Below are 72,089 nucleotides of genomic sequence, written 5' to 3' on the forward strand. Positions count from 1 at the left end.
GTGTAAGTGATATCTTACATAGTGATTTCACAACAAATTTACAATGAACTTGTTAATGAAAGTACAAACGCCTAGTACAATACGGTAAAAAAATACTGCAGGACTATTTCACACAGCACATTTTCACAGTTCGAAAAATAAAACACAATAAACACAAGTTGAAATTTATTATCATATGCACATAGAAAAAATGAAATTCTAAATTATGTAGTGCATAATTATCAAGACCTAAAGTATAAAATGAATGAATGATATATGGCATCACACAGAACAGTGAGCATAATATTCATGAGCTAAACACAATAACCACACAGGCAAACCTTTAACGACAAACCATTAGAATAAATGAAGTAAAGCACCTGGCATTCTGGGCATCATCACAAAAAGTGATACATCAGAAGTGACATTTTTAACACGTACACTTATTTCAAGAGAGCGTTTCCTTTATTAAAAAAAAAATCTAAGTTATCCTGAAGTGTAAAACATTTCTGTGCTGATCACAAATTGGAGGCGGCAAATATGAAAAAAACCCAGTAAATTAATCCATACCTTAAATGTGGCATTGAAATGATGAGCACTAGTACAAAACGAGTAATAAAGAGTGAAAATGACTGGTTGAATCTGACACAATGTATGTATGTGTTTCACAAGCGGTGGCACCTTCACTAACATCCATAAACACCCGCATCGCACCGTTAGATCTCTTTAATCCAACAGCAGGTGTTCCAACCGGAGCCTTTCCTGAGAGCAGCAAACACAAGGAATGAAATGACTCCGGCCAGGGGTGCCAATTCATTACGAACTATAAACAAAACGTTTTTTTTATTGATTTGATATTGCGTATGAAGCACAAGACAATATACCTGCACATACAGTAACAAATACAGAGACGAAAAGCTGTGGTGGGTGTTTTATCAGCTCACTTCCCCTGTGTCGTCCTTAATCATAGATTTTTTTAAGCCTTGTCGCTTCCAAAACCTGACACCGGAAGAGAAAATATCAGAACATGAAATATCAGAGTTCCATGTAACAACAACGCGTTTATTTCAGATATAGAGAAAATTTTATCAATCAAGACGTTCCAAAAGATTGCTAAAACGGTGCTTGTAACAGTGATAAAAAACATCATCCATCCATCCATTAGCTTTTATTATCTGTTTTATCCAAATTAGGATCGCCAGTTGCAAGAGCCTGAACAGACAGAATCACTAGGCAAGAACCACCATTAGAGGGCGCATGTCCATCGCTAGCCACTGTCATGCATACCCACACTCAATCACGTCGAAACCACGTATACATTTACATGTTTATTATTGTCAAAAGTACAAAGTACATCGAATTTCGTACTCGCTTGTGCTAATCAACATGCAAGGGTGTTACATGAGGCAGTTAAATCAGATATTCTGCATGTCTTAAAGAATTCTCAAGAGAAATAGACATGGATGTCACAGCTCTATCGGATAACAAAATGCGGTCATTTATAAAATGTAACCAGCAAAATGTCAAATGTCAGCATACATTGTAAAGTGTGCAAAAAAATAGGACGTTACCCATGGTGGTCGAACATGTATTTCACTGTACAGTACTCTGGGAATGTGAAGCGAACAACGAAAAACCCACTTGTAAATGTGCGGGTTTCACGGAGACCGTGTTTCGACAACAGGTATCATCTAGTCCAGCAAGAACTTAAAATCAAAAAATAAATAAATAAATAAAATATAGGAAGCACCATTAAATATATACACAGATCTCCGTTAAAAGAAAATTTTGCAAAATACTAAGTGAATGATTTAAAACATGTTGATTTACTGTGATCCAGACCAGTATCTATAAGCATATGAAACAGCAATTAGTTGGTGAATTTATATATATATATATATTATATATATATATATATATATATATATATATATATATATATCCATCCATCCATCCATTTTCCAACCCGCTGAATCCGAACACAGGGTCACGGGGGTCTGCCGGAGCCAATCCCAGCCAACACAGGGCACAAGGCAGGAACCAATCCTGGGCAGGGTGCCAACCCACCGCAGGACACACACAAACACACCCACACCACCAAGCACACACTAGGGCCAATTTAGAATCGCCAATCCACCTAACCAGCATGTCTTTGGACTGTGGGAGGAAACCGGAGCGCCCGAGGAAACCCACGCAGACACGGGGAGAACATGCAAACTCCACGCAGGGAGGACCCAGGAATCGAACCCAGGTCCCCAGGTGTCCCAACTGCGAGGCAGCAGCGCTACCCACTGCGCCACCGTGCCGCCCATATATATATATATATATATATATATATATATATATATATATATATATATATATATATTATATATATATATATATATATATATATATATATATATATATATATATATATATATATATATATATATATATATATATATATATATATATATATATTAATGAAGTCCATTCAACCATAGATGATCTGAAATCGTACTGTTTTGGTGTAATGGAGATCCAGAGTACACCTCAGTACCATCTGATTCAAGCCGGGAGCCGCCCGGTGTGGGTGTGTGCGCAGTACCGGTTTCTGCCGTGTGCCCGATGCTGTCGAGTTAGGCTCCGCCCTCAGCCCAGTTCTCCCATAGTTTTATTTGGTTAGAAAAATAGTGGATGAAAATGGTGTTTATCCTGACAGGTGACCATCCTTTTTCACGCATATATTATTTTTATTTTGTCTACTATTACTTAATTAGCGTTGCCAGTTTCCTAACAATTCCAACCATCGAGTGGAATAATCAGGCTTGGATAATGGATGGATGGACCGAAGGGGCTGCTCAATGTCAGTAATGCGAGATTTTCTAACAGTCATCCGGTGATAATATTCACAAACGTATACAGCTGATAGATAGGCAATATTATGTTGCCCAAACACAAGTTCGCTGTCTCTTGCGCAACCTGCAAGTAAAACCCTTTACCGTCAGTGTGCCGCGCCAGACGAGCAGGTGCCAAAAAAAAAATCCCACAGGGCTACCCGTAGTGCGAAGGCGTTGTGTGAGTGGCACCTGTAATCAAGACGTACATCACCCCAGTCTGTCAGACTGCAGAAGCGGGCAGAGGCATCAGCGCGCCTGGGTTTAAACACGTGAGGTGCACATCCTTCATGAGACGGAGAAGAGAAGGGAAAGACGGGAGAAAAGGAAGGAGCTCACATGCGATGGCTCAATTATCACAGGACGGGAAATAACAGGAAAACTGGGCAAGAGAACCTCGAGGGTTTGAAAGTTTTTCTTTATTGCCGTCAACCACTCGAAAAGAGCCACGGTATGTGGAGTGAACAATAGAGACTGAGGCTATTCGGTTTTAGCAACGCAGGGGACCGGGTGTCTGTGGAAAGAAAGAAAGAAAGAAAGAAAGAAAGAAAGAAAGAAAGAAAGAAAGAAAGAAAGAAAGAAAGAAAGAAAGAGAATTCTTCGAATGGATCCTTGACCCACAGAGGCGACCGTAAAACTGTTTCACGCAAGCTGCAGGACTCAGTTTTTACAATGCTCCTGTAGTTTGGAACCTTGGGACCTTGGTCGGAAAAACGAGAGAACTTCACGAATTTGTAATTAAAGCGAACGTCAGTACTGCATCGACGACTGTTGAACGGGAGTCTGCTCTCTCAGCAGGAAGGTCTGCTGCACGCTGGAACCCGGAGTTCGTCTGTCCGAGAGTGGATCACTCTTGAAAAAATTTTGTTGATTGACATCAACAAGATCAAGGATCAAGATCAAGGAAACAATATAGCGACCTGCCATATTCACAAACATGAACAGGGTAAGAAATTTTTCGAGTGAGCTCCAGTACATTGCGGTTATTTTTTGTGTCCGTCTGTTCCGTGTGTATGTTGCCGTTCTTTATTACTACTTTCAATTATATTATGTTCGTGGGCATGCTGAAGGAATCCACTACACTCCTCGGTTTTTTATTTATTTATTTACACTCCTCGGTTTTTTATTTATTTATTTTCAAATTCATCTTAAACTTACGGGTCTACGGCAGCAGGAAGACAGGAAACCAAAGCTAGATGGGACGTACAGTAAAGCGCCGCGCGCCGCGCACACACAAATCGCACCAGGGTAAATTAGACGTGCCAATCATCGTGTCAGAGGAAGTTTAGGATTTGAAATCTCCAGGACTAGACAACCCTTCGCTCCCGACAGCCTTCAGCCAATCTGTGGGTTTTTTTAATTGTTAATGTCTTCAACTATGTGTGTGATGCATTTTGGTACTCTCATAACTGTCACTAAATGCTTTTATGACACTAAACGAAAGAGTATAATTTTGATTTACCCTAACTCATGCGTAACCCTGACGTCATATGAATATTTAACCTAAATTATTTAACATAAATATACTAGTAGAAAACAAAGCTGCGAGCTTAGCTTGCTGAATTTCTAAAAGTAAAACCTTCATGCATGTCTTATTTTATTCATTAAGCGCTGACTTATTTTCTAGAGTGCCAGTCTGGGTTTATATTCTTCACTGCTATACCAACGCGAAGGCTGTTGCAGTAAACACGGAAGCGGGTGAAATCCACAAAATTGAGACTGGAACCGATGGGCAATGCAATTTAATGAATATTTCTGAAGGAGTGGGGTTTCGCTTTTGTGATATAGACAAAACTAACGAGAAAAAATCGTACCCACGTTACTCACATCTTTAAAATGTATCCAGGCGTTTCAGCGAGACACTGGGAGATTGTCAGTGCAGTATGGTGTAAATTACAATCTTCACATATTGCACTTAAATGTTCAAACGAAGCTTTACTGCATTTAAAGTTGGTCTAATATAACTTATAAATGACTATGCACCGCATTCTAAGGCTCGTAGAAGCGAATTCAGTATCTCCGTCTGAATTCCTGCAACACGTTAGTCTACCTCAGATTTCATTCACCCGCATCCCCTCACGGTACCTTTGGAATCACGCATGTCAACCTAATCACCACGTGTTCGGGTATGTAGGAGAAAAATCGTCAACGAACGGAGAACGTGCACCCTCCACCAAACAACGACCGGCGTGGGACTTACTAGGACACTGCACCCGCAAGACGGCAGCACCAGCCACTGCGTCGCCCTGCACAGATTTCCTCTCGTTACGCATAATGCCGATCTTGAATTAACATGGCAATTTCAAAGCCTCAATGAAAACCAACAGAGGTGTGTCAGTCACGAAACAGTAAACGTTGAAAAGTCAGAGGTGAACTTGAATGGGACGTAAAACACACGAGACAGATCCATCAAATTACATTTTTATTTCAGTGAAGAAACCATTGAAGTTCGGGAGTTAAAGTACACAGCATGCGGAATTTGGTTCACTGGTAAAGTTAAATAAAGCTGTCTGCAATAATTAGACAACTTTCAACGGCTATGGCTAAGAACCTGTTATTATTAAAATGTAAAAGCACAAACAGTTGCTTCTGCATCCGCACTGTACGCACGGTATCATTAAAGCCAATCGTAAGGAAACGGAATGAATATATTTAGGTAGATTGTTTGCTTTGCTTAATGTTGCGCTGCAGGATGCTTCAAAATGTTATGACACGTTGGAATATTGCGAGCAAAGTCTTTTTTCTATAAGAAATAAATGACAGAAAATTAAGTATTTAAAGAAATCTTGAAAGTACGAAGCAGTGATTTAGCAGCTCGTGTGTTTATTTCTTTGCAATGTCTTTGCCATATTATCACATACATTAAATTATGTTCTATCACCTTTCGTTGCCGGAACTCCAACCCATATTTTTCAAAAAATTTAGATCACTGATTCGCACTTTCCTTATTCTAATACTGAGTCGTGGGGAAACGGAGAACATTATTTGGAAGTCAGGAACCTACAAGATACGAACTGTAAGACTCCCTCCCAGCCACACTGGTCAAATTTTGAACGGTCACTTAATCTCCTCTTTACGTTTTATAAAGTAAGCAGAAATAACAATAGAGGAACACGGTGAGAAGATGAAAATAAAGCACTGGCATTTGTCTGCCCCCGATTTTGAACCCGTGTTCCTGAACTGAAGATCACATCGCTAAGCATTGTTTGAAGTTATGAGTTAAACTTTGCCAATTACGCTTTTGTTATTACTGATTTTTATCGATAGTTTAAGGGGGAGGGGTGCACTAAGTTACTAAAATAAATCTCCAATAAAGGAGTGTTTCTTCCTCAGAAAATAGTTATTTAAACGACCACAAAGCGGCGCGCGTGCTTGTGTCCTCGCCTTTTATGCCCGTGGGCAAACATCGGTGCGGCCGTTTTGAGCGAAACTCAGTCACACTAAGCACACACCTCGTGACAAAACACCTAATAAACTAAAACGTCTATTTGAAGAAGTAAACAACAAATTAAAGTGCTTAAACTTTCCCTCGAATCATCCATTTTCTAAAACCACTTATCCCAGATCAGTGACGCAGGGAAGCTCATAGGAGGCAAAGCAGGGATAATCACGGGGTAGAACGACCGCCCAAACAGGCCATAAATCATATATTTCTGTGTGTAATCTATTGGTTTACGTGTGAACACTATTGGTTTATGAATATTTACTATCGGTTTACGTGCATACTTAATTGGTTTGCGTGCGTACAATACTGGTTTCATTCATATGAACTATATTGGTTCGTGTCCGTATATTATCGGTTTGTGCGTGAACTATATCCGTTTGTACGTGCATACCACTGGTTTGCATATGAACTATATTGATTTGCGTGTGTATATCACTGGTTTCAGTACGATTTGTTATTCGTTTGTGAGTGAACTGCATTGGTTTACGCTTGTATGCTATCGGTTTGCGTATGAACTATATTGGCTTGCGTTCTGTGTCGGTCTAACAATGGATTTGCGTATGCACTATATTGGTTTCATGCACGTCTTATACTGGTTTCATGTGGGTAACCTGTCGATTTTGCGCTTGAACTCTATTGGTAGTATGTGTGCACTATGTCGGTTTCGCGTATGAAACACATTGGTTATGTGTGCGCACCCTATCGCAACTCTGTGTATGAACTATATTGGTTCTGAGTGTGAACTATATTGGTTGTTCACGTGATCTTCAGTGGAAATGGGCGGGGCAAGAAACAGGAACTCAAGGGCCAGTAGAGTCATGGCGTGTAAAGACAAGCGGCTAGGAGATGCATTTGCGTTTAAACGACACTATATATTTTTTTCCGCACAATACATTTGCGAAAGGACTTAGTGATAATTATTACTATTTAACAGAATCTACCCTTGAGTCTGTAATGAACACAAGGCTGAAGTTAGGTACGTATTCGGCCGTCTTCTCATTTGCTTCCAGGATCATGTTTGCTCGCACCCAGCCACAGTACTTTTTCACACAACTTTTGAAACCAATTATTCATTCTGAAGGCAAAATATGCAACATTTACTAACGTTTTTATCCAACATACAACATTTAGATACTACTGATTAGATTCGCCCAGTGCCCCCGCGCCGCACAGACTGGTGAAGTGACTTGTTTATGGTCACATAGCGTCATTATCAGGACTTGAATTTGAACTCTTAAACACTACGCCACAATGCTTGCACATCTACAACGGTTATATTAATTGGCATAATATAAACTTGTCCAGGACAGATTCCATTGTTAAAGTTGAGTTTAACATTTTCAACCCGTTCAAATTTTGGTTGAAAATGTGGAATATTTATTTTTTCAAATAATGGATCAGTTTGTGGATTAATGTACACACTGTAGAATATTTTGCCTTGCTGTTAATATACAGTAGAAGAAGAAGCTGGTTTGTGAATAAGTAGCTGAATGCAAGCTTATACAGGATGTAGCTAGAAGTGAATAAAAAGGCAGCTGAATATGCACCTAACTTAAAAATAATTACTACCAAACCCTTTCACAAACATACAGTGACGTGCAAAAGTATTCAATCCCCTTGAAAGTTGTCATAATTTTATGCAAGACAAAATATTTGTGCACATACTGTATTTATTCATTCAGTATTTTTTCTTATGCTGTAACAAAACATTTCCAAAGTCAAAATAAACTATTTTATGTAGACATTTAATTGAAGAAGAAAATCTCCAAAGTTAGTGTTTACATAAGTGTTTAAACCTCTGAGCTTTGGAAGCTCCAGGTTTACACCAATGACAAATTAATTACAAAGGTGGCAGACATTTGACAGTCATAATTAAACATAATGAGGTGCTACTTTCTCTCTGGATATAAAAAGCCCCCTTCGTAGGGGCCGTAGTCTTTGGTGGACAGTCACTGAAAAAATCAAGAGAGAGGAGCATTCTGCTGATGTGAGAAACAAAGTTATTGAAATGCACAAGGTTGTGGGAAATAACTATAAAAATATCAAAGAGTTTGAATGTCCCATTGCACACTGCTGGATCGATCATCAGAAAGTGGAAGGTTCATCACAGCACCCTGACTTTTACTAGAACAGGCCGTCCCTCAAAACTGAACATCAGAGTTAGACATCAACTGGAGAGAGAGGAAACTAGAAATCCAACAATCACTCTCAGATGTTTGCAATGCTTTTTGGCTGAAACTGGAGTGAAGGTGCAGGGGTCCATAATTTCAAGAGCTCTCCATTAAACAGGCCTCTACAGGAGGGTGGAAAGAAAAAAGCTATTCCTTAAGATGGTCCACATAAAAGCACATACAGTATGGTGTTTTTCCAGTTAAATATGGGGAGAAGGTTTTATGGTCAAATGAAACCAAAATAGAACTTTTTTCTCAGCTTTCAAAGAGGTACAGAATGTGTGGCATAAAACAAACACTGCCCATGCCACAAGAAACACCAGACCTACAGTGGAATATGGTGGTGGCAGCATCTTGCTATGGGGATGTTTTTCATGTGCTGGGACTGAGAATCTTGTCAGAGTTGAAGGGACAATGGATGGGCACAAATACCACACAATATTGCAGGAGAACTCGTTCCAGTCTGCTATGAATTTAAAGCTCGGGAGAAGATTCATCTTTCAAGATGACAATGACCCTAAGCATTAGACCAAAGTGACACTGGGATGGCTCAAAAACAGGTGAATGTTTCGGAATGGCCAAGTCAAAGCCCTGATCTTAATCCTGTTGAGAATCTGGGGCACTGTTTGAAAACTGCTGTTCAGAGATGCTATCCCACCAACATAGAGGATATCTAGAAATAATGCCAACAAGAATAGGGAAGAATCACGACTGAGCAATGTGCAGAACTGGGGCATATTTACATACCCCAAAAGAATGAAGGCTGTTACTACAGCAAAAAGTTTCTTGCCAAAGTATGAATGTGTTGGGCTTGAATGCTTAGGCAAACAATCACTTTGGAGTTTTCCTTTAGTTAAGTTATTTGGAGTATGATAACATTTTGTTACAACACAAGAGTTCACATTAAAAATACCAAATGGATAAATATGTGGACAAATCTTTTGTCATGCAGAAAATTAGGATGGCTTTTAAAGGGATTGAATACTTTTGCACGTTACTATATGTTTGTGAAAGGGCTCGGTGATAATTATTTTTACCAGTATTTTCACTTAATTCTGAAGGGCTCACAGGGCTGAAGTTACTGTAGGTACACATTCGGCTGGCATTTTATTCAGTCCTAGCTACTCCCAGTATAAGCTTGCAGTCAGCTACTTATTCACACAGCTTTTGCAAACCAGCTTCTTATTCTATTATAACAGCAAGGCAAAATGTTCTACAGCATGTACATTAATCGGCAGCATTACAGACTGATCCATCCATCCATCCATTTTCTAACCCGCTGAATCCGAACACAGGGTCACGGGGGTCTGCTGGAGCCAGTCCCAGCCAACACAGGGCACAAGGCAGGAAACAATCCTGGGCAGGGTGCCAACCCACCGCAGGACACACACAAACACACCCATACACCAAGCACACACTAGGGCCAATTTAGAATCGCCAATCCACCTAACCTGCATGTCTTTGGACTGTGGGAGGAAACCGGAGCGCCCGGAGGAAACCCACGCAGACACGGGGAGAACATGCAAACTCCACGCAGGGAGGACCCGGGAAGCGAACCCAGGTCTCCTAACTGCGAGGCAGCAGCGCTACCACTGCGCCACCGTGCCGCCCACAGACTGATCCATTATTTGAAAAAATAAATATTCCACATTTTGGTTTTGCACGGGTCAAAATTATTAAACTCTAATTTAACAAATGAATCTGGCCTGGACAAGATTATATGTCAATGTCACAAAACTATGAAAATTAAGGTGGTCCAACATCATTTAACACTTTACAGTGCCCATTAAATATCACAGTAAATCCCATTTATCTGATATTGCAGTGGGAATACTTTGTCAGTTTCACCCTGATACTCGCACTGGGCAGAGCAAAACTCCGCTGCATCTTAAAAAAAATGCATCTGCCTTTTCACAAAACTGTGAAAGGTAAGGTGGCCCAATATGATGTAATTGACCCATGCAGGTCCTAAATCTTAAATTTTTAGCTTTTCAAAGAATTGACACGTTTAGTCAATTAATATACACATTATAGATGTGCAAGCATTGCGGTTAGGGCTTTGCACTTTCAACTCTTTGTTCCTGGGTTCAGGTCCTGAGACTGACACTGTGTGACCCTGAGCAAGTCACTTCACCTGTCTGTGTGGCGCGGTGCGGGGTCGTCGGGCATAGTAAATCTAACTAGTAGTAACTAAATGTTATGTTGCATAAAGAAGTCAATCGTAAATGTTGAATATTTTGCCTTTAGAATAAGTAACAGTTTTGCAAATACTGTGTGAACAAGTACAGCTGCGGGTTGCAAGCAAGCATGTAGATGGGACCAAATAAGAAGTCAGCCAAAATACATACCTAACTTCAGCCTTGTGTTCATTACAGACTCAAGGGTAGATTCTGTTAAATAGTAATAATTACCACCAAGTCCTTTCGCAAACGTATGGTGTGCAAAAAATATATAGTGCCATTTTAAACGCAGATGCGTCTCCTAGACACATCTCTTTACACGCCATGACTCTACCGCCCTTGAGTTCCTGTTTCTTGTCCCGCCCATTTCCACTGAAGATCACGTGAACAACCAATATAGTTCACACGCAGAACCGATATAGTTCATATACAGAGTTGCGATAGGGTGCGCACGCATAACCAATATGTTTCATACGCGAAACCGACATAGTGCACACATAGAACCAATAGAGTTCAAGCGTAAAATCGACAGGTTACCCACATGAAACCAGTATAAGATGTGCATGAAACCAATATAGTGCATACGCAAATCCATTGTTAGACCGACACAGAACGCAAGCCAATATAGTTCATACGCAAACCGATAACATACAACCGAAAACCAATGCAGTTCACTCACAAACCAATAACAAACGTACTGGAACCAGTGATATACAAACGCAAATCAATATAGTTCATATGCAAACCAGTGGTACGCACGTACAAACGGATATAGTTCACGCACAAACCGATAATATACAGACACGAACCAATATAGTTCATATGAATGAAACAGTATTGTACGCACGCAAACCAATTATATATGCACGTAAACTGATAGTAAATATTCATAAACCAATAGTGTTCACACGTAAACCAATAGATTACATACAGAAATATAAGATTTATGGCCTGTTTGGCCCCTCATATTATGGACCACTTTAGCATCTCCATTCCGTCTGATCTGCGTGTCTTTCAAAACAGTTAGCCCAATCCCAGAACACCTCACGCCATGCATACATTTAACAATTTGTTTAAAAAATAATGTGTTTAATTTGCCATAAGTACAATAAGCAGACATAACAAGTGTTCTATCATCTCAGTATTGTTAATGAAACTTGTACGTTGTTCACATTTTTAAGGTTTTAAACGTTATATTGTGAGATTTAGGTTATACTGTAACTTTAAATTGCGAAGAATTTATGATATGTGACTTGGATATGACGTAGACATCCTGAAGCCTAAATGTCAAACCCCTCCCATGGATTTTACACATACAGAAAAAGGCAGCGTGGTGGTGCAGCAGGTGGCGTTTTCTCAGGGCATCCCTTTGGTGTAGTTTGCATTTCTTGCTCGGCCGCGTCTCTCATGTTTGCTTTTTAACGACACAGCGTTTTTAAATCTCACTTGTCCCTCATAAATTAGCTAATTATAAGGGATTCATTATTAGACGTTCCGTGTTTAATAACAATGTTCACATGCGGTTAAATGGTAGGATAAATTATAGCATACTTATTTTGAATATTGATTTCTGAGAGCAAGTAGACCATGAAATGTAACAGCTTTATGGATAAACGGTATCCCTGCTTCTATGTCAATTATGCTTCATGGCACTTCATTTTTAATAAAATAGCACTTTAAGGAATGCTGTTCACTTTTAAGTTTTGAAAACGATATTCATTTGCAACTGTATGTGTAGGACCGCCCAGTGGCATTTCAAGTTAGTTACTTATACATAACTACATTTTCTGTTGGTTCTTTATTCACAGCAATTCATTCACTTGCAAAACGCTACATACACGCACAGCTAAATGTTATTGTGAGGATATAATAAACTGCTCAAAAAAATGAAAGGAACAGTTGGAAAACACATCAGATCTCAATTGGAAAAAATCATGCTGGATATCTATACTGATATGGACTGGGTAATGTGATAGGAATGAAAGGATGCCACATTGTTTGATGGAAATGAAAATTATCAACCTACAGAGGGCTGAATTAAAAGACATCTTGAAAATCAAACTGAAAAAATGAGGCTAGTCCATTTTGTTGAAATTTCATTGCAGCAACTCAAAATTGTACTCAGTAGTTTGTATGACCCCCACGTGCTTGTATACATACCTGACAACGTCGGGTATTCTCCTAATCTGATGATAGATGGTGTCCTGGGGGATCTCCTTCCAGATCTGGACCAGGGCATCACTGAGCTCCTGGACAGTCTGAGGTGCAACCTGGCATCGTCGGATGGACTGAAACATAATGTCCCAGAGGTGTTTTATTGGATTTAGGTCAGGCAAGCGTGGGGGCCAGTCAATGGTATCAATTCCATCATCGTCCAAGAACTGCCTGCATACTCTCACCACATGAGGCCAGATATTGTCGTGCACTAGGAGGAACCCAGGACCCACCGCACCAGCATAGGGTTTGACAGTGGGTTCAAGAAGTTCATCCTGATACCTAATAGCAGTCAAGGTGCCGTTGTCTAGCCTGTAGAGGTCTGTGCATCCCTCCAGACCATCACTGACCCACCACCAAACCGGTCATGCTGAACGATGTCACAGGCAGCATAACGTTCTCCATGGCTTCTCCAGACCCTTTCACGTCTGTCACATGTGCTCAGGGTGCACCTGCTCTCATCTGTGAAAAGCACAGGGTGCCAGTGGTGGACCTGCCAATTCTGGTATTCTATGGCAAATGGCAATCGAGCTCCACGGTGCCGGGCAGTGAGCACAGGGCCCACTAGAGGACGTCAGCCCTCAGGCCACCCTCATGAAGTTTGTTTCTGATTATTTGGTCAGAGACATTCACACCAGTGGCCTGCTGAAGGTCATTTTGTAGGGCTCTGGCAGTGTTCATCCTGCAGTTACCCCTTGCCCAAAGGAGCAGATGGCAGTCCTGCTGATGGGTTAAGGACCTTCTACAGCCCTGTCCAGCTCTCTTAGAGCCTGTCTCCTGAAATCTCCTCCATGCCCTTGAGACTTTCATTAATACCAAAGCAGCTGAAACTGATTAACAACCCCCTCTGCTACTTAACTGACCAGACAATATCCTAGAAGTTTCATTGACTTGATGCTATACTCTGATTAAAAAGTGTTCTTTTAGTTTTTTGAGCAGTATATTTTTTAAAGGTATATACTAATTTGTGTCACTAAACAGGCTCAGTTATTCAAAGAATTGCACCGTTTGAATGCATTTGATTTTTAGCCGTCCCACTATGGACTCAAAAGTCAAAATACATTAATAAGCTTACCCCACTGACATATTTACTGCAATAGACTGTGATAGTGGAAACTGGAACTCACATAGGCACAGAGTTTTAAGGATATTTATTCTTATGTTTATTATGTATATATATTTATGTGTGTGCTTCAGCAGTTGCATCAAGTTAAATCATAGAATATACAAGTTTGGCCAACACAGATTAATTCAATTAATTTCAATTAGACCACTTTAATTTAAAAAAAATTTGTGACAAGAGAGATTCTTGTGGTAAACTGCAGGTGAATTTTGCCCAGTCATACACAGTTATTCTGATCAAATTTCCTAGTAAACCTGGCACAGTTTCATATCTATAGCAATTTAACAGACTATAAACAGTTGAATCGCGTTAAACACGCACACACACATCCACATCACCGTTTTTTTTCTTTTCACTGCTTTTAGTCCTTTAATGTTAAATGATGATTGTACAAGTGATAAGGGTGCGCTTTCTACTTAAGACCACTTCAAAAGTGAGAATGTGTCGAATGTGCCAGTGTATCGGACAACGCCCATTTTTGCCGATCAGCGTTGATTGGATGTTGAGGTCCCATAGGCCAACAAGATTTGGATGAAATCTATGTCAGGGCAGACATATGTTCGGTGAACTGTGAGATTTCATGTAGGTGGACTAAACGTTAATGCACAAGTAGTGCTGAAGCTCTAATAAATGTCATGAAGCTTTTAGGGCACACAACCAACATCTGTTGGCTAAGTGATCCTCCATGGCTGAATATGTCTGTTTAACAGAGTGAGGGAAAACTGTTCAAATCCACCCAGCCTCAAAGGTTTGCTTGGGAGGCAAACTTGTACAAAAAATGTTTAGCTTGTGGCAGGAACCAGTCCAGGATGGGATGCCATTTCATCACCGGTGATGCTGATCATGGAAACACTTAACATACAAATAAAAAGGGTGACTTTAGTGTAATGTTTAACCTGCACACCCAAATAGAGGATTTGCAAAGCCCTTGAAGATAATGTGATAAACAGCCCTGCTTTTGTCAATTGTATTTTGAATGAATTTATTTATTTGTTTATTTTAGAGATTCCATATTATAAAACTGGTTTACCCTTAATGGTTTATGTTATATAACTGACCTTCCAGCCCTGAATTTATTTGGAAATGCAGTACTGTTCCTTGTGCCTTTTAATTTCCTACATGACATTTCATTATCTGCATTTCATTAACCAATATTCTTATGTGATTATTTCCTGCAAGTATAATAAATAATGAAGGAAACCTTTATAATTGAATGTGATGCTTAAAAAACACAACTACTAAAACGATTTCCACGTTTTTCAGTGTGTCCTTATTTCTGAAGTAACTCATTTTGCTGGCATATTTCTTAATACCTCTTCGAAAGGTATTAGGTATAAAAGCTTGCAGATGCAAAGGTTAGTGCTCCAATTGTACATTCAATATTGCAAGAAAACAACACGTTCCAGGACTCTTTTGTATTTTCAACATCCTCAGCTCAAACACATTTTAAGTAGAAGTGAGCAGAAGCAAATTAGTTGTTGCTAAATGGATATAGAAAGTCTGTCAGTGGGGATGATGGAACAGAATAAAAACTAAAATATTATCTAATGGGCTGGATGTAGCAAAATCACAGTCTGGTGTTCTGTCAAGTTCTTTAGTAATTTAATTAATTGACAGAAATGACATGACGTCTACCGAGACAGCCTGATACTGTAGATACTTAAAAATAATGGGATGTTTCTGAAATTGGTTTTAAAACAAAAAACATTCAATCGATTCAGCATGTCCAAGAATGTCTGTTTAAGAATGTGATGACAAAGGAGGTGCTGATTCTGCTCCTGATTGTAATCATCCAGGGAGTTCTAAAATTAGTGATTTTTCCAAGAGTAAATTATAAAGTATCCTCTACCACAACCCTACAGTAAGTAAGCAAAATTTATCAGACACAACATTTCATTTATGTATTTACCATTTTACTAAAAGGTTACTTATAGCACTGTCAAATGCTTATATTTTTGCATAAATTTTGTGAACAATCAAGCCATTAGTGTGCAGTTTCAGATGTCTTGCTTTGAGTCCAATTGAAAAGATTTAGGCTGTAAGCTTCCTTGGCCAGGAGAAGTAGGGCACAAAAATGATTAAATGCACGGATGGTTTCAAATATAAGAGAAGAAGAAGAATTCATTTTTTGAAATCCTTACTTCTAGTGTATTTCAGTGTTGTAGGAAGCCAGAGCCCACCTTGGGCAACAATGGGCTTACCACAGAAGCTAGCTCTGGATGAGACACTGGCACACCATAAGGCACATTCTGAATTCAAGTTCAAATTTATTGAAATAGCGAACCAAATATGAGATTTTCTTAATTATTTCTTAAAAGGTTTTGATGTTGATGTCCTTGTGCCATTGTCATTATGAATTCTTCACCAATGCATGGACCCTTAAAACCTTTATTGGTTTCAGATTTATCAGATATCACTGTTATGAAAAATAATTATTTGCAAGTGTGATTACTGTGTAACTGCACTATTTCTAAAAAAACACACATTTCAGTGAGGAAAACCAATAGGGGTGTCTTATATAGTAGTAAAAGCTTTTTCAGCCACTGGGATAAGACAGGGGATTTTTCTCATTCATTTAATCAGGGGTTTCCAACCAGGGCGTGTAAATTTCATCTATCCAGGGAGGTAAATTTGCTTAAAAAAGTCAAAGTCGTGAAGATCTCGATCAGTTCCCAATGACAACATGAAATTTGCTTTTTCAACGGCTGAGCCAAGAATATTCAATATCGTAGGTGAAAAGCAAGAAGAAGCATCTAACTGATTGATGAGCTCTCCTCGACTTGCATTTCATTCTGGTATACCAGTATCTGCTCATCATTAGTTGTTTTTAAATTAGTGAAATAGCATCATCATGTGCTAATTACTATTGTTAATGTTATTTGAACCTATAATAAAATTGTTAAAAACAGCAACTTAAAATTTCCTCTTTGGCGATCGCTTTACTGAACAAAACAGGGTGGGGGGACGTTTACTCTTGAAAAGTTGTCATGGGGTAAACAGGCCAGTGACCCCGGTTTAAGTATTCAATCATTCAGTCAGTCTGTAATTTTCCTACCCACTATATCCTAACACAGGGTCACGGAGGTCTGATGGAGCCAATCCCAGCCAACACAGGGCGCAAGGCAGGAACAAATCCCCAGGCAGGGCACCAGCCCACTGCAGGGCACACACACACACACCCCCACACACCAAGCACTCACTAGGGACAATTTAGGATCACCAATGCACCTAACCTGCATGTCTTTGGGAGGAAACCGGAGTACCTGGAGGAAACCCACGCAGACACGGGGAGAACATGCAAACTCCATGCAGGGAGGACCCGGGAAACGAACCCAGGTCTCCTTACTGCGAGGTAGCAGCGCTGCAACTGCACCATCATGCCGCTCTCAATCAATCAACCAATATTTATTTTATATAGTATCAATAATAACAAGAACATTATGTGGCTTACAAGATTACAATGCAGATATGATAATTCAAAAGGCCATTTCAGATGTTAGCTGGTCATCTTTGCTAGCAAATGGAATATACAAATTCAATCTTCATATACTGATTTTTTTTTGTACAATGTCTCCCATTATTCTTGCTGTTTTAACTTTTAGCAGCATTAGTAGTCTAAAGTGTGCACTTGTGTCTAATGCAAAGCAGCAGATTCAATCACAGTCACACATACACACTTTTCAGCAAATATAATAAACATCAAAATAAGGCCCATCTGTTTCATTTAAATTAGACTGGCGAGCAGGGTGGTAAGTGGTTCTTCAGTGATGATTACTGGTTTTCAATTAGTGTTAGCTTCATTAAGTAAGAAGTACTAAAGAACTGATAGAGACACACATGCTTACTGTACAGTTGGAGTAGCTGACATGCCGGCGAACAGCTGAACCCTTGACTACAGCCTTGGTTCCTTAAGGCCTTACTGACTAATTGATTATAGATTATTTTAAGAATTCACTAATTAGAGATTTTATTATTATCAATATTATAATTACTTTAGTGATTCTTTTCATTTTCAATTGCAGATGTGGGCAGCATGATGGTATTACCACTGCTGTGGAGCCCAATGTTTGAATTCCAGCCTGGTCACTGTCTGTGTTAAGTTGTCATGTTCTCCCTGTGTCTTTGTGGGGTTTTCTCCAGGTACTCTGCTTACCTTCGAAAGACATGCACTTTAGGTTAAGTCTAAATTGGCTCAGTGTGAGCGTGACCTGTGGTGCCCTGCTCAAGGCTGCTTTATGTCTTGCGCTTGATGCTGCCTGGACAGACCTTTTCGAAGTGCTGCACTCACTATAACCCTGAACTAGATTACACAGGTTTGGAAATTGATTGATGGATTTGTAAATGTGTTTCAATCAAATAAATTCTCCCAATATGCTAATCAAATGTAATCATTTTCCCTCTCCAGCAATGTCATTCATTTCTCTAATTTTTTGCTGCCTCTATTAATACTTTGTGCTATCTTTTTGGCGTTCTAAAAGTTCATTGCCAGAATCTTGAAGCTCTTTTGGTTTTTATCAGTGAAGAGCTTGGATTCTTATATTCTGATGTTTTGCCTTGCAGGTTCCTGCCTCTCTGCCCTGTTTGTATAAATAACATTTTTGGAGCAGCTGATAAACTTCAGGAAGGCTTGACTGCAATGTACTCTACTGATATGAATCTGTCTAATGGCCTCATTGGGATTTTCCCATCTCCAACACTACAGTCTAATTCCAGCTCTTTCCTCCTCTGGTACCCTAACTCAAGTGCAAATCCACTCCAGCTGCCCACTTTCTCCACTGCAGCCAAGGTTAGGGTCATCATGACTTTTGTCCTATTCACTGTATCCACCTTCTGTAATTTGGCTGTTCTGTGGACAGCGAGCACTAGCAGCAAGAGGAAATCACATGTAAGAATACTGATCATCAACCTGACCATTGCTGACCTCCTGGTCACCTTCATTGTCATGCCAGTGGATGCCATCTGGAATATCACTTTGCAATGGTGGGCTGGGGATGTGGCCTGTCGTGTTCTTATGTTCCTCAAGCTTTTGGCTATGTACTCTGGAGCCTTTGTTACTGTGGTGATTAGCCTGGATCGACAATCCGCCATATTGAATCCTCTGGCCATTAACGAAGCAAAGAAAAAGAACAAGATCATGCTGTCTGTGGCATGGGCCATGAGCATCTTCTTCTCTGTTCCACAGGTAGTATGAGATTTAAAAAGAAGTTTTTTGGGAAATTGCTTTCCCAGCAATGATAGACTTGACCTCTTTGTGCTCCAGTTCAGTGCTGCTGGAAAAAATGAGTGTTAAGACTGGCTGGTGTAAACATTTCCTGTGTGAACAGGCAGTTGCTCTCAATTGACCTTTGCTTATGATAAACTAATAATGTCATGTCATTTTCTAACCCAGTTAATCCAGACCAGAGTTGCAGGGTGCTGGAGCCTATCCCAGCTAGCATGGTGCACAAAGCAGGAACAAACCCTGGACAGGGTGTCAGTGCATCACAGAATGAATACACACACACATACACACACCAAACACACACTAGGACCAATTTAGTGTCCACAATTCATCTAACTTGCATGTCTTTGGACTATTTGAGAAAACCAAAGCTCCCAGAAGAAACCCACACAGACACAGGGAGAACATGCAAACTTCACACATAGAGGACCCGGGACATGAACCCTGGTCTCCTAATTGTGAGGCAGCAGCACTATCACAGTGACACCATGCTGCCCCTTAAACAAATCAGTACACTTAACATCACAAAGAGAAAAATGTGTGATCATTTGTCTGGGTACACAGCAGTGTAAAGTATATGCATGAATTGCCCCCTACCAATCCATTCAAATAAAACTGAAACAGGAAGAAAATGGACCGGTATAATTCTCCATAACTAGTTTGGTGGAAATAAAGAATGTAAGTGAACTGAGCAGCGCTTACTAGTTGTCAAGATCCACTGGTGGGTGCCACCAGGTGCATTGCATAGATTTCCCAGGAATGGCCTTTTGATAATATATACCATTGGTTTTCTAGAGTCTTTAGTAACACCCCATAGTTACATAGGTTAGAATTTTTGTCCCTCCTAATTATAGATTTTCCAATCCCAACGTTACTAACAGAAGCACCTGTTCTCAGCAGCTAGCTTCTTAATGTATAGTGAGCACTATACCAATAGCAGCAGGAAGGTTAAGCCTCTCCATTTTTGTGTTTTTCACTCTACATGCATCACAGACCAATGCTGTGGAAATGATTTTCTTTATTATTTCTGCATTTTTTCTTTTGATAATCAGATCAAAGCTTTGGTAAGAAAAGTGTGATTTGTTTCCAAGTGTATTCTGTCAGTCAGTCAGTCATTTTCAAACCTGCTTACTTCTGAACAGGGTCTCAAGGGTCTTCTGGAACCGTGGACAGGGCACATTCCATTGCAAGGTGAACACACACTCACACCCCAACCACAGAAAAGGGCCAATTTAGAGTCACCAGTTCACCTAACCTGCATGTCTTCGGACTGTGGGAGGATGCAGACTGTATAAGGAAAGATCTGAGACGCAAACCCTGGTCTCTTAAATGTGAGCCAGCAGTACTACCACTGTACCTCCATGCTGCCTCAATTGCATTCAGAATTTTTTTTAATAAAAAAAAAATCCAGAATTTTGTGACTAAGAATTACGAATGGCCTCTTTTTCACTGCACCTGTGAATCTATATACTATTTAATGCCTTATTAGATTTCCATCCAGCCACCCATTCTTTTCCTTATTTATTTCATTGACTGGTTGGTGGTGAGTGTCAGAAGCCTGTACTGAAAGTATCGAGCATAATCTCAGAACAGGACACTATTCTATTGAAAAGAACGTTCATAAATACGTCCATACTTACTCATGTCATTAGGAATTGGAGGAAAAGCAGAGAACTCTTTAGATTCCTGTGTGTTCAATTTAGGAGTTTTGTCTTCACCTATTTGAATTGATGATTCTCTTAAATTGTGCTTCATTTCCTGTTTTCATTGTATGAGCAGAATAGGGGATACCAGTGGTAACACTATAGGTACTGCAAGCAGAACGATTCCACCTGGGCCCATGGGGGCTGCAGGACTGATGGTGACTGCATGGTTGTTGTTTTGTTTTATTATTGAAATTAGAAAGAAAGGGGTAATGGTGTTATTACTAACACAACTCCATAAACGTTAATTATGGCTATTGACCTTTAATGTAGCTTACATGCTTGACATCTTTCATTGGCAGTGGTCAGTTTTCAATTGGAGTTATTTTAATTTCACATGAGGGCATCCTGATTTATTTTTTTGCACTTGGGTTCATTAAATTCTAGTACTGGCTATACTGTAGTGAGAGAGGTCTGTGACGGTGCGTGTTTAAAATAAAAAAAAAACAGTGTACTCAGGCTCCGGGTGAGCATAGGTGCATGCACGGACTGCTTATGAGGGAACCTGCATGCCTGCATTCACATGCAGATGTGCATGGACCAGCCAGTTTCCTCATTAGTGCTCTGGGGTGCATAATCAAGGCACCTGCACCCCTAACAGTTTAGAACGAGCCTGAGCAGAGAGCTGGGGAGGTAGGCAGGCTAAAAATCAGAACAGAAGGAAAGAAGAAAAGAGAGTCAGAAATTCAGGAGTGTCACTCAGCATGGCAGTCAGGAGTCAGGCAGTCATTGACCCTGTGGAGGAGTAAGCGTGTGACACTCAAGGGGTGGATTATTTCTTGCTGAGCACAACTGAGGAGCAACGAATGATCAAAGTAGTCTCCTAGGAATCCCATATATGATGAGGGGGGATGTGAGAAGAAGAAGCAGCAGGCAGCAAGATGCGGATGTCAGACTCTGAGTGTTCTGTCATATGCTGAAGGAGACAGTCAGAACGAAGGTTGGAACAAAGGTGTCAGTGTCTCCAACAGCTTAGAAGAGCTGAAATAGTGAGCTGTGGGAAATGCAGAAAGAAAGACCTGCTGGGCTGACATGAGATGAATGGAAAGGAAATATGAGATCTGTAAGTTTTTCGTTGTGGGTTTTATAAACTTTATTTATTGCTGGTTTCAACCTCCATTTGAGGCACTGGTTATGCTTATTTATTTATTTAATTATTGATTGATGAAGAACACTACACTGTTCCTGCACCTTGGGGTTTGGAAGCCCTGTTTGAAGAAAAATAAAAGCACATTGTACTCTCCTCTGTTAATATTATGTGTCTGGGTTCAAAAGGAACATATCAACTGCAGGGCCGCCACATAGTCAGTCAGATCTATTCATTTTAAGTTTTATTTTTGCTACTTCTGAGACCAACAAGAATGAAGCATAGACTGAACATCCTGCCTCTTTTAGCCAATAATGTGTTGGTATATGGAAGTTTTGGCTTTGGGTGTCACGAGTGGGACCTGTTGCTGCGTTCATGTGCTGTAGGAATATTGGAAAATGCAAGCTTCCCAGTGGGAAATGTTCACATAAACACCACTCAAAATTGTATCTTCCATTGGAAGAATTCAGAGATACATTCATGGTTACCTGAATTCATTATGTTTTGATGGCATTAATTACATTATATAAAATAATAAAAAGCTCATCCAAAATTGGTATTTAATTGTCATGTTGAATTTGGAGTGATGGCAATCTCACATTTTCTTTGTTCAAGTTCACATTTATTGTCATGTCTCCCACAGATTAGTAACAGTGACACAAGACCAACAACTGATAAAGAATACAACACAGACAAGGGATATAACTCCAGACATTAAATACAACAGCAGATAATCGAAATAAGAAATTCACATTGTGTATGCTCATGCAAGAGTATAGGCAACTATTGAGTAATGTTTGGTTTCTTCAAAAAAAAAAAAACAGAAAAACTTTAATTGTGCACATCAACTATCAAATCAACAAGAACCTCACACTTCTTCCAAAACTCAGACTAGAAATGCATAAGAACAGAACGAAGTGGGAAGGTGCTATGTCACAGATGGTAGGTCAGAAAATTCTATGCCACATGAAGGCAGCACATTATGTGGCTTAGTAGGAGGGCTGCCACTTAGTTTGAAGTTAATGGTGGCTGTGTTTGTAGGCATAATAGTGCATCAAGGCAATGGTCACCCTGTCTAGATAGTTAACTGCTCACAAGTGTATGTAGCGTGAAGCATTGAGGGTGCTTGACTATTGCAGAATACAAACTGTCTGTAAAATTACATGGTGAAACAAAAACAAGAGAGGGACTTGTGAATCTCTACCGACAGTCCCCATCTATGGGACTTTGCTAAACTAGAACATGCCATCACTATATGAGGAGTGGCAATACTTCACTGTTGTTATAATTTAAGAGGAGGTTGTAACATTTTGATCTTCTTATATTTATTTTATATTACTTATTGTTGATGGTGAGGGTTTTGCTCCAACATTTTGGAGTTTTGGTTACAATGATGCCATACTTCTTCTGGGAGTGTGTTTTATATTGAACATCACAATATCATATGGTTTTGCCTGTCATTGTATTTAAGAGCAAGCTGTAGATTAGTTCAATAAATGAACAAACCTTTCTACTAGCAAGAGAAGGAAAGTTTCTCTATCAATTTATATTCAAGGGATATCGCTTTTCTCAAAACTTATTCCAACATTGAGTCTGTCTATTCCTTTTGATTTGGTTGTTGGTTATTTTGCCCAGTAATATTTTGAACTCAGTTCTATTTCAAATTCTCTTCCTGTTTTTTGCCATAAAGTATTGGGCCTAAGTAGCAAACAGGCTGTCCAACTGACACATTTATTTTAGTGGTTAAGTAAATAACCAGGGGCCTCATGCATAACGCCATGCGTAGAATTCACCTTATAACATGGCATACGGACAAAAGTGGAAATGTTCGTACACACAAAAAAATCCAGATGCATAAATCTGTGCGAACGCCAACTTCCATATTCTTCAACTACATAAATCCCAGTCAGCGTGAAAAGTAACGCACGTGCACGCACCTGCTGTCCCACCCCAACTCCTCCCAGAATTACGCCTCTTTGAATATGCAAATCAATATAAATAGCCCTTAAGCTCAGCCTTCTGTGACAAGACAATGGCAAAAGCACGGGGGAAAATGAAAGAATTTCAGTGGAGGCAAGGAAAAACTTACTATTTGTTGGTTTAAACAATGATATAATCAACAAAAGGAAGTTGATCAAGTGACAAAGTGTCGGAGAAACTCAAAAGCTCAAGTTCACCATGATGCACAGTGCCTGAAATAAAAAAGAAGCGGTCATATATCAAAGTCGCCATGAAAAGGTGAGTCGTAGCCCACCATTTGAGTGTCATATGAAAGCTTATTAGGGTACAGAGAAAAGAAAAAAAAATAAGGACACTGAGAAAAAAGCTTGAAATGCCAACTTTAATCTCGAAATTTCCACTTCAATCACGTAGTTTATTTAGTCATTAAAGTAGAACATCATAAACTTCATCTTTAAATCATTTAATTTACTAGTTTCTCAAATACCATCGTAAAGTAGCACGTAAATGCTTTGTTTTGTATGTGTTTTTCTATATGCTCTACGTGTGTGAATCACTACGTGCTTCTTAAATGGGCTTTCTCTTCCTCCGACAGGACACAGAATCAATCCATTACATTCATGATATTACAGGTCTCTGAATAATTAAAATTCTGAGATGTATACTTGATATAATTTTCATGATAATAGGAATTAAAGCATGTTATTAAACATAGGAACACGGTGGTGCAGTGATAGTGATGAGCAGGCGCCTCGTCCACAGATTGTTCGTGCCTCCCGCAAGATGCTTGCTGCGCCATGTGTGACCTTCGATGAAATAATTTATTGCAGCAGTATTGTCTCTTTAGAACGTACTAACCCCCAATTCCTGTCCTTCCTTTTCTTTCTGCAAGTAACCAATCACCACACAATCAGCTCTGTAATAGATGTTAAGCCATCTGTAAGCTTAGAATGCCGATTCTTCAAAACGTTTAAGGAACATTGAAATATCTTCGTACTACATGTTTAATTATTCTATCCATCTATCTTTCCAGTGTCGCACCAACCCCAGCAAGAATACATTGCGAGGCAGGAACAATCCCTGAACTAGCTAGAGCTGCGCCACTGTGTCCTCACATGTTTAATTATTAACAATATAGATTATTTAAATGACGTTAACATTTTATCTATATAATGTAATAAACATGTTTTGCTGCATTTCATCTTAAAAATGATATTGTCATCATATGTAAATATGCGCTTTATAAAGTGGTGAAAGTTGTGCAATATTATAACTGTATCGCAAGTTTATAGTGAGGTAATTGTACTTGTAGGTACAAACAGTTCTATAAGGAGCTCTTGATGGATTGATTGAGTGCATTTATAGTTCTTGGGATGAAACTGTTTCTGAACCGCGAGGTCCGTACAAGAAAGGCTCTGAAGCATTTGTCGGATGAGAGCAGTTCAAATACAGTAGCTGATGGTTTAGGCAGCATGAGCTTGATTCTGTATACCGATAATTCAGTTTCGATCAGCTTCTCCGAGTGGTGCAGTGAGAGTAATATGGAAAAAGATGATCCGCTGTGGCAACCCCTAACAAGAGCAGCTAAAAGTAGAAGAAGAAGGTGCAGTGAGAGTAACAACACTAAAGCAACTATGGTATTTGGAATAATTTGGCCATTCCGTGGACCATTATATTGTTACAGGTTAATTAAAATCAGATGCCTTAAACTAATTAACAATATGCAGTTAATTTCAGTGTATATGATAAAGCCCCGTCAGGGATGTGGATCTAAAAAGAAAAGGAAACACACTGGAGCAAAAGCACTGTTTGACGCTGGGTGCCGCCAGTTTGCAAAACCGAGCAGAGAACTTGCGTATGCCAGGGTTTGAGCTACCGTGAAAATGTGCGTGGCTTTCCGCCAAGTTTAGGTTTTATACATCGCGATTTGAGCATGGAAACGGGAGTATTCAACATTTTTGGGCGTACGCACTGTTTATACATGAGGCCCCAGGAGATGAACAAGGTGAGTGGGCAAGACAAAAACTCACAAGAAAACCTGGGGCCTCATTTATAAAACTCAGTGTGGATTCAAGCATGAAAATATGCACCAAAAACAGGAAAAGGCATACATCAAAAAGTAAATTAGATTTATAAAACCTGGCATAAGCACATTTCTACATTACAGTGCCTCTCCTCCACAATCTGGGGCTCTGGGAAAGGCATAAGGCATCATCGCCTGAGCAGGTAGCCACTATCAACCAGACATGTTTAATTACATGTTTGCTGTTACAGTGAATAGCACAGGCCATATGAAAAACTGAGGGTTCAGCCATTTGCCTTACCAACAAGCCACCCACCATGTACAGCACCATCACATTTGTCAAAGCTAGTTTACCTCAAAATAAATGAAGCACGATTTGACCCAGGTGACTGAGACACAACATTTGGCAGTTACGTACTTCTTAGATGACTTGTTCATTAATGGAATGTAACTGCTTACACTTAACAAAAGCAGCTCCATTCTCTCTAGGTGCTGTTATTACAATATGAGTGCAGTCAATTGCTCTGATTATATTAGGAGAACCAGACAGTGCAGCAAATGACCTTTTTATGATAGCAAAAACATGTTATGTTTTATGCTTTGTGTACCCACACCATTCAAAAACTGGATATAGTACCCCACTGGTCGGTTAATGGCTTCCAGCACAGTGGGCATGATGGAGTGAAGCTTGGCTGAGATATTCCTGACCTGTTGGTTAGTTTCCTGAGAAGCAACAACATGTAGCCGATGTAAACTAATGAAAAACCAAAAAAGTTCTTCAGTGCAAATACATCGTATCAACCCTCTTAAATGGGAACTAATACTTTCTGTGCATCAAATTCATGTTTTTTAAGGTGTAATATGCTTGTCACATCAATGAATGTTGTATGAACAGCTTGGTGATATGAGTCATTATACACGTGAGTTGTCATTCAGCTGGTCACAGTTGCCGTAAATATACACATGTTCCCCTGTCAAGTTTTTTTCATAAGTCCTGACTTTAGCGTGGGAATTTGCATACGCATATTTCAAGCCTTTTTTTGTGTGTATGCAAGCTTCAAAAATGAAGCCCCGGGAAAGTACAAAATATATGGAACTGAGAAATCCAGAATTACTAACCAAAAATCATGGTGAGAAAAACCACAAGTAACTTAATATGAAAAAAGATACACACCAGTAATTGATGGATTGATGGATTTGTTCTTTATTTTAAAGTTTGTGTACAAGGAGTTATGCACCACCATCTTACACAGGAAATGCCCTGTGACGTCATGCAAAAAGAAAAATCCTTTTCACATCACAGCAACATCCATCACAGCCATATACAAAATCCCCACAAACAGTGATGTCTGTGACCAAGCAACATGTTAGAAAAAAGACCACTGAATTTATGCCACAAAAATATTGAAATTAAAATATCAACAATAAGTTTGAAAAATATAAAAAACAAATGTTAAAAAATAAGTCCACAAGATCCTTAATGAAGTTCATAGGGAAACATTACAAAAAGTCCCTCTGCCTTACTCTGTTTGGTTTAACTATCTAACTTTTATGGAAGCTTCGAAAAGGAAACGCCGTTATCATTGGTTAAGAAGGCACCATCTGATTTGTCAGACTGCCATTTGATTGGCCAATGTTCCTGTTTAATGTTTGGTTTTACCAATACTCTTCTTATTAGTATTTTTCTTATTTGTTATAGCTCATATTAATTAAATATTTTTCTATGTTTATTATGAATGCTATTTATGACTTTTCTTCCAAATTAGAGGTTTGAAATACACTGCTGTCCCAAAGATGTTAAATACTTTTCAAGTCTTTTCCAACTCTGCTTAGTGGGTGCTGGCATCTTTTGGCCTGGCTGCCATGGATACCCACTCAGGAAGCACAATACCAGTTTTAAGTAACCACGGAAAGGTCAGTCCTGATCATTTCCAGATCATCACTTTGGATTGAAAAAAAGCAAAACCTTCTTCATTTGGTATGTATTTGAAGGAGTTTCTGGTTAAAGAAACTTTGCAACATTGATATCGACAATGATTTTTGGGGTTAAGATTTTGGTTTTGATGAAAAATATGAGTGATTTTTTGCATCCAAACAAAGTTTGTTTCTCAATTACGTTTCATCTTTGAGTCTCTTTGCATATACAGCACACTGGTTTTCAGTATAGTCTATACGGGATTCTGTTGTATCTTGTATCTTATATCTTGTACTGTATGAGCAGCTAATCCATTTACCCACTAGCACCATACTGTCATGACCTGCCTTATGATATTATTTTTTTCCCAACTGTTCCTTGATTTCTAAAAATTATCTGAGTAAAGATACTGGGGTTTTAGAAGTCACTGAATCTATTGGCTATGTCTATTTTTTGTTTTTTGCATGTGTGTTTTTAGCATTGTCTTTTTTGTAATGAACATCACCCAAGTCAATATTGTTATATTGTGACGACTAAGGCGTTAGTGCCTATTTCATGGCCCTTCCCTGACTCAATGCTGCTCATTACAACAGCTCATTCCTTGACTGGTCACCCTTCACGGAAGAAAAACATTTTCTGACAAAGCATGCATAAAAAGTGCTTTCAATGGCAGTTGTTGTGCTGCTTACCTGTATGTATCTAAATGACATTTTGTAAAGTTTGAATGCTGAATACATAAAAAAGCAAATTATTTACTGGTCACTACTGCTTTGCGATAAATCCCATGGCTGGTGACCTTTATCGTTAGAGTGAAAAATTCAGAGCCGTGTGAAAATCAAATTTTAAATAACTCAGTTGACAGCCTGTTATAAATGTTTATGACTTATAACTAATGTGTAAGGAGGAGTGAATTTTGCAGCAAAATTAATGACAAGACGCTTAACGAAATGGATGGGTATAGAATGCAGATAAGTTCAAAATATTACAGGACTGAGTGAAACAATGTAATGGATGGCAGAGGTGCATTAACATTTGAGCTGGGATAAGCCCCCATACTCTTACCTGGCAGGGAGGCCAGTGTAGTGGATGGATAATAGGAGATAGCCTCCGAAGGGTGAATGCTGTCTGGCAGCATTCCTGGGCCAGTATGCCCATTCATGTTCCTGCAGAGGATGCTGGGAGTGGCAGTCCCATGGGGTAGCCCTGCTGGACTCTGCGGGTTCTGACAGGGGGAGCTGCAAGGGAGAGCTGTCCCTATTTTTCTGGGCTCCTGCCTGACCTAGGAGTAATTCCTCTTTTACCCAGATGTACTCCTGGGTCTGGCATTAAAGGGAGCCACTTTTTTCCACTCGAGAAGTCAGAGTCAGGAGAGGAGTTGGACTAAACACTTGTATTATAGTCGTGAATGAAGAAAGGAAAGGACTGGTGTAAGGTAGCCATCAAATAAAAGCATGTGTGCATGGAAACCATGTCTGTAAAATAGTGTTAAGGGGTAGGAGGCTATGAGATGCCCTCTACAGACCACAACAGGTCACAAAGCAAAGATACAGATGCACAAATGTATTTATTTATTTTCTCTGCTGAGTTAGTTATGCATATGTGCTCATATTGATGGGGGCTGCTTGTAATCAGTAATATTGTAAATAAAGATAAAGCTAAAGACTTTTTTTAAAGTATCATTTTAACATCTACTTTGTTTTTATTTAATGGCAAGATGACCATCACCAGTTCTGCAGACTGACTTTCAATTGAAATCAGTGCATTAACATGACACAGGTGCAATTTGCCTTGGATTCTTAAAGAATTTCTTTCTTTTTCTATTGTGTGAATATGCTGCCAGAGTCCTTTGTGTGCTGATAGTTTTGAAAGAGTATAAAGCACATGGGAATGTAATTTTCACAGGGCTCTGAATTTTTCACTACACAGTCCCTTCTCACAGTTTACGCACATGCCCGGTGTAAGCGAAGGTCACCATCATATGCGTTTTCAGGTGTTTTAGTACGGGCAGATAAACGATGTGAAAACTCCCATGTGGATGAAGATCATGTGGATGTAGCCTTAGTCACTAGGCCACACTGAGTATGGAAAAGTTGGAAAAAGTAGATGCAGAAAATGGACAGGCTGAACAAACAATAGAGTCAATATTTCTTTACAGTCATCCATGTTCTTTGCTGTAAAGTAGCAAGTTAATGCTGTTAATACATTGATTTGCAAAAGTATCTTGTAAAAAAAGCTGGACTGAGAATTCTGTCACATACTGTATGTGTAGGCTATATAATATACTGTAGACAACCACTCTAGGAATTTGTGCCCTCTGTACATGACATGAGTGCATGTTTGGTATCACACTAGTTCAATGATTATTGTTATAAAATAGCAATTCATACTGTACGTCTATAAGTAAAGAGAAGTTACATCAGTGAAACAGATGAAGATGCTGTACATTATAATCTGTATACTAGTAAATTGGGTGCCATGGTGGCCTTGGTTTCAAGCTGTGCCCTGTTGCACATGTCTGCAAATATTGGTTTTAGCTCAGCTTAAGTTAATTGACCAAGTATGAATGCATATACTGTTCCATGGACTTGCTTCTCTTCAGAATTATTTTCTGCGTTCTACTAGTGCTGGGCAGTATGAGCAAGATTCTATATCACGCTATTTTTCAAAATTATACTGGTTTCACAGTATTCAACAGTATTTTTTTCCCATGCATGAGTGGATGTTAACCACATTTTCCACTGCAATTACTGCAGTAGACTGGCTAAGAATAACCTATTCCACTGTCATGAGAATTGTACATTGTACAAAAAAACAACATTTTAATGTGTACACAAGTATTTATACAGGTTTGCAAGGCCCCATAAAGTGATAGTTTTCAAGGGGGGGGGGGGGGGGGGTGCACTAATGAAGAGAAGGAATCACATTGCATGACAGTTGCAGTTAAAATATAGAACCTTTTTATTTAATAAATTTTGCAAACAACTTAAACTAAAATTTTGACAACATATTTTCAACCATCCAAAGAGGTATTTAGACTTAGTAAAATTTCCAGAGGTGCTTGTCAAAAGTTGTATTGCACTGAACATGTCTTAGAAAAGGAATAAATAGTAAATATTTTTTGTAAACCAACTACACTTTCTGTTAATGTTAACAGTCTCTGTCCACTGACACGTTAAAGTGACTATTTAAACAACTTTACCATCATTAAACTGCATAATATTTTAACTAATAAATAACAATAAAATAAATAATAGTGCAACTTCCAGTAATAATACTATTACTTCAAGACTTCAAGCCCAGGTGCATTACACAGTATTCACCAAATAAAAATAAAATAAAACAAGTGCAACTTGGTGATGACATCTTTACCAACTGAACCATTAAGGCAAACTGCATTAATATGGACCTTGCTTCAAGCTAAGCTATATACATAAATAATAAAACTGCAAGTTGCATTTATAATGCTATTTGTAGAATAGCCCTACGGAAGTGTATTAGGGCCACGGTGAAGAAAAAAAAAAAAGGACACTGTGAAGAAAAAAAAAACTATATGTCGAGATTAAAGTCGACATTTCCACTTTATTCTCATAGATTATTTTATCATTAAAGTAGAATGTCGTAAACTAAACATCCTAAAATCAATGTTTAATTTACTAGATTTTCTCAAACCCCTTCATAAGTTAATGTAGCACATTAAATGTTTTGTGTTAAGTGTTCCCCGACCCAGTTGTTAATCGCTACTTCTTAAACTGACTTCCTCTGCACTGAGTAGGCGCAGGCACCGATTGCCGCACAGAATATATTCACTTCATGCTATTCCTGCTCTTTGAAAATTTAGAACGCTAAAATAAATACTTGATATCATTTTCATGATGAAATGCATTAAAGCAGGTATTAAACATGCATGGTAGTGTGGCGGTAGTCCTGCTCCCTCGCAGTAAGGAGTCCCCAGGTCTACGTTCAGTGTAGAGAACTTTACGGCAGGTGTGACAAGGCTCCAAAACATGGATGTATGAATGGGTATTGCACAGGTTTAACTTAATGATTGTGTAAATGTTGGGTTCGTGATGTGGTGATCGGAGACACGAACACAGAATTCAATGGATTTTCTTCTGAGTGGGCTTTCTTTATTGCGGCCGTGCTGTCTCTGTCTGACATACCAAACCCCGAGTTCCTGTCCTTCCTTTTTCTTTCTCCACATAACCAATCACCACACGATAAACGTCTTTGTGAAATTAAAACTAGTTATAAACTTAGACCATAGAGTGTTCAGAACTTTAAAAAAAATCTTTGTTATACACGTTTAATTATGCCATCCATTCAGGGATCCCAGTAAGCATTGTGTGCGAGGTAGCAGCAAATCCTGAACGGGGTGCCAGCACATCACAGGGTGAATACGAGAAAACACATACACTGTACATTAGCAGGGTCAATATAGCAGAACAAAACCCCACATCCTACATGACTTTGTAAGGAAACTGAAGCATGCCGAGTAAACCCACCAGAAAAACATGCAAATTCAAGGCAGGGTACACCCAAGACACCCTTGCTGTGAGGCAGCAGTGCAACCTCCATGCCACCGTGCCCCCACATGATTAATACATGCATTAATACATTTCATCATGAAAATGTGTGATATCCTATATAGTGGGAAGTGGCCCCAGCCTACACTCTGAACATCTGATAGTTTATGAACCGAACAGGATCAGTGGAGAGATGAGACACAGACAAAAATTGAAGGGTGAATGGTGCAAGTTTATTTACAAGAGTGGTGCTGTACAACCAAACATACAGTAGTGTCAGGTGGGCTTTGAGACACAGTCCTTCAGCACTGACACTTCTTCAAAAATAAATAAAAACGAAAAAAAGAGGAAAATTATCGTGTATTTACAAAAACAGCACACTACTACAGAAACTACACACACACTCCAATAATGAAGCTTGTCTTCTTTTATCTCTGGCTCAAGAAGTTCCTCCAACAGGAAAGAAAAAAAAAATGCAAAAGAACAAAAACAAGTGTGTGTATATACAAAAATAATTGCACCAAACCCAAAATCAAAATTATCCCAGCACCAAATAAGTATATATACCTCCACCAAAATAATCACTAGGAGATATATAGCTCTGTGTACAAAAGAATATTTACAAAGCCGCAAAAATCACAACTGCTTCTACAATAGCTCAGCAGTGCTTACTCCTACCTCGCCTTTAGGTCCACTGATGACCCCTGTTGGCTGGTAACTCCTTAAATATAACAGGCAAGATTGTCCAGCCAATCTACCATCGCGTCTACCTCACGCCCCGAGCAACTATGTACTTAAAATCGAACCCCTGTAGGTCGCGCGCGTATACACCCCCCGGGATGGCCAACGGCTATGCTGAGCACAAGCACACCCGTTGCCGACTAACCAGTAAGTAAAATCATTTACTTACAAAATGAGATCCCCATCTCTGACTCAACCTAGTTTACATAGGCTAATGCCGGCTTTTCCTTTCAGGCACGCTGCACCTTAAACCGCCTGCGCTAGGCAGGCTGCGAGGACACTGGCTTGTAAAAATGAACACTTGCGGTGGAGCCCGTACTGGCCATTATACCGGCTCCACGTGTGTCCAGACCAGCGTTCACCCGCTAGACAGCCCCGCATTCCCGCGGCAGCGCCCTCAACACACAAATGGTGAGCGCACTTCCTTATAACCATATAAATACCGCTGCTTCGATTTCAAGGCTTCTTCAACATAAACTTGGTAATGCGCAGGTTGCACATTACCACAAAATGATATCAAGTATTTATCTTACCATTCTAAATGTCCAGGGAGCAGGTATATCATGAAATTTATATATTATGTACGGCAATCGCTGCCTGTGCCTCCTCTTAGTGCAAGAGGAAATCAGTTTAAGAAGCACATAGCGATTAACATGGCTCGGAGAACACTTAACACAAAGCATTTAATGTGCTACAAAATTTATGACGGGGTTTGAGAAAATCTAGTAAATTAAATATTCATTTTAAGATGAAGTTTAGTTTACGATGTTCTACTTTAATGACAAATTACGAGAGTAAAGTCAACATATCAACTTTAATCTCGATGTAAACAGTGAGAATAACGTAGAAATGTCGAGAATAAAGTCAACATGTCGACTTTTTTCTCGTCATAAGTGTCAAGATTAAAGTGGAAATGTCAAGAATAAATTCAACATGTCGTCACACTATTACACAGTACCCAGGTACATTACACAGTATTGATAAAAAATAAAACAAGTACAACTTGGCTTGCAGTATTATCCAGTAGTATAGAAACAGTATTCACAAATTTAAACATAATGGCCCACATCTGACCTTTTAAAACCAAAGCATCTCCAGACAACAGACACAGCTCCTTTTTTCAGCAAAAGTTCTTCTGTGTCATCTTGTTCAACTTTATCGTCTGCTACAGCTTCAGTTTCAGATTGTTCTCCGTCCATTTTCACCATTCAATACCTCCACTAACGCATGTACTCCGTTGTATGTGTGCTTAGCTGTGCAGCAGTGAAAAAGGTCCCCACGTAAACAGTTTCCTGCTGCGCCACATTCTGAACGTTGTTTAGGCTATTTAAACCGGTGTTGCGGTATAGGAAAAATCCACATCATAACAAAAATAAAAAACGGTTTTTGGTATGAACCGGTATACCACCCAGCACTACATTCTACCCATTATGTTTGGAGCAGGTTTAGACTTTTATACACCCAGTGCTATGAGTAGGCTCATAAATGTGAATGGACAGATAAAATGAAGGGTGAAAATGGCGTCATAAACAAATGCTACAGCTTTGTGTTCCCCAAAATAGGTGCTCTCTTATGTTAATAATGTTTTTAATACTGACTATTATGGTCTTATAAATGAGTGCAAAAATTTATTAGTCGGCAGAAGTTTCAACAGATTGTAATGATCTGCACAGATCGTTATTATAACTCAGAAGCAATACCGGAGGACATTCTCGGATCACTGAGACTAACATTAACTCTTTCCCCTGGAGGGAGATGGCACAAGCGGCATAAGGATAGGAAGAAGAAGGGGGGTAAACAAGTATGTTCGCTAGCTAGACTAAGAGCTGCTCTGTATGAAACCCCTCTCCCTAGTGCTTTTCTTGCGAACACTAGATCACTCGCTAACAAAATGGATGAGCTCCAACTGTATATTGCCATACATTAAACTACAAAGGACTGCTGCTCTCTGATTTTTCTGGAGACATGACTGAATTCCAGCATACTGGGCATTGCAGTTGAGCTAGCAGGTCAGACACTCTCTGTGCCGATAGAATGTCCCACTCCATTAAAAAAACAAGAGGAGGACTCTGTGTTTACATTAATTATGCTTAGTGCACTAATTCAATCATAATCAACAAGTTATGATCTCCGGATAGGGAATATCTAATGTCAACCATTTTACTTGCCCAGAGAACACACAGTTGTTATTGTCATGGCAGTATATATACCACCACAAGCAAATTTTAAGGTAGCACTCGAGCAATTATATGATGTCATTAGTAAACAACAGAACGCACATCCTGATGGAATTTTTATCATCGCCTGGGATTTTAATCAAGTGAAACTTAAGAATGTCTTTCCCAGATTTTGCCAACATGTAAATTGCAAAACTAGAGGGGAAAACATATTAGATCATGTTTATACAAACATAAAAGATTCATATAAGGTTATACCATGCCCCCCACCTTGGACAGTCTGACCATCTCTCTTTGTTTCTTGTCCCTGCATACAAAGCATTTGTTATCAGTGTTAAACGAAGCAGTATGTTAAAGTTTGGCCTGAGGTTGCCATCTCCCGGACTGCTTCCAACACCAGGGTGCAAGGCAGGAAACAAACCCCGGGCAGGGTGTCAGCCCAACACAGGGCGCACACACACACACTAGAGACAATTTAGAATCGTCAGTGCACCTAATCTGCATGTCTTTAGGAGGAAACTGGAGTACCCAGAGGAAACCCACGCAGACACGGGGAGAACATGCAAACTCCACGCAGGGAGGACCCGGGATGTGAACCCAGGTCTCCTAACTTTGAGGCAGCAGCACTACCCACTGCGCCACTGTGCCACCCCTTTTGAACACACAGATTGGAATATATTTTTCTATCAGACAGATTTATATATAGTATATACTTCATCCACATTGTCCTATATTAATTACAGTGTGGACAATGTCACTGTTAACAAAAGAATCAGAAACTGTGGATGAATAATGAAGTCAAACAGCTGCTCAAGGTGAGGGACATAGCCTTTAAATCAGGAGACACCCCAGCCTATAGAGCTGCCAGCAGTAATGATAAGAGAGAAATCAGCTCTGTAAAACTTAAGTACAAACAGCAGATTGAGGAGGACTTTGACAATAACTCCACCCAACAGCGGATGTGGCAAAGAATCCGATTAATCATGGATTACAAAAAGAGGAATGACATACAAAATACGCCAGTCAACAACAATGTCAACCTAGCAGAGGAACGTAACACCTTTTTTTACTCAGTTTAACAAAGATAATAACGAGTTTCTGGTCAGCTTCAACTCACAGCCTCGTTTCCTACACATACACAAAGTATAGGGGGCACTCAACAACATCAACATAAGGAAAGCAGAAGGTCCTGATGGTGTGCAAGGATGTATGCTCCAGGCCTGCGCTGACCAACTAATGGAGGTATTTACACACATAGTCAACTCCTATCTCTCTCCTTATGTCAAATCTCCACATACTTGAAATCAATGACTATCGTGCCTGTTCCTAAAAAACCTATGATATCGTCTCTCAATTTCTATCGACCAGTCACTTTCACCCTTGTCATCGCAAAGTGTTATGAATGACTGCTAATCACTCACATCAAAGCCTTTGTTAAAGCTGATGCAGACCAACACCAGTTTGCCATCCGGGCAAACAGATCGACTGAGGATGCCATCTGTGTGCCTCTGCTTGCTGCCCTCTTGCAATTGGAAAAGCCCAACACCTACATTAGAATGTTTTTCATTGACTACAGTTCGGCATTTAACACCATTGTAACTAGCCAGCTGATCAACAAACTCCAAGCAATAGGATTAACTCCCTCCATGTGCAACTGGTGACAGGATTCTCTCACCAATTGCCCTCAGTCTGTCAGATTGGACAAACACACATCCACCACCCTGACCCGGAGCACTGGTGTGCTATAATGCTGTGTACTAAGCCCTCTCCTCTATGCATTTTTCACTCTTGATTGTCAACCCACCAACGAATCAAGCATTATAGTTAAATTTGCTGACAATGACATTGTCATTGGGCTTATATCAAACAACGATGAAGCTGCATACAAGGAGGAGATTCAGAACCTGACAGTGTGGTGTGACACCAGTAACTTGGTCTTAAACACCAAAAAGTGCAAAGAAGTCATTGTGGACTACTCAGACCACTCATAGTCCAGTAACTATCAAAGCAGAGGAGAGAGTCATCAGCTTTCCGGGAGTCACCATCACCTTTCCTGGGCTAACAACACCTCAGTGGCAGTAGTAAAAGCACAACAACACCTCTACTTTCTGAAAATGATAAAGAGAGATAACCTTCCCCAGAAACTTTTGGTCAACATTTACAGAAGCACCACATAGAGGATTTTGACATACTACATGACAGCCTGGTACAAAAGCCTCACCAAAGCTGCCAAATAAGCCCAGCAACGGGTCATAAAAACAACACAGGACATTGTAGGCACTGAACTGCCATTACTTGAACATCTAAACAAGGATGTGCTGTGTGAGAAGGGCTAAAAACATCATGAAGGACATCGCTTATCCTGGACATCACTTGTTTAAGTTCCTCCCAACAGGCAGGTGCTTCAATTCAATTTGTACACACACCAATAGACTAAAAATATTTTTTCCCAAATGCCGTACACTTGTTGAACTCTATTATCTCCTCAGTCTGAGATTATAACAATAAGTTGTGTTGGTAATGTGTAATGCACTGTTTACTAATATGTGCAGTAATGATTTATGCTGCTGTAAACCTATTCGGTAATAATCCTTCTTGGTTACTTGAATACTTAACACTGCATATGGCATCTTGCTAATTTTTTAATATATTTTGCATGATTGTTCTGTTTTTAGGTTTTATTTTGTATTTGTTTATTATATTGTTATATGTTTGAACTATTGAACTATTGTATGACTCAGGTGCCGCTGTGAGTGGCAGCTTTCCCAGCAGCTCCGTGTATCACTTTATATTTCTACCTTTTTCTCTATTTTTCTGATCACTTCTACCACTTTCTTTTATGTGGACTCGTTTCCTGGACACTTTTTACTACTTGGAAATGGATTTTTACACGCCGAGACTCGTCTATTCAGGTAGTCAACTTCTAGCGCTGAGAACAAAGGCCCATGCCGGTGTGGTTCCCTATTTACCTGACGAGGTAAGAAGGCGGTATCATGGCAGCAGAGCCGGTGGTAAGCTAAAGGCTAAGCGGCTAGCAAGGAAGTGGCGATACAAGCTTTCGGTGCCTTCTGTGATCCAGGGAAATGTGAACTCACTACCAAATAAGATCGACGAACTGAAAAAATGTCAGGACCTACAGAGGATGCAATTTGTTGTGTTTTTGTGAAACGTGGCTAACGACTAGCATCCCAGATGCTAACATGGAGCTACCTGGGTTTAGCACAGTTAGAGCGGACAGAGACACAAATACCTGTGGGAAGCGGAAAGGAGAAGGTCTCGCTCTCTATGTGAATACAAGGCGATGAAATCCTGGAGATGTAAACGTCAAAATCTCCACACAGCAGCCCAGGTAAGCAGAGAGCTGAGGAGACTTCGTGGGTCCAGATGGAGTATTGCCATGACTGCTGAATGCCTGTGCGTTGGAGCTGGGGAGTCCTCTACCGCGTATCTTCAACCTGAGCCTGGAACAGGGGAGAGTCCCAAAGCTTTGGAAAACATCTTGCATAACCCCAGTCCAAAAGGTATCACGTCCTAGTGAGCTGAATGACTTCAGGCCTGTCGCCCTGATGTCATATGTGATGAAGACCATGGAGCGGCTGCTGTTTCACCACTTGAGGCCACAGGTCCACCACGCCCTTGACCCTCTGCAGTTCGCATACCAGGAGAAGGTGGGAGCGGAGGATGCCATCATCTATATGCTACACCGATCCCTTTCCCACTTGGACAGAGGCAGTGGTGCAGTAAGAATTATGTTTCTGGACTTCCCTAGCACCTTCAACACCATCCAGCCTCTGCTTCTCAGGGACAAGCTGACAGAGATGGGAGCAGATTCATACCTGGTGGCATGGATCGTGGACTGTCTTACAGACAGACCTCAGTATGTGCGTCTTGGGAACTGCAGGTCTGACATTGTGGTCAGCAGCACAGGAGCACCATAGGGGACTGTACTTTCTCCGATCCTGTTCAGCCTATATACATCGGACTTCCAATACAACTCGGAGTCCTGCCACGTGCAAAAGTTCGCTGATGACACTGCTGTCGTGGACAAACTGGTGAGGAAGGCAGGCTCTATTGTAGGCACTGAGCTGGACAGTTTGACATCTGTGGCAGAGCGACGGGTGCTGAGCAGGCTCCTGTCAATCATGGAGAATCCACTGCATACACTGAACAGTATCATCTCCAGACAGAGGAGCAGCTTCAGCGACAGACTGCTGTCACTGTCCTGCTCCACTGACAGACTGAGGAGATCGTTCCTCCCCCACACTATGCGACTCTTCAATTCCACCCGAGGGAGTAAATGTTAACATTATACAAAGTTATTGTCTGTTATACCTGCATTTTATCACTCTTTAATTTAATATTGTTTTTTATCAATATAATGCCAGAGTATGTGATCTATCTATCTATCTATCTATCTATCTATCTATCTATCTATCTATCTATCTATCTATCTATCTATCTATCTATCTATCTATCTATCTATCTATCTATCTATCTATCTATCTATCTATCTATCTATCTATCTATCTATCTATCTATTTGCCTTTTGGATTTTAATTGCACCTTTGGGTTGTTATAAAAGTAATTTTTTTATGTTATACCATGACAATAAAGTGTTTGATTAATTGAAAAAAGAAGATGAAAGAGGGCAGGGGAGAGACACTGCAGATATCTTAATGTAAACCTTTGATTAAACCCTGCTTGTAGTTACTTGTGTTTACTGTTTGCATGCTCCATCCATGTCCAGGGGAGCTTCTCCAATTTATTAGCACAATCTAAACATTTGCTTTCAGGTCAGTTGTCAAGCGTTATATGTGTTCGATGGATCCTCATCTTATTTATTACTTCTGCCTGTGTCTGGTCAGCTTGCTGAAAGTCCATGCTTTAAAAAAAGGACAGAGATTATTAGTAAATGAAGAGTATGAGACAAGCCAGTAGGTGTACCGAATTAACTGAGTAGAACAGAACGGCTGCAGAAACAAATGCATATAAAGGAATAATGTACAATAAAATAGATACTGTAGATAATTTTTACTGGGGACCAGTTCAGTGTTCACAAAGAATCACAAAGCCAGTGACTAAATTTAATGAGGCTTGCTGCTTCTTATGCCAAATTTAGGAGAACACATATTTAGTTTAGTCTGAAGAAGACATTTATGCCAATTATAGGCTAATGAGAGAGTGAGCAAGATTATTGTCATTCAGCTATTTTTTGGCTCTACTAAGTGGAGTCATCTGCTCCATTATCAGCATAGTGCAAGTGATTCAATGGCACAGATGAGACGTCAGCCCATACTAGCAGGAGCGATAAAAGCATGAGCGGAAGAGTGATGCTGTGGTAGCAGCCTGCATTACAGGGGCGAACAACCTTAATAGCGGGGGTGGGGGGGAGTTCTTAGCAAGAAAGAAGGTTTTTCTTAACCGTTGCCCACTATCTTCCTGCATGGCTCAGGGCAACCAATGAGTGTAAGACCAGCTTCACTTTATACTCAGTCAGGTTGGTAATACTGTCTTCCTGATTTTATCATTAATATATGATAATATATGGTTTATGTACTTAACCTCCAGCACTCTTAAAAATACTGTTTTTAATGGCATTTTATGGTTCTTTACTGGATTGTGTGGTTCCTAGTAGGACCATTGGTTGACCAAGCACCCTTTCATTCTGGAAAGGATTCTTTGTATATGAAATTGGTTCTTTGTGCTTTGAAAAACTTTCTAATATGTTAACAAAATGAAATCTTTAATGTACGGTAGGCTACCTATCAGGACGCTGACAGAATAAGAAAACCTGGTCTTAACCTGTGTTATTATAAGCACAAGTGTGACCTATTGGTATTTCACAAGTCTCTTACCATCTCTTCCTATATAGAGCCTGTTATGGATCTAAATAAATAAAGGCTCTTTCTGGAACCTTCATGTGGATGGGTCTTTTGGGAACCAAAAATGGTTCCCCTATGGCATCGTTCTGAGGCTGAAACACTTACAGGATAACACTGAAAAAAATGAAGCCAGGGCAGATGGGGATGTGTGGACAGGTTTACAAAAGATTGGAGAAATAACCTTAGCTTTGACTGAAGGTGTTCTTGCATAAGGGGCACTTGGTAGTCTGGATTAGTGATGCTTTCACCTCACTGGTTCCAGCTAAATTCTGTAAAGATGATGAGAAGAAAAGGTGAAGGAGTAGACTAAGGAGGCAAGAAGCACATCTAAGCCAAATAATGAAACAGATAAATAAAATGCCCAAGTTAGTTTGAGAAAGCCTAGTCTTAAAGACCCCTTTGGCTGTCTGTGTCAGATTTCCATCCTTACTTTTATCATATTTTTGTGGCAATGCACACATGCAAGTCAAGCAGAGTTTGCTTCCTGTTTAAATGGGACATGCTAAAAATGTACATATTTTATCTTCAAGAGTGGATTAGTCTTACTGAACTGAGTTGTTAAACTCCTGCACTGTTATTTTTTCTTCTTTACAGTGGCTCCTTTATATTCAGTTCACTGATCTAAATAATTCTGTTTTAGATACTCCTTATTAGTATACGTTTGTATTTGCTTTGTTAGTCTTCACGGTTTGCTTACTTTATAATCAGCCAAATAAAATGGTTACAAATACAAATTTCTAACAAGAAAATTCATAAAAATAAAATGAATGAAATTGAAATTAAAATGAAATTGTAAGGATTAATAAGTATTGTAGCAGCAGCACAAGTAGCATGTCCTACAAAAGCTAATGATACCTGATACCGATCCCAGAATCGTCTCTACTGAACAAAACCTATTCTCGATATCTAATTAAATGAAGAGTGCAGTGAAAGACAGAAGAGAGGCCTCTGTGTAAACTCACCAAAGTGGTCACAGGGCCTAAATTTGACTGAAAGGAGAAGAAGTTTTGGAACATGTAAAAGATTAATATTTTGTGATGGACTGGCAAAGAGTGGCACCAAAAAAGTTAGGGTCCAAAACAGTTAGGAAACAGAATGCTGGAAAGCATGGAAGGTGTGTCATCCACCTCCACTTTGGCCACCCTTGCTTTCTCTTCCCTGTACTTCCATTCCCATCATTCTTTTGCCCACATATTAACTTTTTCTCCTCATCTAATGTCCATACTACTTCAGACTACTTTCCTGTACTTTCATAGATGTCTCTCCCACTTTGTTGTACCTCTGATTGTCTCATGTCTTATTCTGCCCTTTATGTAACTCCACACATCCATCTCAACATTCTCATTTCTGCCACATCCAATTTACCGGTACAATCACATGCTTGTAGTGATTATCACTACAAGATGACGTAAGGCTCAGGAGTCTCTGCAGCACCACCTTGCGACACCCCCGGGATCCAACTCTCAGTGTGCCATGTGGGAATTTGAGGTGCAGTAGCAAGCCAGGGGGGCTGCAGCCTAGCGGTCTGGGGGAGATAATGCCCTGAGCACACACTCACCCCCAGTCCTTCCACTTCGGAGTTGTCCCAACCAGGTAAGGACACCGGGCATCCAATGTCATTGTTTTAGTATTTGTGTTCCATTGTTAGCCTTGTTGCTAGAATGTGACAGCCAGAAAAAGTACCATTTCCACTAGAAGTAAAACTTGGGGAAGCCCAGAACATAGTTTTATTAGTGACAGTTAAGTAAACAGAGATGTGACCTAATTTCTCATTCATTCCTTTTTAACTTTATAATTGTGCTGCATTATCCCCAGTAATGCAGACAAGATTTACTATAACAAGGTAGGGATTTTCTTGAGTCTAGTAGTGTGGGGAATTTCAAACGTTGTGCTTCATGCTTCATCTCTGGTGACATTATTCTGTCTAAGCTAAGGAAGCAACATACAATTCACTTGCCGTTTTGAGGGGTGCTTGTAATTTATGAATGCTCAAGAGACAGACCATTTTGGCCCTGCTGATGTGCATCAGTAACTCACAAGCACTGCTTTACTTTTTCTAGATGACTAGGAAATCCTCTTTGGTGGCTCAGTGTCATGCTCTGACTTCATGTGTACACAGTTGCTCAGCAACGGGTTGATCACTGTGTGTCCGTGGATATTGATTATCAGCAGTGGAGCTGCACCGAATATCTCGAGCCAGGCAGCCTTAACAATCCTTCAATGTTGAGTAAATTACATTTCGTTTTTCCTTTGCAAAAGTGGAAATCATCCAGCTACGTGTGTGTATTTATCTAAAAAAAAGATGTCTGGTTTTGATCCAATAAATTAATTCAGTGGAAGAGACGGGAGTGATTTAGTAGGTTGATTATATAGAGCACTCAAAATGATGTGCAGATTATTTCTGTTGGCAGAAGAACATGAGCTATGAGTCCCAAATGAAAATGTCTTTTGAAAAAGTAATTTTACTCAGAATGACAGCTCTGCCTCAGTTCTTTAGCAGAACTTATTTTAGTGATGGCACCTCACCAATGAATTTCTCAATAATTTGCATGATGATTAGAGCCCTGACATATGGACTGAAGAGGACATTTTTATTTTTTTCATTTACAGTATATGCCCACCTGACAGTGTGGCCATGTACTATTAAGCTGTAAAGTACATGGTTGCACCTTTGAGTCACACTGTTATCTTGATGAGTCACCAGGGATCTAGATGTCAAATCTATATCCATGAACCATCTGCCTGCATTTTTTGCAGAACTCATTTATAAGGGCCAGCATCAAGCACAAGGTAGTAACCAAACAAAGGTGGGATGCTAGTCTACAACAGGACACTTAGAAATACGCCAGTTAGGTAAGAACATGAGAAATTTGACCAATGAGAGTATTTATTCAGTCCATCAAGCTTATTTGTTTTGATAATAGCTAAACTGTTACAACATCTTGTTCTATGCTTTTTAAAGGCTGTTGAGGTGAGATTAAATGAAAGTTGGCAATGGACCTAATATGTATTTATGACAGGGATCTGCAAAGTTGGTTCAGGAGAACAATAGGGGCTGGAGTTTTTTGTTTCAACCCATTTGCTTTTTAGAAACTGATACTTCATTTAACTTTATGGCTTCTTCGTCTTTTTATTATGGTGTGTCACATCATTCTTATATTGCAGGTTTTTTCCTTTCCAATGATATCATCCAAATGATTTGTACCTGAAGCAGTTTAGTAATCCTTCCCTTCACCTCACTTCACTTAACTTCCAATTTCTTCTAAATGTTTCATTAAAGCAGATAGTTTAAGATAAGTACACACAGGTGTAAAAGGAAACATGGTAGATGCAGAACTGCTGGTTCCTTTGTCATTTGCATCTTATTCCTTAGTCAGTCTAAACTGAGAGTAAGTGTGGGTACATGTGCAAAAAATGTCCTGTGATGGACTGGTACCCTGTTGAAAGGACTGGCATTCAGTGGGTGGAGTGGTGGCTCTGAGGCTAAGGATCTGCGCTGGTATCCTGAAGGTTGCCGGTTCAAATCCCCGTCACTGCCAAAAGAGATCCTACTCTGCTGGGCCCTTGAGCAAGACCCTTAACCTGTAATTGCTCCAGGGGCGCTGTACAATGGCTGACCCTGCGCTCTGACCCCAAGGGGTATGCGAAAACTAACAAATTTCTAATATGAGAAATCGTATAAGACGAAATAAAGAACAAAAAAAAAAAATGTGTGAATATACCCTGAGATGGACTGGTGCTCTGCTGCAGGGCTGGCACTGAGTGTTGTTCAGGCAACAGTCAGCTCCTTGTGACCCTTGATTGAACTAATAAAAATGGATGGAAGCAATTGCTGTATTTTTATTTTTGTAAAATGCATAGTACATACCATCGGGTCACAGAGTTAACACTATACTTCCCTTTCAACTAGACATTCAAATAATATAATCTATTCACCTACTATCTAAAGGTTCTTTACTCTGGGAGCCAATAAGAGCACACTTCAGGGTGTGTTTATAATCGGGAAAGAAGGGCATGGACAGTCATGAAGTTGTTGATTTAGAATTGATAACAAAAACATAAAGCATCTGAACCATGGAAAACAAGCCAAAATGAAAACACACAATCTTCTTTGGTTCCTGGGATAAGTCAGTCAGGAGCCAAACCTGTGAAGTAGCCACTTAGAGTTCAGAGATGCCCGCCAACACATTTCTAATGGCAGCTTTATGTACCTTTATTTTCCAGATGTTCCTCTTCCACAATGTCACCATTACTTTTCCTCAAAACTTCACTCAGTGCACCACCCAGGGGAGCTTTGACGAGCACTGGCAGGAGACGCTATACAACATGTTCACTTTTGTGTGTCTCTTCCTGTTACCGTTGATTATCATGATATCCTGCTATACACGAATTCTCATTGAAATCACCGAGCGGATGTCCAAACGCAATTGTAAGTGGTGGTGTTGGTTGAAAAAGTTTTCCTTTTCTTATGGTTTCATCGTGTTCTGTGCCGTGTCCCACAGTGATTTCTTTGTGTTTGAGCAGGGGCAGCATTTCTCCTCCTTGTCTGGCTATATTATGTTATGACTATCACTGGAATCTGCAAAAAACTCTGTTCACATAGAGATCATCAAATGTGTGTGGCCCTGTTGCTTCACAACTTTAGGCACTTGTGTTCAGTACTCAACCCTGTCTGTGAGCTGTTTACATGTCTTCCTTGTTTCTGCTTTCAATGTGTTTCTCTGGATTCCACCCACATCCCAAACACACACTGGTTGGCAGCTCTAATTTGGCCCTTCGTGTCAGTGAGAGTGGATGTGTGTGAATGTACCCTGCAGAGAACTGGCACCACAGGTCTGTTGGATCAGTTGCTGCTGGGACAGCCTCCAATCAGATTAAGAAGATTTATAAAGGTGACAAATGAATGGATGGTCAAGTGTTTGAGTAATTTATTCCTGCAGAAAAAACAAAACGATTCTGGCATTAAGAGTAACAACAGTTGAAAAGCACAGTAAAGATTTTTTTACTGTCTATTTATCAATCAAGATAAGACAATTTCATTTGTTCAAGTAAACTAGAGTCAGGAAGCAGAAATCCAGGGTTCCTTGTAGTAGGTTGCAATGTGGGCTTGGAACGAGTGGCACTATACAGGGACAATGGCCCATGGTGGATGGACAGACTTCACAGAAGTCAGTAAACCTGTAAAAGTACTTGGAGGGCAATAGACATGCCCAACAGTGGAGGAGAGACAAAAATGACCTGGGAGATAACATGTAGTATTCATCCAAAGAATGGGTGCCACAGATACCTGATCCTCCATATGGAGATTATGAAAGACCACAGATTCTTAGCAGAAAGACAGAACGTCTACTGGTTGCCCGTTCTTTACCCAACATAAGGTCCTTTAAGTGAGACAGTCCAATAACTGTCTAAAGAATTGGCTCTTTAATGGCTACAGAAGGTTCAGAATGCATTGATTTAGACGTCAGCCGTGTCTTGATAGTCACAGGAATCTGTAAAATGACTCCAGTCTAGACCGACTAGGCACCTTTAAAGGAAGAATCAGGAGATGATTTAGGTCAGGAGTGAGTTAGCACACAGAACAGTGGCCAGAATGTTTGACAGAAATGTAAGACTTATTAGTAGATAAGGGTTCAACACCAATGAAAAAAAGATGAGAGAGAAAGCAGAGGTATGTTTCTGTTACTTATGTTTGATTTGTGTTCTCCCTGTGTTCATTCCACTGTTTTTCAATTTATATCAGCAATGTACTATCTGTCTATGCTCTGGACTTCTTAATACTATTCTGCATGTAATTTTGCCTCCTCCGGTACCCTCTGTAGAGTAATTAAGTGTCCTTTGTCTTCTTCACCAATTATCTCTTTTTCACATTTCAGTGTCGTCAAAGGAAGTCCATCTACGCCGGTCTAACAACAACATCCCTAAAGCACGCCTGAGGACTCTGAAGATGAGTATTGTCATTGTCACCTCTTTCATTATCTGCTGGACTCCTTACTACCTCCTGGGCCTCTGGTACTGGTTTTCCCCAGAGGGACTTGAAGAGACTGTCTCCAATTCCTTGACTCACATCCTTTTTATTTTCGGGCTTCTAAACACTTGCTTGGACCCCATTATTTATGGACTCTTCAGCATTCACTTCCGCAAGGGGCTAAAACGCTACTGCCATAACGTGAACAGGAGGGCCGAATCAGAAAATAACTCCACAGTGACAGGCTCCTTCCACTGCTCAGCTTCCTCTTTCCACATGAAGCGACTGGCCATCTGCCCACGAGAGGTGCAAGGGAGCCCGACAGCCAAGAGTGAGGTGGTGAGAAATGGCAATGGCTATCTCCTTCAAGGTGGAAGAAAAAGCATCTGAGACAGGAAAATGAACATTAAAATTTTATTAGAGAGTGAAGCCACTTAAGGATACTCTTACCAAGCTGCTAATTTGATGGCCACCTTCGAAGAAACTGGAATCTTGTTGTTCAAGAAAACCTAAAGATGCCATCAAGCCATGTAAAATACATTTAACCTGAGCAGGGTCAAGACAAGACATTCACACGTTGTCTTTGTAGCTATTTATAGTAGAAAATATCGCTTTTGCATCCCCTCCTCCCATCATTTAGAGCCATCTAATCATCACAAGACAATTTCGTCAGAAAATGGAACAAAGCATGAACCAATGAAGGGATGGGTGGCTGGCTTTAAAGACATTAGAACTCTGCATCTTCTGAGAACTTTAGAGGTTTGATGGTATGCTAATTAACAAGACATCTTTATTTTATATAGCACCTTTCAATAGGGACCACCATTCTAAGGTGCTTTACAAGCAGTATGATTGTTTACATGTGTTTTCTAGAGCTGGAGCACAGTCAGGTTGAATGACTTACTCAGGGTCATCCAGTGAGTTCTAGGGGTGGCTTGAACCGGCCTCAGAGATGTACCGGCGTCTAAAGTTATTTCAGCTTTGTTGGCTCTGTAGACCTGCACCTCTCACCGTCACACTGACTTCATAATATGAAACCCAAGTAGCAGAGAGTTGGGACACTGCAGGACTTTACGCCAGCTTTGTGAAAGCTTTGAACGTAATGATTTTGGCTTCTTAAGAGTGAATAGATGTTTCTTCAAGAGACTAAGACAATAGGGACCTTCAAATCTCAATTTGATGTAATTTTGGAAAAAATATTTGTGAAGTACTGGCTTTGTTCAACTAAAAGGCCTGTTCTTATCCATTTTTTTCTAATGTTCAAATTCCTTTTTCAGGATCAATTCAGGGAGCCAATGATGGGAATTATCTTGGGATCCTACTGGTTTACAGCTCATAGCATGGCACTACCTAAAAAAGATGATGCAGTAGTGAAGTATGTGTGGATAATTTTTATGTAATTCAGGTCTTTGTTAACAAGTGTAAATACAGATGATTAATTTTAGTAATTAGGTCCTCTAATATTAAATATTAAATTATTAAGTTGACAGAAGAAAATAAAAATGGCATTTTACTGCTGTTTCCATTTTTGCATAATGGTGCAGCAGCAAAGTAAATGTCATTTCATCTTCTGTGCCACTCAGATAGGCCAATGAACAATAGAAAATTAAGCAAAACATTTTTTTTCTGGACGAGGCTATAATGGAGAGAAGAACACACATCTAGAAGACCCATCCATTTCCTGAAGCTGCTTATGCCAGTTAAGAATTGCAGATACTATATATGCAGTGCTCCCCAGTAGCATGAAGTAAAATGCAAGAAACCACCCAAAATACAACACAGATGTAGACATAGTCACTCAGACCGGGCTAATTTAGAGCTGTCAGTATAAATCTAAAAGACATTTTGGAATATGAGAGGAAACTGGAGAAAAGCTATACAAACAAATGGACAACATAAAAACAGCACCCAGATGGCAACCAGGCTGAAAACTGAGCACAGGTTACTGAAGCTATGAAGCAGCAGCACTAGTCTCTGCCTCAGGATGCCACACAAAACTCTGTTGCCTGCTTAATTCCTGTCAGATGCCTGCTGGCATTTCAATTAATCAGTTTTGACTTTAGTCAATCTGCTCACTGTCAGACTCTGCGCCCCCTGCAGTGCAGAGCAGGCTCGGGCTAGTTTGATCATGCTTGTTTCAGTTTGGAGATTGTGTGTGTGTGTGTGTGTTGTGCTGACTGTGAAATATCCATACCAGTAGATTTGATCATAGTAGCCGGACACTGTAAAGATTAAGGCCAGACTATGCTTTAATTCAGTCAGCTATCAATATTGCTGCACACACCATCACTCATCATAGAGCGCCAGAATTAGAACTGGGAAACACTCATCTTTCTCATTTTGAAAGGCCTGATTCTTGACATAAGAGTGCTGCAGCGTTTTACTTTGCAGATGTGTGCATGAGTCATTGTTTCTGTGTCAACCAGAGTGGCAGCTACTAGCGCTTGCTTGCAATGGCCTCACTGTCGGTCTTGATTGCACTGTTTTTCACTACCCCCAAAATTCAAGAGGGTGCAGCCCGGTGCAAGGATTGCCTAACATACCAAACTTGGGTCACTGACTTAGTAATTATTTGTCTGTTGCTTGGTATCAGATCGAATGCTATCTGGGTGGTATTCCTGCTTAGTCCAGTGTGCTGTATACAAACTGAGCTTGGTCAGCCACTGTGGCATCACAAAAAGAACAAAAGGACACTGGCTTTGGCTTTAGGGTCAGCCTCAGCACCCTCTGCAGTGCAAAGTAGGTTTGGGCTAGTTTGATCCAGCTTGTTTCAGCTTGGAGTGTGTGTGTATGTGTGTGTGTGTGTGTGTGTTGTGCTGACCGCAAAATCACATTCTCCTTACCAGTAGACTGGATCTTAATAGCTGAACACTGGCGTAAAGATAAAGGTCAGAACAAGTTTTCATTCAGTTAATGAAATTGCTGCAGACTCCATCGCTCTTCATAGAGCAGGGGTGTCCAACTCTGGTCCTGGTGGGCCACAGTGGCTGCAGCTTTTCATTCTAACCATTTTCTTAATTAGTGAGCCGTTTTTGCTGCTGCTTGTTTTGCCTTAGTTTTAATTGACATGATTCAGACCCCTTAATTGTTTCTTTTTCCTTAATGAACAACCAAACAATAATGAGACACAAAACCAACCGTGACACAACCAGCTAACCTGAAAATAAAGAAAGGTGAAGGTCTTGGTCATGTTGGTCTGCTCAGGTCACCAAAACATTTTGACGGTGATCTTAGTAAAAACAGAAAATCAACAGTCTGCTGTGGCAAAATGAGAGCAGCAACAAATCATGATATTCTATAACAGCTTTAATTAACAGCAAGGAGTGGCTTCTCATTAAGAATCTGGTTGGAGTGAAATTGGCTGGAGTTTGATGTCTGGTCATCTGTTGGCTCGTTTCACATCTCATTTTTGTTTGGCTGCCATTTAATGAAGAAACAAATCGTTGGCGACATTCTGGTTTGTGGTTTCCTCCTGGTGTGTGGGTTTCTAGCTATCCTGCCAGGCTGACATGCAAAAATGGAGTTTCTCTTTTAATTCTGGGAGTTTTATTTAGACACATGTGGAGGTGGGTCTGCATGTGTAACCCCTCTGCCATCCTTCAAGCTAGTGTGAAAAGTTAAAACATCTCCCAGACATTCATATCCTTCCTTAACAACTATTGTAGGTCATCAGATAGCTAATGGGTCTTAAATAATGGGTCTTAAAATGTGCAGTTGTTGCCATCGCCGTCCTGCAGTCCATATATGTCTCTCATTCAGTTTCCTTCTTTGGTGTCTGCTTTCTGTAATTCTCTACGGATGGTAGAAGCCAGACTTTTTTTTGTTCAAATAGTTAAAAGGGAAGGCTAAAATTAACCCTAGAAATAAGTGCTGCCTAGCAACAGGTCTTCAACCAGAGACAGGCACAACATGTGACAGGATTTCACAGTATTGGAAATACCGGTGGTCCATTTTTTAAAATGAATGTTTTTTTCAATAATTATTCTACTCTGTTTTCTCACAGCTCCAGAGTGATTAGTTCAGATCATAGTCTGTGTCCACGTGGTACTTCCCAGACACAAGTGTGCAGGTTAGCTTGGTACTGCAGGTGACTCTAAACTGATTCACTGTGATCGGGTATTGATGTGGACATGCCTGTATCTCCAGCATTCCACAACGCTGAATGAGAATTAGAGGATCTACAAAAAATTATGACTTGATAAGAGTATCTATGGTTACAAGCATATATTCAAAATATTTACAAATGCGAAAGTTGTTCTTTTCTACATGCTTCTTAAGGCTCTGACAATCCCCCAGAGTACAGTCATAAACGTACCTACTGACTCAATCTTACCGGAGATAACTGTAGACATAAGCACAGGTAAGTAATGCAATTATACTGGCTCAGTCAAATGAGGCACTATAACAAGCAAGCTTTAACAGTATGGAGTAGAGAAAAGAGAGTTACAATGGTTAAAGTATCAACTAAATTGTGGGAATGATGAAGGAAACTTTTTGTGTTGCACCCACTCACAGGGCAGATGCCCGTACTGCATTTGCATTGTAGTGATGTGTCCAGCTATTAAAGTGTTTGGAGAGCTGCCACCTATTCTGACAGCACTGTGTGCAATGGAGGAGCCAACCTTGGAAGAGATGGCAACACTCACACTCAGTCAAAAGGGTCAGTTTAGATTATTCGAACACGAGTATCTAGACTATGTAATGCCCTCATGAAAGTGGGGAAAATAAAAAATATATACATTTTCAACTGACAAGGCTGGATTTTAAATGAAAATCCCCTGAGACAAGAGAGTGCAGCACTAAACACTGGTCATCCATATACTTTATTGAATTTATTCTACACAATCTGTGGATTTGTTTAAAAATACAATATGCTTTTAATCGACTTACATTAAAACAAAGAATACTTGTTGCTGTGACATGACAGGACTGCCTTCCCTGCATATGATTTTCTAGTAATTATATACCATGGAAATTGCAAAAATTAAGTGTAATTATGCTGCTCTATAGGTAATTGCAGTACTTACATTCTGAAGTGGGTCCAAATATTATATATACAGTATAAGTAAATTAACAGAAAGCTGAAATGTCTGCTGCCTTCATTGATTTACTTTAAAAGGTTTTAATCTTCATACATTGTGATAGAATTCTCTTGACAATGTCTTCTCTAAATATAACTAAAAAAATGAACAAGTATAAGACAACTGGAAACCAAAAGATGTTGATTGATGAAGATGTGCTCTGAAATCTGTCCTTTTATGAAGAATATTCAGTGTGTTACCTCTATTTGTGGGACTTTCTTGTGGAATGGCGGGGGTGGGGGTGGGGGGTATGGAAGTGGGGAAGTTTGGCCAGCATTGTATTCATTGGCTGGTGGCTTTTTTTTTTTTTTTTTTTGCATGCTTGTTCACCAAAGTGACAAGATGAATTTTACTTTTAAATCAGGACGTTATTATCATTGTTATTATTTTTAATAAATGAAAGATTTTTCTTTCTTTGTCTTCACCATGCCTGGTCAATTTCCTTTCGTGATTACTCAGTTTTTGTGATGACCTTCCTTCCAATGATGGCTGCATGTACTGTACTTTACCTGATCAGCCTTGAGCTTTTGAGCTCATTAAGAAGAACATTTTGATCATCAAAAGTCTTTTATCAGTTCTTTGCCCACTTGCTCAGCTGTGGCAGGCTGTTCTACCATAGTAGATTAGACATGCATTGCTGTAATTTGACCCTTAGGAGTTTCATTTATATCTTATAATATATACCCAAGGCCTGCAATAGCATTTTAAAGAATGCATTACTTTCTAGTCAGCTTACAAAATGCATACTGTATAATGTAAATGTATTCTTCATATTTGTATTATGTAGTATTGTATTGTATTGTATTGACCCCCTTCTTTTTGACACCCACTGCATGCCCAACCTACCTGGAAAGGGGTCTCTCTTTGAACTGCCTTTCCCAAGGTTTCTTCCATTTTTTCCCTACAAGGTTTTTTTCTGGGAGTTTTTCCTTGTCTTCTTAGATTAGTCAAGACTGGGGGGCTGTCAAGAGGCAGGGCCTGTGAAAGCCCATTGCTGAACTTCTTGTGTGATTTTGGGCTATACAAAAATAAATTGTATTGTATTGTATTGTATTATTGGAATGACATGGTGACATAGTGGCTTGTATTGCTGCCTCACAGATCTGTTGTCCTTGTTTTGAATCCTGTGCCCAATCACTGTCTTTGCACATTCTCACTATGTTTGTGGAATGTTTTTCTCTGGATAGTCAGATTTTCCTTTTTCATCCCAAATGCTGTATGTGCAGGTTAGGTTCATTGCTAACCCCCATATGTTTGTGTGTGTGAATGGATCCTGTGATTTTCTGTCATTGTATTATGGCTTGGTTCCTGTCTTGCACTTGATGCTACTGGGATAGACTGTGGCCCCTATTACCCTGAATTGGATTAAGCATGTATGTTAATTTAATTATTGGTATTGTGGCCTGAAGGGGGTGCACAGATCCCCAAACCCGACACAGACAGACGCAGGACACAAGTTAAGGCAGACATGTTTTGATTTTTTTGTGGGAAACACTTTCACTCGTTTCCCACCTGCTCAGAACAGTTCAAAAGCAGAATAAACAGCAACCAATTTGCCTTTTCTTCTTTCTATTTCCTTCTCTCTCTTCTCAGTTACCTCCATTCCTCCTGACAAGCTTTATTTTCCTTGTCCCAACTCTGGCTCCTGGAGCCGCACCCAGGAGTAATTCCTGTGGCCCATTAGCATGATCCGGAAATACTTCCGGGTGAGGATGAAGCCAAACGTAGTAGGGCTCTGCGGCCCCTGTAGCACCCCCTGGTGTCACCCTTAGAACCCAGCAGGGTTGTGCTGAGCTCCAATTCCCATGGAGCCCTGTCAGAATCCAAGACACTGCTGCAACCCCGCGGGGCTGCCATCTATTGCTCCAGGGAAGATAATACCCTGAACAAGCTCTCTTCCCTTGTTCTCCCACTATAGAGGTGTCCTGGCCAGGTAAGGGCCCGGCCATCCATCACAGTATCCTATATGGGGAGGCAGAAATTAATAGCTTCACTCTGAAGAGAAATATATGACAAGTTTTAAAAATAAGCCTATCCATCTATCCGTTCATCCATCATCTTTAATCTGATTTAATTTAATCTGATTCAGCACATATTTGGGTGTTTAGCATAAAACAGTTATGGATGGAATGGTGGTCAATCACAGGGCACACTTCATCACACAGCCCTGATTTAAAATCTCCTCAAATGAAGAATTTTTACAAAGCACAACTAGATGGTGGGGTAAGAGATATGGATTATGCAAGATGAAACCACACAGTGTCTTTAAAAATATTCATCCATTGGAAGTATCCTCCATTTATTGTTATACAAAATTGAATCACAGTGAATTTCTTTAGGCTATTTTTACACTGATGAACAGAAAAAGACTATGCAATGACAAAAAAGACTATGCAATGACAAAGTGAAAACAGATCTACTGTACAGTAATCTAAATGAATTACAAATATAAAACTCAGTCAGTAGTCAAAGGCAACTGCGTTGGTGGACTGATTTCTGGCTCCTGAAACGGACTATAGGGACATGGAATGCAACCTCTATGGCAGGGAAAGTACTCAAGCTAATGCAGGAAGTGGAGAGGTACTGAGTGTGTTCCTACTTTAGGGGGATCACACTTCTCAGCCTTCTTGGGAAGGCCCATGCCAGGTTTCTGGAAAGGTGGGTCCAGCTGGTAGCCAAAACATGGATTCAGGAGGAAAAATGAGGAACACTGAACCAGTTTTTACACTCATGAGGATTCTGGAGGGTTCATGGGAGCATGCCCATGCCCAACCAGTCTACAGGAGTTTTGTAAACTTGAAAAGGAATATAACCATGTCCCTCAGGGTATCCTGTGGGGTGTGCTCCGGGAGTATGGCATACTGGGACTGCTGTTGGTTATTTGGCTCATGTACAATTTGGTTCAAATAGCTGGTAGTAAGTCAGACTTGTTCCTGGTGAGTGTGGGACTCAGGGTCACCAATTCTATTTGTGATTTTTATGGACAGAATTTCTAGGCGCAGTCAAATAGTGAAGAGGATCCAGTTCAGTTACCTTAGGATCTCGTCTCTGTTTTTTGCAGATGATGTAGTCCTGCTGTGTTCATTGAGCTGTGATCTCCACTGTGCACTGGGGTAATTTGCAGCTGAATGTGAAGTGGTCAAGATGAAGATTAGCACCTCTGAGTCTGAGGTTCTCAGCTGGATAAAGGCGCAGTACTCACCTATTGTCACAAGCTTTGGGTAGTATCTGAAAGAACTAGATCACGGATACAAGTAGTAGAAATGAGCTACCTTAGGGTGTCTGGACTCTTCCTTAGAGATACAGTAAGGAGTGCAGGCAATCAGCAGGAGTTCAAAGTAGAGCTGCTGCTTCTCCGCATTGAAAGGAGCCAGTTGATGTGATTTGGATGCCTCCTGAATGCTTCCCTGGGGAGGTGTTTCTACCATATGCAAATGAGGGAAGACCTTGGGGAACATTGTGTATACTTTAAGAGAGAGAAGTGCTGGGAGCATGCACTGATACAGAGCATTGCCACACCCCCCACACAATGAACCACCTCAGAATCCTAAATTAGGACCTAAGCAAGTGACAAATCAGCACCACCCTAGTTTGAATGGAGTGGAACAATGTTTTCTCTGCAAGTTGGAGAACCTGCTTGCAGGGCTTGATGCAGGTTAACATTATAACCAGGGCGGAGCAATTACAGATTAGAGTTCCAAGCTGGCCAGGAAACTCCCCCGTATCCCCCAAAGGAGCTGGTAGAGTTGGAAGAGAAAAGGGACATCTGGGCATCTTTGCTCAGTCTGCTGCCCTCATGAGCTGGACCCGAATAAGTGGCAGAAATATCTCCCAAGTCAAAGCTAGGAAACATAATGAAAACATTGCTTCTGCCGTAGTTGAAACTGGCAATAATAATGTGGAAAATATTCCATTGTAGGGCCACATAGGGTTTAATACACAAAACCTACCCTGACATTGGATTTTACTCTGAAAGTAATTACAGTGCCATTAGTCATACCTTCTGCTTAACTCCACAGTCACCTGAAGCTGTTTTCATTCGACCCGTCTCATTATTTAAACAGCTTCCTTACACTTCATTAACACTGCATTGTTGACTCAGCTTTCAGTTGGTGTGATTTGTGAGATCTGCATTGTTTGTTTCTCATCTTCATAACCTTTTGATCTTTCAATTTTAGCTCCTCAGCTCGAACACATTTTAAAGTAGGTAAAAAGTCATAACTGGCTCAAAAATCTCAGAGTGACACACATTTGGTTCTGCTCTTAGGCATAGAAGAAAAAGCATTTTATCAATTTTCCAAATTTAGGAAACTGGTCCAATCTCCCTAGGATTCAGGAGAGCTTATGAGATGTCCTTACTCAATGGGAGCTATCAGAAGATGGGTTCTTTGACCTTTAAAGCCTCTATAAAATAGTTTATTTTTTAAGGTCAATGAAAATGTATACAAAAACAGAATAAAAAGTCAAATCATGACAATTGTGGCCAATTGCAACATTTTATTTCCACCTGTTCAAAACTGGAGGATTAGCAGGGGAACAAAATACAATTCAGCTGTGGAGTGGCTGCTTCTCACACCCAAACTTCTAATTCTGATTGTATTAATGGTCCAAGTTTCGGTAAGAAAATTCACACCAAAAACAAAAAGGTATCAAGGTAAATTCAAAACACTCAATAATTAATTTTTATAATTCCAAAACACTATTTCATAACAGAAATAATTCAACATTTGACATTTTCATGTTCTGGAATGTGAAGAATTGTCCAGAAAATTAATGAAAATATTTTCTGGAACAGTGAAAAAAAAAAGTATAAATTCACGGGAAGCATCAGACACTTGGCAAGAACCATCAATTTGTAATGATCTTGTGTCTATTTTAAATTTCTTACAATTTCTCATTGGTCTCTAAAAATAACTGCAACTTTATATTGTGAGTTTTACAGGTCAAGGAGTCAAGTTGTCATATTGATTTTTAAGTTAGATGCATTTTTTATTCACTTTTTTAAAATTCATCACTTTTTTCCTGCATTTTTTGAGACTTGTGCTTGCTTGATTTTCAGAAGACTGAAAGGTGAGATTATGGGGAAATGTGCGACACGTGACGTCATTATTAAAATGGTATAAATGTCAGCATGGCTTGCTTCCTGGCTGATCAATTCTTGATGCTACTTACATTCTTAGTGCTATTGTTTGGGATTTTAAAATAAAGATCTCTGGACTCTGGACTAAGATCAATGTGCAATGTTTTGGCTTAGGCTTTATTCAATATTTAAGTGTCTGACAGTTTTGCTACGTTTCTCCACTTATGATTTTTGTCTCGTGTCCTGGGCAATCTTGTCACACCCGTTTTGACGTTGGTTAGTTATTAAATTTCAATCCATCATCTGATTCTATCTCAGTAGGATACACTGGGATAAGCTTTTAAGTGTGGAGACAGTCGAGGAGCAGTGGGACAGGTTTAAAAATGTTTTACATGTAATGCAGAACAGATATATACCTAAATTTAGAATTAATAGGAAACTAAAAAAAACTCCATGGTGGATCAATAAAGATTTAAAAAAGAAGTTGCAAAGAAAAAAACTGCTTTATAAGGCATATAAGACTAATGACTGCAAAGTGAATCGTAGAGCGTATGAGAACATGAGGGCAACCATTAAGAAGGATATCAGAGAGGCTAAAAGACAGTTGGAGAGGAATATAGCAGATAAGGCGAAAGACGACCGTAAGAGATTCTTTCAGTATTTTAGTAGTAAAAGAACAGTCAAGGAGGAAGTCAAGTGCATCAGAAATAGTAAAGGGGAATTAAAAGATACAGACAGTGAAATAGCGGATGCCCTAAACTTAAATTTTTCTGAGGTGTTTACAAGTAAGCAAGTGGATAACCTCCCAGAGGTAACAGGGAATGTTAAGGAGGTACTGAGGGATTTGGAAATTGTAGAGGGAGAAATGCTGCTCAGATTAAATAAGCTGAAATCAAACAAATCACCAGGACCAGATAATATTTACCCTTGAGTTCTTAAGGAGGCTAGCAAGTACATATTTTTAGGAAGTCATTGCGCACTGGAGAGATTCCAAAGGACTGGAAAATGGCAGATATCATCCCATTATATAAAAAGGGTGACAGGGCAGATCCAAGCAACTATAGGCCAGTAAGCTTAACATGCATCACAGGAAAATTAATGGAAGGAATTATTAAGGATAAGATTGAGCAACACCTGGCAAGGACAGGAGTTATTCTGAACAGTCAGCATGAGTTCAGAACAGAGAGGTCATGTTTTACTAGCATGCTGGAATTCTATGAGGAGGCAACAAAAGGATACAATCAAAGTAGAGCATATGATATTATTTATCTTGACTTTCAGAAAGCATTTGATAAGGTGCCACATGAGATGTTGGGCATCAAATTAAAAGAAGTGGGAGTTCAGGGTGATGCTTTTAGAAGGGTACAGAATTGGCTCAGACACAGGAACCAGAAGGTGATGGTGCGAAGAACCTCATCAGAACTGGCCGATGTTAAGAGTGGTGTTCCACAGGGGTCAGTGCTAGGGCCGCTGCTATTTTTAATATATATAAATGATTTAGATAGGAATATAAGTAACAAGCTGGTTAACTTTTCAGATGATACCAAGATAGGTGGATTAGCAGATAATTTGGAATCAGTTATATCATTACAGAAGGACCTGGATAGCAGATTTGTGGTAGATGAAATTTAATGTCAGTAAATGTAAAGTATTACACATAGGAAGTAAAAATGTTAGGTTTGAATACACAATGGGCGGTCGGAAAATTGAGAATACACCTTATGAGAAGAATTTAGGAGTCATAGTGGACTCTAAGCTATTGACTTCCCAACAGTGTTCAGAAGCCATTAAGAAGGCTAAAAGAATGTTAGGTTATATAGCACGATGTGTGGAGTACAAGTCCAAGGAGGTTATGCTTAACCTTTATAATGCACTGGTGAGGCCTCGTCTTGAGTACTGTGTGCAGTTTTGGTCTCCAGGCTACAAAAAGGACATAGCAGCACTAGAAAAGGTCCAGAGAAGAGCAACTAGGCTGATTCCAGGGCTACAGGGATTGAATTATGGGGAAAGATTAAAAGAGCTGAGCCTATACAGTTTAAGCAAATGAAGATTAAGAGGTGACATGATTGAAGTGTTTAAAATTATGAAGGGAATTAGTACAGTGGATCGAGACTGTTATTTTAAAATGAGTTCATCAAGAACACGGGGATGCAGTCAGAAACTTGTTAAGGGTAAATTTCACACAAACATTAGGAAGTTTTTCTTTACACAAAGAATGATAGACACTTGGAATAAGCTACCAAGTAGTGTGGTAGACAATAAGATGTTGGGGACTTTCAAAACTCGACTTGATGTTTTTTTGGAAGAAATAAGTGGATAGGACTAGCGAGCTTTGTTGGGCTGAATGGCCTGTTCTCGTCTAGAATGTTCTAATGAGTATTTGAGAGATCTTTTTTACCATAGGTACTGTATATCTTTTTTATTTATTTATTTTAAAATGATTGCTGCCATGTGCTGTTAGTACAACCATGTCGGGCACCAGTCCATTGAAGACTCCTTATTGCCCAAAGGAGACCTATTTGGAATTGACAATTAGCCTTTCATGATTTCAGGGTACATTTTTTTTTTCAGTTAGAGCAGTGACAGTGAAGAAGAGGTAAGAATTGGATTGGCCCTTGTTGCTGACTCCTCCAACTAAAGGTAAATTAATTTGGATTCATGTTTTCATATCATATCATATTACTGAGTCAGAGCTCCAGCTTCAGTTCTTTAGCGTGGTGTCATGTCTGTATGGGTTTTTTGATGGTGTAAGAAAACACAAGAGAAACTCGAAGGGTTAGTCCTAAACATTGTTTGAAATGTACCATTGTAATCTGGGGGTCCCTTAGTGCTCCATTGTTTGTGGAACACCGAAATCTTACTTGTGGAATCTAATTAGCTGCATTTAATGTTATCACCCACAATGTGAATAACTTAAATTGACCAATCACATCATACATGAATATGCAAACGAAAGCCACACCAGCTCGTATGTCTTACCAGCATCATAAAAACTGGCCACTGTTCACGACAAACTCACTTACCATAGCAGTGCTGATGCTTGATTCAACAACTTATAAACTTGTGCGCAAAAGTTTTTATTCTGTTTGTTTTATGTATTTATTTTTAAGTTAATCTAAAGTTTGCAAGTAGAGTACTTTGTTTTTGTTATTTCATTTCAGAGCAGACTTAGGCTAAACAAAACATCATTAACAGCAGTCTACTACAGAGCAGCCCTGAAAGTCAAGGTAGGTAAGAGCTCATGCAATCAAAGGAGGTCACTTCTTCTTCTTCTTTCAGCTGCTCCTGTTAGGGGTTGCCACAGCAGATCATCTTCTTCCATATCTTTCTGTCCTCTGCATCTTGCTCTGTTACACCCATCACCTGCATATGCTCACTCACCACATCCATAAACCTTTGCTTCCTCTTTTCCTCTTCCCTGGCAGTTCTACCCTTAGCATCCTTCTCCCAATATACCCAGCATCTCTCCTCTGCACAGGTCCAAACCAACGCAATCTCGCCTCTCTGATTTTGTCTCCCAACCGTCCAAATTGAGCTGACCCTCTAATGTACTCATTTCTAATCCTATCCATCCTCATCACACCCAGTGCAAATCTTAGCATCTTTAACTCTGCTACCTCCAGTTTTGTCTCCTGCTTTCTGGTCAGTGCCACCGTCTCCAACCGATATAACATAGCTGGTCTCAATACCATCCTGTAGACCTTCCCTTTCACTCTTGCTGATACCCATCTGTCACAAATTACTCCTGACACTCTTCTCCACCCATTCCACCCTACATGCACTCTCTTTTTCACCTCTCTTCCACAATCCCCATTACTCTGTACTGTTGATCCCAAGTATTTAAACTCATCCACCTTCGTCAACTCTACTACATGCATCCTCACCATTCCACTGACCTCCCTCTCATTCACACATGTATTCTGTCTTGTTCCTACTGACCTTCATTCTTCTCCTCTCTAGAGCATATCTCCACCTCTCCTGGGTCTCCTCAACCTGCTCCCTACTATCACTACAGATCACAATGTCATCAGCAAACATCATAGTCCATGGGGACTCCTGTCTAATCTCGTCTGTCAACCTGTCCATCACTGTTGCAAATAAGAAAGGGCTCAGAACCGATTCCTGATGTAATCCCACTTCCAACTTGAATGCATCCGTCACTCCTACCGCAGACCTGACCACTGTCACACTTCCCTCGTACATATCCTCTACAACTCTTATGTACTTCTCTACCATTTCCTCATACAATACCACAACTCCTCTCGAGGCACCCTGTCATATGCCTTCTCCAGGTCCACAAAGACGCAATGCAACTCCTTCTGGCCTTCTCTAAACTTCTCCATCAACATCCTCAGAGCAAACATTGCATCTGTGGTGCTCTTTCTTGGCATAAAACCATACTGCTGCTCACTAATCATCACCTCACTTCTTAACCTAGCTTCCACTACTCTTTCCCATAACTTCCTGCTGTGGCTCATCAATTTTATTCCCTGTAGATACTGCATGGTTGAAAAGTGCTTCCCACAAGAAAAAAAAAAGCGTGTTGCTGAACTTGTGCCTTGTGTTCTGTCTTTGTCAGACTTGGGGAGCTGAGCACCCCTTGGTGTCCACACTGTGTTCATCATTGTACTGACCGATGGTATTGTATTGTACTTGTACTGACTGTGTTCACCAACATGCAAACTCACCCCGCTCAATTCAACCACTTTGTTCACTCTAAGCTTCCCTTCAGCAGTTCACACCCAGGATTCTCACACTTCTTTCTATACCTCCTCTTCTTCTGCCACTTCATCCAAGTCACAATCCCTTAAGCTCTCATTTCCTTTTATGCTTCTCTTAAATTCATCTCTCTTGCCTCAAAACATGATAAAATAATACCAAACTAAAGTGGGATAGAAACAGAACTGGCAAAGGGAAAGGTATGAAAGTGAATGCAGGAGCGACTGAAGTGATAGATAAGGTTGAAGGGTCAGGAAGTAGGGGCAAAAGGGTGCTGGGAGAAACCTGCTTAAATTCACAGACTCCTGGAAAACTGGGTTCAGAAGATATTTAGCGATGTGAGACTAGTTTTTAGGTGTCAAGCCCAAGAAGAGAGAGGAACACAGGGTGACATACAAGAGTGGAGGAAGATGAACACAGGTAGATTAAATCCTATGCAGGAGGGTCAATCTGAAGGAGATTAAAGACTGAAAAGTAGTGGCAGGAGAAAGTGTAGTTAGACAGCATAGGATGGTGGTCTGTAGGATGACATTGGAGATCAAGAAGAGAAGAAGAGTGAAGGCAGAGCCAAGGATCAAATGGTGGAAGCTGAAAAAGGAAGACTGCAAGGTTGAGTTCAGGGAGAAGGTAAACAGGCACTGGGTGGCAGTGAAGAGCTACCAGATAGCTGGGCAATTACAGCAGCAGTATTAAGGGTGACAGCAAGAAGGGTGTTTGGCGTGACATCTGATCAGAGAAAGGAGGAAAAGGAAACCTGGTGGTGGAATGGGGAAGTACAGGAGAGTATATAGAGAAAAAGATTGGCGAAGAAGAAGTGGGATAGTCAGTGAGATGCAGAAAGTAGACAAGAGTTCAATGAGATAAGGTGTAAGGTAAAGAGAGAGGTGGCAAAGGCTAAAGAAAAGGCGTATGATGAGTTGGTTGAGAGGTTGGACACTAAGGAGGGAGAAAAGGACCTGTACCAATTGGCTAGACAGAGGGACCGAGCTGAGAGAGATGTGCAGTAGGTTAGGGTGATAAAGGATAAGGATGGAAGCATACTCACAAGCGAGGGGGGTGTGTTGAGCAGATCAAAAGAGTACTTTGAGAGGCTGATAGATGAAGAGAATAAGAGAGAGAAAGAGAGAGAGAGAGAGAGAGGGTGGCAATAGTAAATCAGAAAGTGCAACGGATTAGCAAGAAGGATATAAGGACAGCTATGAAGAGGATGAAGAATGGAAAGGCAGTTGGTCCAAATGAAATACCTGTGGAAGCATGGAGATGTTTAGGAGATGGCAGACGAGTTTTTAACCACAATTGTTTAATGGAATCTTGGAATGTGAGAGGATGCCTGAGGAGTGGAGAAGAAGTGCACTGGTACCGATTTTAAAGAATAAGGAGGATGTGCAGAGCTGTAGTAACTACAGGGGGATTAAATTGATGAGCCACAGCATGAAGTTATGGGAAAGAATAGTGTAAGGTAGGTTAAGAAGGGAGGTGATGATTAGTGAGCAGCAGTATGGTTTCATGCCAGGAAAAAGCACCACAGAGGCAATTTCTGCACTGAGTGTGTTGATGGTGATGTATAGAAAAGGACAGAAGGAGCTGCATTGTGTCTTTGTGGACCTGGAGAAAGCATATAATAGGGTGCCAAGAGAGGAGTTGTGGTATTGTATGAAAAAGTCGGGAGTTGCAGAGAAGTATGTAAGAGTGGTACAGGATATGTACAGGGCAAGTGTGACAGTGGTGAGATCTGTGATAGGAGAGACAGATGCATTCAACACGGAGGTGGGATTACATCAGGGGTCAGCTCTGGTTGTTTCTTATTTGCAGTGATGATGGACAGGTTGACAGACAAGATTAGACAGAGTCCCTGTGGACTATGATGTTTGCTGATGACATTGTGATCTATAACAAGAGTAGGAAGCAGGTTGAGGAGACCCAGGAGAGGTGGAGATATGCTCTAAAGAGGAGGGGAATGAAGGTCAGTAGGAACAAGTCAGAATACATGTGTGTGAATGAGAGGGAGGTCAGTGGAATGGTGAGGATGCAGGGAGTAGAGTTGGCGAAGGTGAATGAGTTTAAATACTTGGAATCAACAGTACAGAGTAATGGCGACTGTTGAAGAGAGGTGAAGAAGAGAGTGCAGGCAGGATGGAATGGGTGGAGAAGAGTATCAGGAATAATTTGTGCCAGATGGGTATTAGCAAGAGTGAAAGGGAAGGTCTACAGGACGGTAGTGAGACCAGCTATGTTATATGGGTTGGAGACGGTGGCACTGACCAAAAAACAGAAGACAGAGCTGGAGAAAGCAGAGTTAAAGATGCAAAGATTTGCACTGGGTGTGACAAGGATTAGAAATACAATACAATACAATACAATACACAATACAATTTAGTTTTGTATAGCCGAAAATCACACAAGGCTTTAACAGGCCCCGTCTCTTGACAGCCCCCCAGCCTTGACTCTCTAAGAAGACAAGGAAAAACTCCCAAAAAAAAACCTTGTAGAGAAAAAATGGAAGAAACCTTGGGAAAGGCAGTTCAAAAAGAGACCCCTTTCCAGGTAGGTTGGGTGTGCAGTGGGTCTCAAAAAGAAGGGGGTCAATACAACACAATACACAAAACAGAACAAATCCTCAATACAGTATAAAAATAAAAATTTTGCAGATGCAGAGCAGAATTTAACAATAAATGATCTCATGTAATATGATTTGGATTTGTTTATAGTCCTGGAGACTTCAGCCCTCAAGCTGCCTCCCCCATTTGGCCATTTCACAGCTGAAACAGCGCTGGACCAGCAAATCAGATGAAAGGACCCCTCTACCCCATGATTCCTGCGATCCTCCATCAGGGATGACTTTACCTTAGGTAGGCAAAACAACTTGGCAGGTGGGCCGTGGCACCAAGTGCCACATTTGAGTACCGAGAAGAGAAACAGAATAGGTGAGGGTTAGTATCAAAGTATAACTATCATGTTATTTATGTTTTAGTGCTAATGACTAACAACAGAGATGCAGTCTGTACAGTTAATCAGCAGCTCTGGTCAGGATATGCTAAACTGAAAATAGTGAGTCTTCAGCTGGGATTTAAAAGCTGAGACCGAAGGGGCATCCCTTATAGTAGCAGGCAGTCCATTCCACAGTTTAGGGGCCCTGTAACTAAATGCTCAACCTCCCACTGTTATTTTATTAATCCTTGGAATCATAAGCAGCATCTTGAGATCTTAATGTGCGCTCTGGTTTGTAAGTCATGATAAGTTCAGACAAGTAAGCCGGACCTTGGCCATTTAATGCTTTATATGTTAAAAGGAAGATTTTGAAATCTGCCCTAAACTAAAGCCAGTGTAAGGATTTAAGAACAGAAGTTATGTGTTTGTACTTTCTTGTTCTTGTAATAATTCTTGCAGCAGCATTTTGGATTAACTGGAGGCTGTATAAAGAACAGTTTGAACATCTAGTGAACACCGCATTGCAGCAGACAATCCTACTAGAAATAAATGCATTAATTAATTTCTCAGAATCCTGTTTATTTAGAAAGCGCCTTAATTTCCCAACATTTTTAAGATTAAAGAAACATGATTTGGACAGCTTTGCAATATGCGCTTTAAATGACATGCTAGTGTCAAAGATAACTCCTAGATTGCGGGCTGATCCAGTAAAGTTAATGGTGATTTCAACTGAGTTAAATGATGACAAAATATTGTTGTGATCAACGTCATTCCCTCCAACAATTAACATCTCTGTTTTATCTGTGTTTAAAGACAAGTAGTTCTCATCCATCCACTCCTTTAATTCACTAACTCAACTAATTAAAGACAACATCGGAGAAACTTCATTTGATCTAAAAGAAAGATATAACTGGGTATCATCTGCATATGAGTGAAAATTAGCATTATGTTTCCTAATGTTAGATCCCAGTGGAAGCATGTAAAGTGAAAACAGTAAAGGTCCCAGTACTGAGACCTACGGGACACCATATCTCATTTCTGTGTATAATGATGGAGTACTGTCAGCACATTTCTGTACATATTGGAATCGATTTGATAAATAAGAACTAAATCAAGCGAGCACGGTGCCTGTAAGGCCAACATCATTTTCTAGCCTGTGCAGTAAAATAGAATGGTCGATGGTGTCAAATGCTGCACTTAAGTCTAACAACATAATTACAGTGGAGTTTCCTTCATCAGAGGATATCAGAATGTCATTTACAACCCGTGTTAGTGCTGTTTCTGTACTATGACCAGTGTGGAAACCAGAATGGAATTTCTCAAATAAATTGTAATGCGTAAGGTGTGACTGAAGCTGATTGACGACTACTTTTTCTAGTATTTTAGAAAGAAAGGGTAAATTTGAAATAGGCCTATAATTATTTAATATGTGTGGGTCTAGGTCTGACTTTTTAAGTAATGGTTTAATGACTGACACTTTTAGTGCATCAGGTACTGTGCCATGCAATAATGAACTATTGATAATGTTTAGAATAGGTGCTGCAAGAACATCCATTGCACATTTTACTAGTTTTGTTGGCACTGAATCTAGGGAACAAGTAGTGGTTTCATTTTAGAAATTAAAGTTAAGACTTCCTGCTCAGTTACAGGATTACAATTACTAAAGTGCTGAATGCAATGTGAGACAGGGTCTGCTAAGCTAGTATGCAGATTGTGCTGTGATGCAGAGATCTAGGATCTTATATTTTTATTTTTCTCATTGAAGAAGTTCATAAAGTCTGTACTGCTAATATCTGTTGGTATTTTGCACTGTAGATCTGAATTCCCATTTGTTAATTTAGCAACTGTTCTAAACAGTACCCAAAGATTTTTATTATTGCTATCTATTATTGTAGAATAGTATTCTGAGTGAGCTTTAAAGAGAGCTTTTTTATATTTTTTAACACTCTCTGTCCATGCAATTTGAAAGGCATGTAGCTTTGTTTTTCTCCATTTGCGCTCCAGTTTTCAACACTCTAATTTAAGAGCTCAAGTATTTTCCTTAAACCAGGGAGAGTTTCTATGTGCTTTGATCACTCTTGTTTTAAGGGGAGCCACTGCGTCCAGAGCATCTTTCAAGGTCACATTATAATGTGATGTTAGCTGATCTAAATTGTTTTCCATGTTTACATTTGATGTTAATTGATCTAAATGGTTTTCCACTATTACACTTGACTTACTCAAAGTATCTACAAATTTTGAAGCAGAATTACAATCTAGATGTCGCACTGTCTTCATTTTAATCTGTGAGTGCGTTGGCAAGAGCAGGACTAAATCAAATGTAATTAAGTAGTGACCGGAAATAACTTCATTTAATGGAGTAATATTTAAATTTTGAATTTCAACTTTGTAAGTTATAATTAAATCTAATTTGTGGTTATGATTATGAGTTGAACCTTTGACAATCTGAACAAAATCCTACTGAATTTAACAAATAAGTAAAACATTTGCTAAAAGTGTCAGTTTCCACATCAATGTGTACATTAATATCCCCCATCAGTACTACGTGATCATAATTTATAGCCAAATCAAATAAAAGGTTACTAAATTCAGTCAGGAACAATAAATATGGCCCTGGTGGTCTGTAAACTAGCACTATAATTGTGTTGGAATCTGTTTTAATATTGAAAATGAATGCCTCAAAGGATGTAAAGTCGCCTAAATTTTTAGATGTGATTTGCATTTTATTACAATGAATTATTCCAAGGCCTCCTCCTTGACCAGAATCTCTAGACTTATGAAGGAATGAGTATCCATCTGGTGATGCCTCAGCTAGGGGAACAGTGTCACATTTACTAAGCCAGGTTTCAGTGAGAAGACACAGATCAGATTTTGTACTTAATATAATAATATTTACCAAAACAGCTTTACTGCCAGGAGAGCGAATTTTCAATAAGTACATAAGAAGGTTAGCTCAGGATGGATGGTATGGAGATATAGTCACTGAGTCAAATTGTGCAGGTTAGGACATGTGCAGAGGAAAGATGTTGGGCATACTGGGAAAAGGATGCTGAGGATAGAGCTGCCAGGCAAGAGGAAAAGAGGAAGGCCTAATAGATGGTTTATGGATGTGGTGAGAGAGGACATGCAGGTGATGGGTGTAACAGAACAAGTGAGTGATGTAAGCATAGATGTATTGAAGTGGATTTTAAGTTTAAAAAATATCTCTGTTTTACAACATTACCAAGGGATTACTCGTAGACGGAATTATTAGTCATGTCACTCTCTTATCCTCCCTGAAATGAAGCCTTGGCTACACCCCTGGAAGGACAAAGTGTAAAGACACACTTACTGGCCAGTTTATCAGGTACACTCAGACATGCTAGGATGATGATAGCAGACATGCTAGTTCCAGAATTTCAGAAAGAGCTTCCCCCATAGGATTTTATCACACTACAATCTCTAGAATGAATGGAATGTGGTGCATCACACATAAAAAAATATTCAGTAAACATAGTTCTGTGGGAAAGAATATCTTCATAATGAAAGAGGTCAGAAGGAAAAAACAAGACTTGATCAAACTAAGAAAAACACTGACTTGATCAAGCTAAGAGAAAGGCTATGAATAATCAGCCTTTACAACAGTGGAACAGGACACACTGTTCATATCATCAGTTCAAGCTGGTTTTATGAACATCATGGTGACTTCAGCTTACTCAGGTGATCTCCAGATTCCGCAGATCTCAATCTAGCTCTGCAACTTTTGTATGAGATGGAATGGAAGGTTGGCAGCAAGTACAGGTATTATTAAGTCTGCAGGGCCCACAATTTCCCAGGAATGTTCAAGTCAATGACTCATGGATTTACACTGCTCTTGAAGCAAAAGGGTATCCCATTTTGTACACAGCAGGTGTATCTAGTAAAGCAGTCTAGATACTGTCAAGATAGAGACAAAGTTTTTTTCTTAAAATCTGAAACATTCTAATATTTTCACAAAAGTGGATTAAACTGCTGACTTCCTGATGGTACCTGTGTGGTGTAGCGGGTCCACAGCTCCTATCAATAGGGCCGGTTTAAAATAAATAATCGCAGCACTCGTGGCTTAGCGAGGGGGCATGGTTGTGTGGCTGAAGCGATTCATGGGGAATTGGTGATAGGGGGTTTCTCACCTAAGTGCACAGGTGAGAAACCATTCGCATCCGTAATTGTTCCTGGGGGCTGCTGATTGCCACAGCTGCCACGTCCTCTTCATAAATAGAAGCGCGAGGCAGTTAGAGAAAAAAAAAGGAAAGAAAGAAAAGAACCGGAGGAGAGCGGGAAGAAGCGAGGAGGAGAGAGAGCCGGTGTGAGCGAGCGAGTGAGCACTTGGAGGCAGGCAGGCAGCTGGACAGTGAGCCCTAGCAGGGGTGTGTGGCCGACACTTGGTGGGGCAGAAGGAAGCGGTCGCTCCAGCTGAGCGATCAAGGAGCTGGAGTGACCGGTGATGAAGGACGGCTGGTCGCGTAAATCTTAGAAGGCAGCGGGTGTCGGGAGGCTTGGGTGATGGTTTCCTCAATTTGAGCGTCCTGGCCTTTGGGGAGAGTGCGGAACCAAAGCCAGGGATTGGGAAACCTCCAGACCAGAAGCGAGGAGAGAGAAGGTCAGTTGCTGATAGGGCGACTCTTCTGTTGCGGGGCCCAGATGGGAGAAGCAGGAGAGCCGCCAGGTAAAGAAGATACCGGGCTTTGTGTTTTTAAAGGACTGCTTCCAGCATTGTTTTAACCTTGTTGTTTTAAAGGATTGGTTTTTTTTCTATTTATTGGATTTTTAACCTCCACTTCACAACTGTTTTATTGGGATTATCTATTTAAAGAAACTGTGATGCACTGCACTATTTATTTGAACACTTGTTTTGTTTATGGATTTTTAATAAAAGGACTTTTGCACTTTTTTACACCATCCTCTTGCTCCATTGTTGTGCCTCACTGCCGAGCTCATCAGTGACATTACCGACGGTATCGGGTTCAAGAGCTCCCTGAAGCTGTATGGGAGCGTGGAGACAATCGACATCGTCACAACCTGGGATAGGAAAGTATTCAGCAAAGATCTGGGAATTGTACTTATTTGATATATAAAGCAGTCTCTCCAGATGGTGACTAATGAAGGTGAAGCATGAGGATAACATAAACAGAACTCAGATAAGAACAATCTGATAAATGACTGCATGATGTTTTAATGAGGGAGAGGAGGAAGACAAGATGAGAAGAAGAATCATTACTGTGTATGTATTAACAGGCCAGTAAACAAAAGCCAAAGAATATCAGATGAAGAGGAGCACTAGAACACTGAGAAGACCTGCAGAAGACATGAAAAGAGAGAGTGTCACCACCAAAGGTGCCAAAGAAAGTGCACAGAATGAGAAGATGTTTCAGAGGTAACTGCCTAACAAGGCTAAATTAAGAAAATGACGGTTAACCTGTTGGTGTACTTACAGCTACATTTTGAGATTTATCTTGCAAGAGATTAAAGGGACCAGAATATTGCTCACTTCACTGGGACCTATGACATGTTATTAATGACCCCAGACATATTCTACTAGAGGTGAAGAGCCTTTGCTCCACAGACACATTGATCTTCACCTCTGGTGATATGTGGCAGCCACAGTAAAGTCTATCTCTCTTTCACACTGAAGCAGAAGATGAGTAGTAGGATCAGAGGAGGAGAAAAGCTTAATTATGGTTATGTTACATAAGAGTTCTGTAAACCACGTAGAGAAAGAAAATAAATTGTAGGATCAGTGGAGAAGAAAAGCTTGACTATGGTTATTTCACAACTTCTGTAAATCAGTTTTGAGAAAGAAAATTAAGCAAGTGGTTATGTTTCATGGTCATCAATAAGCCAGAACAAAAAACTGAATGTGCCAACAACAGGATAGTGGATACCGGATTTGGCTTTCTGAATTACTTTACAGAGAAACCAGGGATAAGGGATGAGGGGAAAAGCTGAGCAGACGATATGCAGATACAAAGAGTGCTTCATCAGCCAAAGAACATTTAGAGTTTTATCAGGGTGGCATCATAGCTCATGATAGTTGGGCTGCCTGTTAGGCTGAAAGTTGATCACCTCTTTAAGATTTACACATCCTGATATAAGACAGTTTGAGCTAATAAAATTATTTCTCCATCTGTCACTGACAAAACTGAGTCATTCCTCATGTTCTCACACATATATTGGTGCTGCACTTCACATCAGCTCATTTTCTCTTCATCTCACCACAAATAACTGACAGCTCATCTGTCACTCGAGTTTGGGGCTCGCCGTGAACTCTGTCTATAAATTTGAGTAGACAGTTTACATGTTAACAGTTAAAAGAGAAAGTATTACAAATAAGTTACCTCACAAGTTATATTACAGATTGAGGAGACTGCTGTTAAATGCTTTGGATCCTGTTGACGTGGACACCTTCAAAAGGGATGGGGTCAGACAGTCAGTAGTACCATGAGAACTCCCTGTGCAGAAGAAGAGCTAGAAGAGGCTTAAGAAAAGTTATTGGAAATAGTTTTAAGTCAAAGACTCACCTGTCATTTTATTTTATTCTCCAACAGATTATTTATGCATGGTAGTTGTGACTGCCAATGGGCATTGCAGCACCCCAAACTCCAGTCACAACTGCGTGGTCAAAAGTCTCAGGTTTAATTAAAATGTTTTTTCACAATTACAATATCTTATAATATCTTGTTTTCAAAAGTATTTTCTTCTCTCTCTTTCCTTCCTCCAGTCTTCCCAGGTGAGCTTTGTCCTCTTGCACCCAACACCAACACATCTGGTTAAGGCAGAGTGGTACCTTTTATACACAACCCACGAGTACAGGATGCCAGGGCATAGCCTGTAGGAAGCATTTCCAGGTCAAGCAGAAGACCCTTAAAGTAGAATTTCCTGATTCCACACAGCACAACCTGGCAGCACCCAGAATCCCAAAAGGGCAGCTCCATGGCACCATAATTCCCAACATACTCTGTAGGCGTCTGATTGGGTACCGATACCTAGGAATATTGCCATGTAGCATATCGGGGGACCACTTTTGGTCTGTCCATTATACTGGCCTCCCAGCTGGGTAAGGCTCTTTGTTCCAT

General features: G+C 40.1%; 1 protein-coding gene across 1 annotated transcript; it reads left to right on the forward strand.

The window, feature by feature from the left end:
* The first annotated feature begins 18,557 nt into the window (after nucleotides 1-18,557).
* Nucleotides 18,558-47,807, forward strand: LOC127526099 (gonadotropin-releasing hormone II receptor-like). The gene is made up of 3 exons (XM_051920261.1): nucleotides 18,558-19,173; nucleotides 45,447-45,651; nucleotides 47,099-47,807. Exons 1-3 carry the CDS (start codon nucleotides 18,628-18,630, stop codon nucleotides 47,578-47,580), a joined length of 1,233 nt encoding a protein of 410 aa, XP_051776221.1. The 5' UTR covers nucleotides 18,558-18,627; the 3' UTR covers nucleotides 47,581-47,807.
* The last annotated feature ends 24,282 nt before the right edge of the window (nucleotides 47,808-72,089 follow it).

This window comes from Erpetoichthys calabaricus, chromosome 17 (genome assembly GCF_900747795.2).
Source record: "Erpetoichthys calabaricus chromosome 17, fErpCal1.3, whole genome shotgun sequence".
Taxonomy (NCBI): domain Eukaryota; kingdom Metazoa; phylum Chordata; class Cladistia; order Polypteriformes; family Polypteridae; genus Erpetoichthys; species Erpetoichthys calabaricus.

Bases quoted from the DNA above. Each gene is read 5' to 3' on its own strand.
- LOC127526099 (XM_051920261.1), top strand. From the start codon at position 18,628: ATGTACTCTACTGATATGAATCTGTCTAATGGCCTCATTGGGATTTTC. The intron at 19,174-45,446 runs GTAGTATGAGAT...TTTATTTTCCAG, and splicing joins TCTTCTTCTCTGTTCCACAG to ATGTTCCTCTTCCACAATGT. The intron at 45,652-47,098 runs GTAAGTGGTGGT...TTCACATTTCAG, and splicing joins GCGGATGTCCAAACGCAATT to TGTCGTCAAAGGAAGTCCAT.